This window comes from Thalassophryne amazonica, chromosome 10 (assembly GCF_902500255.1).
Source record: "Thalassophryne amazonica chromosome 10, fThaAma1.1, whole genome shotgun sequence".
Classification (NCBI taxonomy): Eukaryota; Metazoa; Chordata; class Actinopteri; order Batrachoidiformes; family Batrachoididae; genus Thalassophryne; species Thalassophryne amazonica.
The window spans coordinates 73,952,161-74,024,249 of record NC_047112.1 but is presented as its reverse complement, the minus strand read 5'-3'; the positions used below and the strand labels follow the sequence as shown (position 1 = coordinate 74,024,249).

General features: G+C 43.1%; 1 protein-coding gene across 3 annotated transcripts; it reads right to left on the bottom strand.

The window, feature by feature from the left end:
- Nucleotides 1–19,331: 19,331 nt before the first annotated feature.
- Nucleotides 19,332–66,415, bottom strand: midn (midnolin). 3 transcript variants are annotated; one of them, XM_034180277.1, is made up of 8 exons: nt 66,028–66,411; nt 63,890–64,118; nt 61,694–61,781; nt 60,745–60,807; nt 38,261–38,815; nt 35,905–36,028; nt 35,339–35,662; nt 19,332–23,035 (listed from the first exon to the last, which is right to left on the bottom strand). In XM_034180277.1, the coding sequence occupies exons 2-8, from the start codon at nt 64,108–64,110 to the stop codon at nt 22,773–22,775; spliced, it is 1,638 nt and encodes a 545-aa protein (XP_034036168.1). In that variant the 5' UTR covers nt 64,111–64,118; nt 66,028–66,411; the 3' UTR covers nt 19,332–22,772. The 3 variants fall into 3 exon arrangements, with proteins under 3 accessions (XP_034036168.1, XP_034036169.1, XP_034036167.1); XM_034180278.1 differs by lacking the exon at nt 63,890–64,118 and having other exon boundaries at nt 66,028–66,415; XM_034180276.1 differs by lacking the exon at nt 66,028–66,411 and having other exon boundaries at nt 63,890–64,914.
- Between the last annotated feature and the right edge of the window lie 5,674 nt (nt 66,416–72,089).

Here is a 72,089-nt window from a genome sequence, read left to right as displayed (position 1 = left end):
GAATTAACAGGAAGCCAATGAAGAGAGGCCAATATGGGTGAGATATGCTCTCTCCTTCTAGTCCCCGTCAGCACTCTAGCTGCAGCATTTTGAATTAACTGAAGGCTTTTTAGGGAACTTTTAGGACAACCTGATAATAATGAATTACAATAGTCCAGCCTAGAGGAAATAAATGCATGAATTAGTTTTTCAGCATCACTCTGAGACAAGACCTTTCTGATTTTAGAGATATTGCGTAAATGCAAAAAAGCAGTCCTACATATTTGTTTAATATGCGCTTTGAATGACATATCCTGATCAAAAATGACTCCAAGATTTCTCACAGTATTACTAGAGGTCAGGGTAATGCCATCCAGAGTAAGGATCTGGTTAGACACCATGTTTCTAAGATTTGTGGGGCCAAGAACAATAACTTCAGTTTTATCTGAGTTTAAAGCAGGAAATTAGAGGTCATCCATGTCTTTATGTCTGTAAGACAATCCTGCAGTTTAGCTAATTGGTGTGTGTCCTCTGGCTTCATGGATAGATAAAGCTGGGTATCATCTGCGTAACAATGAAAATTTAAGCAATACCGTCTAATAATACTGCCTAAGGGAAGCATATATAAAGTGAATAAAATTGGTCCTAGCACAGAACCTTGTGGAACTCCATAATTAACTTTAGTCTGTGAAGAAGATTCCCCATTTACATGAACAAATTGTGATCTATTAGACAAATATGATTCAAACCACCGCAGCGCAGTGCCTTTAATACCTATGGCATGCTCTAATCTCTGTAATAAAATTTTATGGTCAACAGTATCAAAAGCAGCACTGAGGTCTAACAGAACAAGCACAGAGATGAGTCCACTGTCCGAGGCCATAAGAAGATCATTTGTAACCTTCACTAATGCTGTTTCTGTACTATGATGAATTCTAAAACCTGACTGAAACTCTTCAAATAGACCATTCCTCTGCAGATGATCAGTTAGCTGTTTTACAACTACCCTTTCAAGAATTTTTGAGAGAAAAGGAAGGTTGGAGATTGGCCTATAATTAGCTAAGATAGCTGGGTCAAGTGATGGCTTTTTAAGTAATGGTTTAATTACTGCCACCTTAAAAGCCTGTGGTACATAGCCAACTAACAAAGATAGATTGATCATATTTAAGATCGAAGCATTAAATAATGGTAGGGCTTCCTTGAGCAGCCTGGTAGGAATGGGGTCTAATAAACATGTTGATGGTTTGGATGAAGTAACTAATGAAAATAACTCAGACAGAACAATCGGAGAGAAAGAGTCTAACCAAATACCGGCATCACTGAAAGCAGCCAAAGATAACGATACGTCTTTGGGATGGTTATGAGTAATTTTTTCTCTAATAGTTAAAATTTTGTTAGCAAAGAAAGTCATGAACTCATTACTAGTTAAAGATAATGGAATACTCAGCTCAATAGAGCTCTGACTCTTTGTCAGCCTGGCTACAGTGCTGAAAAGAAACCTGGGGTTGTTCTTATTTTCTTCAATTAGTGATGAGTAGAAAGATGTCCTAGCTTTACGGAGGGCTTTTTTATAGAGCAACAGACTCTTTTTCCAGGCTAAGTGAAGATCTTCTAAATTAGTGAGACGCCATTTCCTCTCCAACTTACGGGTTATCTGCTTTAAGCTACGAGTTTGAGAGTTATACCATGGAGTCAGACACTTCTGATTTAAAGCTCTCTTTTTCAGAGGAGCTACAGCATCCAAAGTTGTCTTCAATGAGGATGTAAAACTATTGACGAGATACTCTATCTCCCTTACAGAGCCTAGGTAGCCACTCTGCACCGTGTTGCCACATGGCATTAGAGAACACAAAGAAGGAATCATATCCTTAAACCTAGTTACAGCGCTTTCTGAAAGACTTCTAGTGTAATGAAACTTATTCCCTACTGCTGGGTAGTCCATCAGAGTAAATGTAAATGTTATTAAAAAATGATCAGACAGAAGGGAGTTTTCAGGGAATACTGTTAAGTCTTCTATTTCCATACCATAAGTCAGAACAAGATCTAAGATATGATTAAAGTGGTGGGTGGACTCATTTACTTTTTGAGCAAAGCCAATAGAGTCTAATAATAGATTAAATGCAGTGTTGAGGCTGTCATTCTCAGCATCTGTGTGGATGTTAAAATCGCCCACTATAATTATCTTATCTGAGCTAAGCACTAAGTCAGACAAAAGGTCTGAAAATTCACAGAGAAACTCACAGTAACGACCAGGTGGACGATAGATAATAACAAATAAAACTGGTTTTTGGGACTTCCAATTTGGATGGACAAGACTAAGAGACAAGCTTTCAAATGAATTAAAGCTCTGTCTGGGTTTTTGATTAATTAATAAGCTGGAATGGAAGATTGCTGCTAATCCACCGCCCCGGCCCGTGCTACGAGCATTCTGACAGTTAGTGTGACTCGGGGGTGTTGACTCATTTAAACTAACATATTCATCCTGCTGTAACCAGGTTTCTGTTAGGCAGAATAAATCAATATGTTGATCAATTATTATATCATTTACCAACAGGGACTTAGAAGAGAGAGACCTAATGTTTAATAGACCACATTTAACTGTTTTAGTCTGTGGTGCAGTAGAAGGTGCTATATTATTTTTTCTTTTTGAATTTTTATGCTTAAATAGATTTTTGCTGGTTATTGGTAGTCTGGGAGCAGGCACCGTCTCTACGGGGATGGGGTAATGAGGGGATGGCAGGGGGAGAGAAGCTGCAGAGAGGTGTGTAAGACTACAACTCTGCTTCCTGGTCCCAACCCTGGATAGTCACGGTTTGGAGGATTTAAGAAATTAGCCAGATTTCTAGAAATGAGAGCTGCTCCATCCAAAGTGGGATGGATGCCGTCTCTCCTAACAAGACCAGGTTTTCCCCAGAAGCTTTGCCAATTATCTATGAAGCCCACCTCATTTTTTGGACACCACTCAGACAGCCAGCAATTCAAGGAGAACATGCGGCTAAACATGTCACTCCCGGTCTGATTGGGGAGGGGCCCAGAGAAACTACAGAGTCGACATTGTTTTTGCAAAGTTACACCACCGATTTAATGTTAATTTTAGTGACCTCCGATTGGCGTAACCCGAGTGTCATTACTGCCGACGTGAATTACAATCTTACCAAATTTACGCTTAGCCTTAACCAGCAGTTCAAATTTTCCTTCAATGTCGCCTGCTCTGGCCCCTGGAAGACAATTGACTATGGTTGCTGGTGTCGCTAACTTCACATTTCTCAAAACAGAGTCGCCAATAACCAGAGTTTGATCCTCGGCGGGTGTGTCGTCGAGTGTGGGAAAAACGGTTAGAAATGTGAATGGGTTGGCGGTGTACACGGGGTTCTGTTTAGGGCTACGCTTCCTCCTCACAGTCACCCAGTCGGCCTGCTTTCCCGGCTGCTCGGGATCTGCCAGGGGGGAACTAACGGCGGCTAAGCTACCTTGGTCCGCACCGACTACAGGGCCTGGCTAGCTGTAGAATTTTCCACGGTGCGGAGCCGAGTCTCCAATTCGCCCAGCCTGGCCTCCAAAGCTACGAATAAGCTACACTTATTACAAGTACCATTACTGCTAAAGGAGGCCGAGGAATAACTAAACATTTCACACCCAGAGCAGAAAAGTGCGGGAGAGACAGGAGAAGCCGCCATGCTAAATCGGCTAAGAGCTAGTAGCTACGCTAAGCTAGCGGATTCCTAAAAACACGCAAAGTGAATATGTGTAAATAATTTAGAGGTGATTCAGCAGAATGAGTGCTTTAGTTAAGGCACGTAAAGATTACACTGGGAAACAAATCGTAATCTAGATAACTAGATCAATCTAACTGCGCAGATTAAACAGCTAACAGATACAGAAAAACACCGCTGTGCTCCGGAACAGGAAGTGATACAATACCGCAGTGAGAGCCAACCACCAGTAGAGGCAAGCAAGAGGTAACACCTCTTACCTTGTTATACAGGTAACAAGTTCAAACAGGTGCAATTAATACAGGTAGAGTGCAGAATAAGAGGGCTTCTTAAAGAAAAATTAACAGGTCTGTGAAAGAAAGAATTCTTGCTGGTTGGTAGGTGTTCAAATACTTATTTGCAGCAGTAACATACAAATAAATGATTAGAAAATCATACATTGTGATGTCTGGATTTTTTTTTTTTTTTTAGATTATGTCTCTCACAGTAGACATGCACCTAAGATGAAAATTTCAGACCCCTCCATGATTTCTAAGTGGGAGAACTTGCAAAACCGCAGGGTGTTCAAGTATTTATTTTCCTCACTGTATATATGTGTGTGTGTGTGTGTATGTATGTATGTATATTGAGCTGTCTTATATATCTATGTCTTTTATGTATATAATACTCTTCACTGTGGTATATAGGTATATTTCTATTGTATATACATTATTGTATTATGCATGAGTTTTATGGATATGGATGTCCCAATGAGCACAGTGGCCTTCATCATCCATAAATGGAAGAAGTTCAGATCCAGCAGGACTCTTCCCAGAGCTGGCCGCCCATCTAAACTGAGCGATTGGGGTCGAAGAGCTTTCATCAGGAAGGTGACTAAGAACCCTATGGTCACTCTGTCAGAGCTCCAACATTCCTCTGTGGAGATAGAAGAACCTTCCAGATGGGCAACCATCTCTGCAGCAATCCACCAATCAGGCCTATAGGGTAGAGTGGTCAGACGGAAGCCACTGCTTAGTAAAAGGCACATGGCAGCCCACCTGGAGTTTGACAAAAGGAACCTGAAGGACACTCAGACCATGAGAAACAAAATTCTCTCATCTAATGAGACAAAGATTGAACTCTTTGGTGTGAATGCCAAGCATCATGTTTGGAGGAAACCAGGCACCATCCCTACAGTGGAGCATGGAGGTGGCAGCATCATGCTGTGGGGATGTTTTTCAGCAGCAGGAACTGGGAGACTAGTCAGGATTGAGGGAAAGATGAATGCAGCAATGTACAGAGGCATCATGGATGAAAGCCTGCTCCAAAGCGCTCTTGACCTCAGACTGGAGCAATGGTTCATCTTTCAGCAGGACAATGACCCTAAAACACAGCCAAGATCTTTGAATTTCGTTGTACCATGTGTATAATGACAATAAAAAGCATTCTATTCTATTCTATTTTATTCTGAGATATCAAAGGAGTGGCTTCAGGACAACTCTGTGAATGTCTTGGAGTGGCCCAGCCAGAGCCCAGCACTGAATCTGACTGAAAATCTCTGGAGACATCTGAAAATGGCTGTGCACCAAAGCGGCCCATCCAACCAGATGGAGCTTGAGAGGTGCTTCAAAGAGGAATGGGCAAAACTGCCCAAAGGCAGGTGCAAAAATCTTGTGGCATCATAATCAAGAAGACTTGAGGCTGTAATTGCCGCCAAAGGTGCATCAAGAAAATAATGAGCAAAGGGTGTGAATACTTATGTACATGTGATTTCTTAGTTTTTTACTTTTAATAAATATAAAAAAACTGGTTCATGTTGTTATTATGGGGTGCTGTGAATAGGCTCTTGAAAGAAAAAAAATTAATTTGCTCCATTTTGGAATAAGTGTTGTGAAAGTGTAATGACACAGACCCACAACAGGGGGCGTAAATGAACGGACAATAGATGAGCCAAAAATACAACACTTTACTGTTGTGAAGCGTGCACAACGAAATACAGACAAATACAGAATTTGGACAGAGTCAAATGTACTAAGGTGACGTGTGGGCAGGCTCGAGGATAGAAGACGTCCGTCCAGAGAAGAGCCGGATCCCACACGATTTCCACTGCCACCGAACCCGGAGAATACTGGAGCCGCCAAGTTCCGAGTCCCCAGGTGGCCACCGTCTCTGGCTGTCGGATCTGGTACTGCTGGCAGGAAGCAGAAACAGTTATGTGTGGGTGTGTGTACACCCAGCAATACAATCAGCGACAGTTCCTTAATGGTGGGTAAGACACCTCCACCTCCAAAACAGGAACACAATAACAAATACCAGTAGCACCTACTGAACACGGCTGAGAGAATACCTCAAAGACAAACGATATCTCGGCAGCAGGGTGGAGATGTCGTCCGGCTTATATGGAGTGGTATGATGAGTTGATGATAGGTGACAGCTGTCAGGAATTAATGAGTAACAGCTGTCACTCTCGGCTGTCCTGTGAGGCGGCAGCGCCCTCTCGTGCCTGAAGCCCGCACTCCAGGCAGGGCTCCCTCTGATGGTGGGCCAGCAGTACCTCCTCTTCAGCGGCCCACACAACAATAAGGCTGTAACATAACAAAATGTGGAAAAAGTGAAGCACTGTGAATACTTTCTGGATGCACCGTAGGATTCATAACCATCTATTCAAAGAATCAGTGTGTTTTTTTCCTGCGCTTAAAGTGAACCTTTTATATTTACATGTAGGACGCCATGTTGATACAGTAGCCCAAATGGATATACTTTCGTGTCCTTTCACATATGCAACCAGAAAGGTGAAGAAAAATAGGAATCAGTTGATGCTCCCCCGTATACTCTCCACTGGTTGCTGTTGCACACTAACAAGTTTAAGAACAATCAATTTTTTGGGGAATTGGACAATCAATTCCTTATTATATTGATAAACAATATGTCGCCATTTTGATATTTCATGAGCATCACCTGGTTTCTTCAGTTTAGAAATGATTAATTTAATGTATTAGCAACAATAATCCAACAACAGAACATTTTGAAGTAGACTGTTGTTCGCTTCACTGAGTACTTACATGAGTTACATGAGACTTCTTCGTCTTCCCTTAAAGCATAGACAAGTGGTTTCTTCGTATACATTGACATTTATAATTCACTTTTGCATGTATTTTTCTCAGTCTTAAAATAAATCACAGAAGCATTTAAAGAAAACATGATGGTTACTGAGCTCCAGGAACAGGTTTTGTTGCTAAACAGCTTACAGCACTTATATTGCAGTGAAGTCAGCTGATGTCCACGTCTTCTTCTTCTTCTTCTTCTCCCACTGATTGATGAGTGGGCGCTGTATGTCCGGGAAGATGGACATGTTCAGTTTACTCTGTTTCCAGGCTTTATTTTAACAGTGACCTTTATGCCGTATCCACTAGTGTCAGAAGGTCAAGCTCGGTGGGCCACTTGTTTACACTGATGACCAGTAACCTTTGAGTGGACTGTGTGTACACGTGCATTCATCCGGAAACACCTTGTGCTGACCGAACGAGGGCTTGTTCAGTGTCTCGCAGAAGAATCAGCGTTTGTGTGCACAGTCCCAAAAAGATATAAAAGGTTCTTCACAACCTCACAGCTGCATAAATATCCATCAGGTAACGTTTCAAACAGAAAGACGTTTTGTTTCAGCTCTGCAAGGAACAAACATAAATAGACCAAAGACAACACGGTCCCTGCTGACCGTGCAAAGAGCAAACTGGAAAAAAAGAAGCCTCTTCAGTGTGTGCACGTTGTCATGTGTGTGTGCAGCTGGGGCTTTCATCACAGCACAGAGGCTATTTGGTGTCTTTATTTGAAATGATAAAACAATGTATTTCAAGAACACAAGTTTTAAAAAGAGGATTTAGAGGAACAGGAAAGGTTACAGAGTGAAAGTTTTCATTAGCTCTCCAATCAGAGCTCGTTCTGAACTCCCTGGAGATGTAGCAAAAATTTTAGGAAGGTCCCCTAATATCTGACACCTGACACAGTCACAACTGACACCCCAGTACCCCCCTACAATCCTCCCTCCTTTAAAACAGTTTGATCTTTGTGTCACTCTAAGAATATGTGACCTGCACAGAATAGAATGAGGTATGAACTGGGTCCGGGGATTCTGCTGGCATGTCATCGTTAGTGGTGGGTGATGTCTGCTTAATTGAAAAAATCACAATGCCTGCACTAAAACATCTTGAGGGTGTTGGGAAGGTGTCGTGACACGGACCCACAACAGGGGGCGTTAATGAAGGGACAATGGAATAGCCAAAAAGTAACAATTTAATGTTGTGAAGGTGCACAACGTGATACAGACAGATACAAATGTGTTATATCAATCCAACAAAAGGTGACGTGTGGCAGGCTCGAAGATAGGAGACGTCCGGCGAGAGAGAAGCCGGAACCCACACAAGCCTCACCATCAACGGACCCGAAGAACACCGGAGCCGCCAAGCCCTGCGCCCCAGGTGGCCACTGTCTTCAGCAGTCAGACCTGGTACAGAAAACAGAAACAGTTCTGGATTAGTGTGAGTCCGCACACTTAGTAATCCCACAGTCTGTGTTCAGTCAAGGAGGGAGAACCTCCACCTCCAATCACACACTCGTGCAGCTCCTGTCTAACCACTTATCTGGTTGGAGTGTGAAGCGAAGCCGTCGCTGATCACACCAAACGCCAATCCCACAGATAAGGCAAGCACCACAGGAAAACGGCTGCAAAAGAAGTTCAGACTATTACTCAATGTTTTGTTCAGCAGAGAAAAATTACCTGTATGGTAGACGATTTCTCGGCAAGGAGGTGGAGTTGCAGTCCAGTCTTTATAGTAGTGGTGATGGGTGACAGCTGGTGTTGATTGATGACAGCTGTCACCTCCAGTGGCTCCTACGCCCTCTCGTGCTTGGAGCCCGCGCTCCAAGCAGGGCACCATCTGGTGGTGGTGGGCCAGCAGTACCTCCTCTTCAGTGGCCCACACAACAGAGGGATGCTGAAATTGTGGAGTTGTACTTTATGCATACTGTATTGCTAGCACTGCCTTCGGTAGGCCTTGGGACAGGATATGGTGACGCAAAGGACTGAGCCTTGACACCAAGCTCAAAGTCTGCAGAGCAGTAGTTCTACTATCTCTGATATATCCCTGCAAGACTTGGACCGTATACTGTCGTCATGCCAAGCAGCTCAATGCCTTCCATATGAGATGACACAGGACCCTACTCCATGTGACGTGGCATGACAAAGTCCCAGACACCGATGTGCTCCAGCGGGCTAAGATGGAGAGCATTCATGCCATCCTTATACATTCTCAGCTTCAATGGGCTGGTCATATCTACTGCATGGACAGTTGTCATCTCCCTAAAAGACTACTCTATGGCAAGCTATGACAGGCAAGCGCTGTCTTGGTAGACCGAAGCTAGGCTACAAAGACACTTTGAAGCCATCCCTCAAACTTTGCGGCATTCTGTATACATCCTGGGAAAAGTCCACTGAGGACTGTCCTGTCTGGTGCTCCCTCATAATATCTGGCATGACTGCCTTCGCATCAGGGAGAAAAAGTTACATCAACAGAGAAGGAAAAACACTGATAGTTCCACCTCCACCCTTGGCCCAGCCCCCCTCATCCCATGTCCCCACTGCAACAGACTCTTCAAGGCGATGATTGGCATAATCAGCCATCTTCACTCTCACCCCACCCCCCTGTGATTCGTAGAAGTTGTGGTCATCTTCGCAGCCAAAGGACAAACATTTCATGTTTTCTAAAAGGTCACCTCATGAATTAAATAATTATAAATTAGTAAAACCTACCAAAACCATCATCGTATAAATGGGATATTCGCACTCACCGGATAAAAGCAAAAGTCCTGATGCTTTTGAATGGTTTTCCATATAATAAACATCGTATTTACTGGATTTTGTATAACGGATTTTCACTCACATCAGACAAAACATCCCGTCCCATCACAATGTATTTACATTAAAAACATCTCGCATGTACAGAGCAGTGTCGGTGTGCCGAATCGCAACAGAGGTATGAAATGAAGTTCAGCACTGGCACTCACCAATTCGAGGAAAGGTGTTTATTTTTTTCAAACCATGCTCAGACACCTCGCCTAAACGAGGCAGGCCTTTATTCACAGCCGGCAATTATTTACAAAATGCTGCTTACTGCCTGCACTGTAATATGGTGTTACGTTTCACACATACCCCTGGGTGTGGCGAACCAAAGACAATTGCTTTAGATCAGAGCCCTCTGCATGGCTACGAATCCTCTCCGTAGCCTGGATGAAACGATGTAGACTGCAAGGCCTGTGATTGGTCACTTTTCTGATTTCACTCCTTCCTCTCCAGTCATATTTTAAAAGTTTTTGCAGTGCACCCGCCAATTAGATTTCTATAATGGATCAAATAGAGGAATGCTAATGTTCAGTTAATTCAAAATGCTGCAGCTAGAGTACTGACAGGGACTAGAAGGAGAGAGCATATTTCACCCATATTGGCTTCTCTTCATTGGGTCCCTGTTAATTCTAGAATAAAATTTAAAATTCTTCTTCTTACTTATAAGGTTTTGAATAATCAGGTCCCATCTTATCTTAGGGACCTCATAGTACCATATCACCCCAATAGAGCGCTTCACTCTCAGACTGCAGGCTTACTAGTAGTTCCTAGGGTTTGTAAGAGTAGAATGGGAGACAGAGCCTTCAGCTTTCAGGCTCCTCTCCTGTGGAACCAGCTCCCAATTCGGATTAGGGAGACAGACACCCTCTCTACTTTTAAGATTAAGCTTAAAACTTTCCTTTTTGAAAAAGCTTATAGTTAGGGTTAGATCAGGTAACCCTGAACCATCCCTTAGTTATGCTGCTATAGACTTAGACTGCTGGGGGATTTCCCATGATGCACCCAGTGTTTCCTTTTCTTTTTATTCACCTCTTTTTGCTCTGTATGCACCACTCTGCTTTTAATCATTGGTGATTGATCTCTGCTCTCTTCCACAGCATGTCTTTTTCCTGATTCTCTCCCCTCAGCCCCAACCAGTCCCAGCAGAAGACTGCCCCTCCCTGAGCCTGGTTCTGCTGGAGGTTTCTTCCTGTTAAAAGGGAGTTTTCCTTCCCACTGTCACCAAGTGCTTGCTCATAGGGGGTCGTTTTGACCGTTGGGGTTTTTCTGTAATTATTGTATGGCTTTTGCCTTACAATATAAAGCATCTTGGGGCGACTGTTTGTTGTGATTTGGCACTATATAAATAAAATTGATTTGATTTGATTTGAATGTTTGGCAGAAAAGTCTGCAAATATGACTAACTTCACAACACAGAGTCTAAAAACTAAAAAGGCACTCAAATGACCCACAATTCAAGGAGGGAAAATGCATGTACCATAAAGTTGTTGGTTTCGAGGTTGATGATTGTATAAAGAACTGGAGCTCATTGAGGGACAAATTAATCCAGAATCCAAAAGCCACTGTTCCTGTGGTAAATTGCATTAAGACACCCACCAACAGGACAGAAAACTTTAAAAGAGTCACTCGCATGTCAGCGTCATTGCATGACCACGAAGTTACGGAGTTAAAGAAGCATAAATCGAGCCTTGGGAATTTAAGGTATCACTCCACAGCGAACTTAGAAAAAAGAGTGAGGTGACTAAATGCAATCTTTTTAATGCACATAATGCCCAGCACTTATTTAAGGCAGGCCCGATCATTAAATGAGGGAGGGCCTCTGTGCCACTCTACTCGGCAGCACAGTATCTCCACTTTTGTCCTGGATAAACCACTTGAATACAGATTCAAGTTCAGGTGTTTAATCAAGGAAATACATAAGCCTAATTGGTGCTGGGGATTCCCCGTAGATTTTTTGGTGCCTCCTGACTGTACCTAATCCGTTAAATACATATAATGGATTCTGTGCATTTTATATATATATATATATATATATATATATATATATATATAGCAGATTAGCAGATTTTGACTGTTTTACACATATAACGAATTTCGACTTGAAGGGACAAAATTCACTGGTCCACCTGAATCCATTATATGCGAGTTTTACTGTATTTCTTTTCTGACTAATGCAAATTTAAGATTTACCATAATGAGCAGAGTAAGAGCTCAGCTCAGTTTCCTTGCAGCTCCCACCGGAACATGTTTGGAGCAGATGAGTCTTCCATGTGACTCCAGACTCTTCTCGATATCCTGGATTAATAGTTTTCTGTGATCAGCAAGAAGACTGTATGCAGAGTTGTTCTCCACTGACGCCTCTGGGCCACTCTACTTGGCAACACAGTATCTCCACTTTTATCCTCGATAAAGTCTATAATCCAGCCTTTTCAAAGACTTCCTGGCAGGGGCGGTCCTGGAGGCGGGCCGACCGGGCAGCCGCCCGGGGCGGCATTGCGGGGGGGGCGGCACGACCGTGCAGGAAAAAAAAAAAAACAAACCTGTCCAAAAAAAAAAAAAAGAAAACGGGGTGGGGGGTTGTCCTGATGGAGGGGTTCGTGGTTACAACGCGCTCAACTTTTGTTCAGAATCAGCTTCTTATCACTGGTAACGACGCGGCTTTCCTCTCACTCATTCCTGCAGCTTCACAGTGCTTTAAACAGTGTGGACGTTGAGCGACCACAGAGTTCAATAGCGAAGCAAAGACTGCAGCGAAATGAGACGAGTCATTGGATAAATGCTGGGCTTTGTCCCGCCCATCGGATGCTTAGCGTCTCTGGGGGTCTATGGGGCAGTGGGCTGGCCTCGTATGGCCCGGACGCTCAGCTTCTGCATGATGATTGGATGATCTGTCTGAGGCTGAATCCCTTTTTGATTGACAGCGAAATGAGCGAATCAGCGATCTTTTGGTGTAAACATCTGTGGGAGCATTTTTTAATTTTCATTCTGTTCTGAGTTGAACCGGAGACTTTCCTAATCCTCTTAGCAGCATTTTCTTTGTTTTTTTTTTGTAGCTGCTTGTGTTTGGAGACTGACTTCTATCACTCTTTCTGACTTCTATCGCAGTTTCTGTCCCTACCGAGCAGCGGGTGCTGCTGAGCTCCTCCACAGTCACAAAGCACTCACAGGCGGACAAACTTCACACTAGCCTTGCGCCAGTCCCAGCTAGCGAGCTAGCTAGGTAGCAAGCTGCACATAATGGCAGACAATTTGAATGTTGTGGACCGGATTTTGGCGAAGCCATTTGATAGTCTTCCTTACGAAGAAGCCGTGGCTGCTGTCATGGCTTCAGCTCTCAATGGTTTGCAGGCCAAAGTTAAAGCAACAGCCCCCAGTGCAATGTTTGTGCATTGCTATGCACACAGACTGAATCCGGTTCTGTCTCAGGGGGCTAAATGCTTATCTGAGTGCAGAATATTTTTTGCATCACTCTCTGGGTTTGCCACATTTTTCTCAAAATCCACAGTCTTTTCTTGAGTCTGCAGGCTGCTCAAGGTTGCCCAGAAATGCTCCTACTCGATGGAATTTCACATCACGGATAGTGAGCACTGTGGCAAACAATTATGATGCCTCCTGCAAACGTTTGAGATGATCACTGCAGATAAGTCCATGGATGATGATACATTAGACTGTGCCAATTTCTTTGTGTTTGTTGTTGCAGTAGTCATTAAAACTGGAAATTTGTTCTTGAAAATAGCTGTTGTGAGTTAATTTGTGGGATTGTGGGTGTTCTGGACGAAGTTAGTGTTTTCATGGGTGGTGGGGCGGAGGTGGTGGCCATGTTAGTGTGCGCATAGTGGGGGGTGGGGGGGGCACATGCAGGGGGTTTTGCCCGGGGAGTAAATCACTCTAGGGCCGCCACTGCTTCCTGGACTCAGTCATCACAAATCAGTCTGTATGCAGTGACAGTAAACATGTAGAGACACTTATATCTCAGTGCTGACATTCATGTCTCTCTTTACCTTGTGTATAAAAGTCCAGTCAGATGGTGCAATAGTTTTTGAGGTACACACAAACGAGCACATGAACACGCTCACATACACACACAAATGTGCAGAATAAAATTCATTATTGCATTACTGTCATTATTATCACAAAGCATATTTTCATTATCTTTCAAGCACAACAAGCACACATGCAAAGTGTCATTATGACAGGAGGCCGTGCAACTGTTGTTCATTTTCAGTGCGACATCCTGGAATATTTTCCGTTGTGCTTGTGTATGTGTGGGGAGGATACAGCTGAGCACGTCTTATCTTAGATCACACAGCATGTGAAACCCCAGCAGTGCGGAACCCCTCTCCATCCTCACAGCCGCAGAGTTTCAGTTTGCGGCAGCAGCTGAGCCTGTCTGTTCTTCTATCTCTAAAGGCAGCTACACGCACAGGCGGCGAGCTTGCAGAAGGCAGTGAGGTTGGTGTGGAGGCTGACGCTGACAATCAGAAATAGGCAGCGACTTCTCAGAAGAGGCGCAATGGAGCGAGTTGCAGTATGACTGGAAACCATGTGAATTCATGAGCCCGGTGCGGCACTTTTTTTTGCTCATGTGTATCCAGTAAAATGTAAACAGGTAGTGCAGCAGTCAAAAAGAACAGAATCAGTCTCACGGCAGTCTGTCGGGTACACCTGCAACATTCAGAGTGAATATGTGTCAGCGTTCGCACTTGTGGTTTGAGTGTTGCTTAACTGACAGATGAGGGGGAAGTCTTCTATTCCAAGCAACCTGACGTTCTAAAATTTGGTTCTTCTGTAAAAAAGCGGATATGCATTTGCACACAGTATGTTTGTGTGCAGCTGAATGCACAGTAACATCTGTCTGCTGTGCACCAGAGCGTCACAGAGGACGAGCCTATATCCTGGTGCACGCTGGATGAGAGGCAAGATAAATGGTGGACAGCCTAACAGGGTGAACTCATGCAGACGGGGGGAAGGACATGCAGATGTTGCACAACATATTGTACTTTCATGTGAGGAGGACCTGTATAGACTGTATCTGGACAAGGCCCACGTCATGTCATTCATAGGTTTTCTATAGAGACCCAGAACAGCCCAAATGACCCCCTTGTCTGGGCGTCATCATAGCGAAAGCTCCACCCACACTGATTCACAATGAACTCATTAATGCATACAGGGGCGGAGCCTGGATGGCTCAGTGTGTGAGGAAAAAAGCATAACCACGCCCCTCTCTCTTCAATTCCGAACCACCAGCTAGCAGACTAGCATCCGTTTAGGTTTTTGTTAAATCAGATTTTTGGGGACTGCGCAGTGGTTCTCCTAATGATTTACTTTGGTCTGGACAGTAAAAGTTATTTTCTTAGTCATTGTGCATCAAGTGGACCTAACAGATGACCACAAAACAAGCAGTATTATTCCAGGTGTTTGTAACAAATTACTCCAAATAAACAGACATGGCAACAACACAGCAGCAAGTGGGCGCAAGTGGGACTCTGAGCTTCGGTTGTAGGCTACAGGGGGAGGAGTCACTGGGCTCAGCCAGTGTCACTCAAACCAACCACACCCACAATTATACATAACTTTATGGCTTAAATGTCAGGAATAAATTCACCCCTAGTACAACTGGAGGGGGTGGGTGGAGGGGGACACTATCTATGGAGACCAAAACCTTTTTTTTATACAAGTACCAGGCTGTAAAGGTGTTTATTTCTGCTCTGAAGTTGGACATTTTAACATGGAGTCCTACGGGAATGTGCTCTGTTTTGGAGCCAGCCTCAAGCGGGCCAGTCAAGGAAATGCAGTAAGTCTGACTATGGGAAAGACAGCTATGAAGTTTACCGCTTGGGTGGCCCAAGCTGTAGCAATTGTACTTTTCAAAAAAAAAAAAACAAATCTGGCTTCCCTGATGAAACTCCAGTTAAGTCCATAAGTAACTGGACATCAACACAATTTTTGTCATTTTGCTTCAATACACCACCAGAATGGAGTTAAAATGAAATGTTCAAGATGCACTCAGCGTGCAGATTTCAGCTTTATTTCAAGGAGTTGAACAAAAATATCACATTAATCATTTAGGAATTATAACCAGTTTTATTTACAGTCCTCTATGTTGAAGTGTACCAAGGGTGATTGAGAAGTTTTGAGCCTGACTCAGAATAAGTAGGGTGTGGTTCTCTATCGTTTGCATTCTGAGAAACCGACATTTCTTGTGAATGTGTGACATTTTTATTCACTGGGTGCAATGCGATGATGAATATGAGGAGTCTCCATTGGATGGTGAGGGGGTGTCAGCTACTCAACTTTCTTACCTCACTAATAGACCTTTTTCTGTTTCTTTGGAAAAGATGTCCTCCTCCTCAGCCCAGTTGAGTTGTGGTGTGCTTCAAGGTTCTGTTCTGGGTCCACTCCAGGGGAGGTGATGGTCTAGTGGTTAAGGTGTTGGGCTTGGGTCCAGTCCCTGCCTGACTGGAAAATCACTTAGGACCCCTGGGCAAGGCCTTTAATCCCCTATTGCTCCCGGTGTGTAGTGAGCGCCTCGTATGGCAGCACCCTGACATCGGGGTGAATGGAAGGCATAATTGTAAAGAGCTTTGAGTGTCTGATGCAGATGGAAAAGTGCTATATAAATGTAGTCCATTTACCATTTATTTACCACTCCTGTTTTCCATTTACATGCTTCCCCTCAGTCAGATTATTCAAACCCACAATGTCCTCCATTTTTGGGCAGATCACACACTTTTGATACTGTTGACCATAAAATTTTATTACAGAGATTAGAGCATGCCATAGGTATTAAAGGCACTGCGCTGCGGTGGTTTGAATCGTATTTGTCTAATAGATTACAATTTGTTCATGTAAATGGGGAATCTTCTTCACAGACTAAAGTTAATTATGGAGTTCCACAAGGTTCTGTGCTAGGACCAATTTTATTCACTTTATACATGCTTCCCTTAGGCAGTATTATTAGACGGTATTGCTTAAATTTTCATTGTTACGCAGATGATACCCAGCTTTATCTATCCATGAAGCCAGAGGACACACACCAATTAGCTAAACTGCAGGATTGTCTTACAGACATAAAGACATGGATGACCTCTAATTTCCTGCTTTTAAACTCAGATAAAACTGAAGTTATTGTACTTGGCCCCACAAATCTTAGAAACATGGTGTCTAACCAGATCCTTACTCTGGATGGCATTACCCTGACCTCTAGTAATACTGTGAGAAATCTTGGAGTCATTTTTGATCAGGATATGTCATTCAAAGCGCATATTAAACAAATATGTAGGACTGCTTTTTTGCATTTACGCAATATCTCTAAAATCAGAAAGGTCTTGTCTCAGAGTGATGCTGAAAAACTAATTCATGCCTTTATTTCCTCTAGGCTGGACTATTGTAATTCATTATTATCAGGTTGTCCTAAAAGTTCCCTAAAAAGCCTTCAGTTAATTCAAAATGCTGCAGCTAGAGTACTGACGGGGACTAGAAGGAGAGAGCATATCTCACCCATATTGGCCTCTCTTCATTGGCTTCCTGTTAATTCTAGAATAGAATTTAAAATTCTTCTTCTTACTTATAAGGTTTTGAATAATCAGGTCCCATCTTATCTTAGGGACCTCGTAGTACCATATCACCCCAATAGAGCGCTTCGCTCTCAGACTGCAGGCTTACTTGTAGTTCCTAGGGTTTGTAAGAGTAGAATGGGAGGCAGAGCCTTCAGCTTTCAGGCTCCTCTCCTGTGGAACCAGCTCCCAATTCAGATCAGGGAGACAGACACCCTCTCTACTTTTAAGATTAGGCTTAAAACTTTCCTTTTTGCTAAAGCTTATAGTTAGGGCTGGATCAGGTGACCCTGAACCATCCCTTAGTTATGCTGCTATAGACGTAGACTGCTGGGGGGTTCCCGTGATGCACTGTTTCTTTCTCTTTTTGCTCTGTATGCACCACTCTGCATTTAATCATTAGTGATCGATCTCTGCTCCCCTCCACAGCATGTCTTTTTCCTGGTTCTCTCCCTCAGCCCCAACCAGTCCCAGCAGAAGACTGCCCCTCCCTGAGCCTGGTTCTGCTGGAGGTTTCTTCCTGTTAAAAGGGAGTTTTTCCTTCCCACTGTAGCCAAGTGCTTGCTCACAGGGGGTCGTTTTGACCGTTGGGGTTTTACATAATTATTGTATGGCCTTGCCTTACAATATAAAGCGCCTTGGGGCAACTGTTTGTTGTGATTTGGCGCTATATAAAAAAATTGATTGATTGAACTGTACATATCACTGAATCCATCTGATATCAGCAGTCTAAATAACTCCTTTCGTGTTGCAGATATTAAAACATGGATGTCACAATTTTCTTCAATAATGACAAGTTCGAGGCAATCTTGTTTGGTCCTACCCCAAACTTTAAGGTTATGGAGGTCAAGTTTGGATTCTCTCTCATAAAATGTTATGCAGCCTGCAAGAAATTTGAAATAATCTTTGACTAAAAACTCTCTTTTGATGATCAGATAAAATATATTGTGAAATCCTGTTTCTTTCAACTGAGGGTGATCTCCAAAATCAAGTCATTTTTGTACACCTGTGATCTCCACCAAGTGGTTCACATTTTTATTTATACTAGACTTGATTACGTCTACCAACGAAGTTGGAGGAGGTTATGTTTTCACCCCTGCGTGTCTGTTTGTGAACAGCCTGGAGCCCACAATTTTTCTTATATTGCTATGAAGTTTTTTTACTGACGATTCATATCCTGATAGGCAAGAACAGACTCAAATTTCAAGGTCATAGGTCAAAGTCAGGAAAAATCTTAGAAAACCGGAAAAATTCCTGTCTTTTACCATTGAATGAATTTCCAAAAATTTGTATCTTTGTCAAAAAAGATCAAATTTCTTTCATATTTGAGAGCGTTATGTATGATGGTATCCTTTATTGGTTGACAGAGTTTCATCCAGATCTGATCCGGATTATAGATTTTTGGCCATTTAAATTTAACATTGAAAACCCCATTTGATGTATATTTATCATTGCATCTTAATCAAATGTACCCCGAGCACTCTCGTATTTTAAAGTGAGGTGCAGACTGGCACTCACTATCACCTGACAAAGTTTGATCCAGATGTGATCTGGATTGTGGATTTTGTGGACATTTGAATGTTGAAAAGCCCATTCGATGTACATTTTGCATTATATGTCAATCAAAAGTGCTTCAGTCACTCGCATTTTTCTGTTATGGATTTACCTACACCACCAAAATTGGATGGAGGTTCCAATTTTATGTCTGTCTTCCAGTTATCAGTGTCAAAAAGCAATGGCAAATTGTGCATAGTAAAGAAAACCAATTTTCTCTGAAAATTATCTGAAAAAGAATTCAGAAACCGAAAAATTTGGAAAAAAAAACCTGACACCACCACCAAAAACTTTCAAGTGCATGAATTTGACATCGACAATTTGACATTGATACATCTTCCTGACATTTGATCACATCTAATTTATCTTATGAAAAGTCACTTTTAACAGGACTTTGACTTTGAACATTTTTTCCAAGGTAAAATTTTGTGGAAATGGAAACTCGTGTTGGCAAAGGTTTGCGCTCTACGAGCGCAGTGCTCTAGTTTTATCAATGCTGTTTCAAGCTTCTCTGTTTTATCATGTAGAACTCGCATCAGTTCACCTCATGACGTAGATTCTCACATGAAATACTTCACTGAAGAGCAGCCCTCACCCAATACCTGAATGCTGTTGAATGAGTTTGTAGTGAATACTCACACAGACAACCTGTTTACTCATTTTGTTTTTATTTAATTACCTAAAAAAGAAAAATGTTCTATCACAAGTCACACTGAAATGTATTGCTTAAGAAAAAAATATATTCATATGGGTTTTTTTTTAAACTTTTTTTTTCTTTTTCACTTTTTTCTTTTTTTACTGGAAACATTTAACATTTTGTTTCCATTATATTCCACCAAAAAAAAAAAAAAAAAGTTTTGGACATGAGCATCAGTTGTTGCCATGTCTCAACAACCTTCTCCCCCACTTTAAAAAAAAAAGAAAAGAAAAGAAAAAGCACAAAGAAATACATAATTCACAGTTACCATTTTGGTTTCATAAATTAATACAGTCACACATGTGCTACACCGGTCTAGAGCTAGAACATTGTAAATTGTATTTTTGAATCCTGTTATTTTCAATAGTTGGCTACAAGAAAACACAGGCAACTTAAATGACGTGATCAGAATTCCACCAACGCACTGTATTTTTTTTCCTCTCCATAATGCTGAGTCATCTTTTTTGTTTTGTTTCATCCTTTTCTTTTCTTTTTTTTTTTTTTTTTGAATTTCACACAGAAGTGAGGCACACACAGATTATAGTCCATACATATAAAAAACTTAAATAAAATTTGGGAGGGGCAGAGGGTAAATTGTCCTTTAATATGCTGGATCCAAGAAAACACAAGTGCATGTAGTCTAGCGTCCTTAGAGGACGTTCCTACACTCAATCAGGGCTGTTTCTTGCCTTGTAAGTACTGTGGTGTAAAACTCTTGACAGATAAATATAAGTTCCATGGATTTGCACCTTGTTATTTGTGAGGAGTGAGTTCAAGGGAGATGAGGTTTGGACAACAGAGACCAACAAGACTGGCAATGTGATGAAGACACGGGAGAAAAGATACAATGTGAGGACCAACACCAGCTTTAGAACTGGACTTGATTCACTCAAATGAGCTTTAAACTCCAAAATCTACAACTGTCGTGGCTGCAAATCGATCGATAAAAACAACAGACACTGCGAGGGCAACATTTTAAGGCACAGAAGCCTTGACATAATAGAGACTCCACCAGCGAAAAGCACGAAAACAACAGATGCCCAGCGTCCTCTGTGACAAAACGGTGCCGCGATGACAACGGGTCCAACAATCACACACAGAGAGTTTAAAAGCCAACAAAACATTCCCATCCCATAGTCCCTAAGTGTGTCCTTTTTTGTTTTTTTTTATTATTTTTTTATTTTTATTTTTTTTAGTGAAAGGTAAGGCCACTTAAAAAAAAAAAAAAAATGAGGTTCACCAAAAAGGTAATCTCTCACTGCAATCTCCGGGAGTGCAATCGTGGTAGGGTGGGTCGATCAGTCAGACACACAGACGGTTAAAGAGACAGTCAGACACATGCTTCTCTGGAGCAGGTTCGGGTTTTAAGGACAGTACTGTGAATCCCCCCACCGCCGTTTGATCCCAGTGACTACATCCACATGAGCTTCGGGTGACGCTGGCTGTCGGGGTCCTTGACAGTCTTGGGGTATTGGGGGGGTTGAGAGCATAAAACCAGCAATCAGGGAGTATAGAGTCAGTAGCTCTTTGCTCAGCGCCACCATCCTCTTCGTCACGTAACAGAAATGTTCAGCGCCGAGCGAGACACGAGTCCCCACTTGTACTTCATCTGTTTTTTTTGTGTGTGTGTGTGTGCTGTAATACTTTAGCAGGACACGGTTACTCAAACACTGAAGGGGAAAAAAAAGACAAAACCGAACCGACAAAAGCAGCGTTGTTTATTTTCTTCACAAATTCATGCACGTTGTTAACCTTCATTCCCACAGCACCGGCTTTCTTTTTTTTATTTTCCAACCATGATTAGACAAAAGATCAGTGTAACTAACATTTCTGCATGCAAAGAAGAGTTGCCACCCACCCTGCTGTGGTATTTTTTCTTTTCTTTCTTTTTGTTTCCACCCTTAAAGTCCCCCCGTGTAGCAGCAAAACTGTGAAAGGCCGAACTTGATATGTCGATGGATGTCCTGGTGGAGGCACTAGATAATGATGCTGGACACTGTTCCCTCGCCATCCCTTTTTCTAATTAAAATAAAAAAAAAATCCACATTATTACAAGGACATGTGGTGAAATAGGCCTCAAACTCGGATCTGATTTTGATGTTTGCTAAGTAGCGGCGCGCTCTTCAGCTGCACTGAGCTGGGCTCCCTGATTCTGTGAAACTATGGGGTTTTGGGAGAAGACAACTTTGACGATATCACAAGATATTCTAACTCAATTTACACTTCAGTTGAACGCACATGCACCCTCGTTAACCTGTGCCAATTGTCACATGTATATACACAAACATCAACCCTCCACAAGTCCATTTGGGTCAGTCGCACACGAGGCGAGCTGCGCAAATATTGTTGTGTGCCGTAATTTGTGAACGAGCTGATGTGTGATTGACGCATTTACTTGTCGGTAAGTTAAGGATTTGACCAAAGCCACATAGGGCTGCCATTTTTAAAAAACAGCAGACAGGAGGAGAAATAAAAATAGATTTTTTTCATATACATTATAGGATTTAAACTCATCTAAAGCACTTTCTGTTAATATTAATTTTGCTTAATAATCATTCCTATCGATTCCGTATGTCGCTGAGGTTGATATCAGTACTTCCATAACCATATTTTTTTTAATTCTGTCAGGCCCGCCTCCTCCTTGCACACTTTGACCAGCTGTTATAAATCAAGAAACTGTGCAAATCAACAACTATTTTTGAACCGTTATATGAAAACCTGAATGCTCTGTGAACAATGCTACATTTTTTTTTTTTTAGTTGTTGTGTATAAAATATAATATGTTTCAAAATGGAAAACAAAACAAAAAAGTTTAACCACCTCACAATTAGTAAAAATTGGACTCTGGTTGGTGCGTTTTGAGATCAGTAAGAATGCCCATCAGAATAATCCACAGTTTGGCTGTTCTGCCGTTCTTGTAATTAGCAGACATCAGGAGCTCCTGCCCTGTTAAAAAGTCCAGTGTGGATCTCTTCATTGCTGTCCAGAGTGCACAAAAAAAAGAAAAAGAAAGTGTAAAAAACCAAACATATCTGAAAATACCACCACCACTACCCACTGAATTCTGCTATGCTCAAGTTCAGGTGTGGATTCTGTGATCACAACCCAAACGTCTTGTACACTGGCAAGTCCTGGCTGGTGCTTGTCCACATCCAAGCATCAAAAGAAATTTCACGTGCTATTGTTGCTGTTTCTCACAAGGTCAGCCGCGAAGGACAGAAAGGGATTAAAGTCTGCAGGGAGTACTGCGCACATGACAAGGAGAGCTTTGATTTCCTCACTGCGCGATACTGCGTCACCTCCCACCAAATCACTCGCTCAAACCATATCTCAAAACAAATCCCAGTCAATGCTTCGCACGTCTTCAGATCAGTCGCCCTTCCTTCGGGATGGGATGTTCAGGCCATGACGAATTCAGACTTCAAGTCAGCTTTGACATCGGGCTTCCACACCGAGTCGTCAAAGTCCAGGTCCAGGGAGCCCTCGCTGGACATGCTGCTGTTGCTGTTGCTGCGCCCGGCCTTGCGGTTGGGCAGCCACTGATAGGGAGCGCGCTGGTCCCGCCTGGCCTTCCTGCGCAGACGTTTCTGCTGCATCAACAGCTGCAGGCGTTCCACCTTGCAGCGGGTTGCACGGTTTTCGGTCTGACGCATGCGGTCACCTGGACAGAAGAATGAAGATGAGAACAATGGTTAGCCGAGTGCATTAACAAAAGGTAAAGAGTTCGTGCAGGATATTTGCACGCATTTGTGTTGTTTGGTGTCACTGTGCAGCAAATCAAAATACACCCTTGATGACAATGCAAGGACATTTAGAAATGCAGTGACCACTACAAACCAAATAATGAAGGATTATTAAACAAGTGCAAGGTCTGTGCGGGAAAATATCAGACTGAGGTGTTGCCAGTACGGACCAAACGTATAGCGAGGTCCATGCAAAAAAGACAGAGGTCTGATATTCCTGTACAGACCAACCAAGCAAGGATAATTTGTTTATCATATTGATATTCTTATATATATATATATATATATATATATACACATATATATAAACACGTAAATATACATATCGCCCGAATATGAAAGCTGGTGACAGTTTTGGGCTCGCAGTCATTGCTGGTAAGCGTTCAATCTGTGTGTTTTTCAAATGCTGTTGAGATAATTATGGAGTATGTTCTTGTCCAACTTGGTTTTTCTAATCGTGTTTTTAGCTTACTGGTTTGTAACAAATGTGATACGCGAGCTGGACCGACTGTAATGGTAACAGTCTGATATAGGAAAATATCAGATCGGAAATCAACCAATCACAGCGTGCATAGCGTCGTAGCCATATAATAATCAGAATTATGACAACAACAACAACAAGGGGCATTGTTTGAGTCATGCAAATTAATTCCTTATAATTCAGTGACACCATAACATATGGTTCTGTGTTTTACTTGAAATGCATTTTGTGAATAGTTTTGCCTCAGAGGACCCCAGCGACCCACCGGAAGTATTGATGCCATCGTTAACATCAATGCATTGTTTCTAGCACAGTGCTTCTGAATGCAGTGCACAATGTCCACTTGTCCCTGAACTAATCCAAGAAGATCAACTCAATCAAGTGGGTTCCATTGCTCAGTCAGCTGTTGTTAAACTGAACACACCTGACTATGCTGATCTGGTCTAATTAGTTCAGGGACAAATGGAAGCTTTGTAGTACTTTGGGTCCCGAGGAGCAGGATTGGGAAACACTGTGCTGCTGCATGTGCGGTTTGAGTCAAATCAAGTTGGGTCCGGGAGCAGGTGCTGGTGCCGAACTTCACCTCAGTTCGTATGCTGTACTACAAATTTGGGGTGCATGCATAAACTCCCGATTAAACAGATGATGAAATTTACATCAAATACACCCTTGTGGCTCTGCATGAATGTGTCAAGTGTCATTTAACCAACCGACAGTGAATGAAGGTCATGGATAAGAGGTGACAAAAACAAGTCCTGTTGTTAACCATCAGGTATGTGTGTTAAGATCCAACATGCCAACATATTCAAACACAACACGGTGACCCCGCCCACGATATGTGAACATATAATCTCAGATGGCACGCCGCAGTAACTGGATGTAATACTAAGTGCATTTCTAGTTGTTGATGTGCTTATAGAAGAAGTGAGTCTCCGGGGGACGGGTTTGCTTAGCACTGTGAATGCTTTCCTGCAGTGGCAAAGTCAAACCTAATTCCATTTGTACATATATTCAGGGACTGGGAAGTAAAGCAACCACAATCTATTAGCTAGCTCCATTAGTATCTGTCTGGGAATTAAATAATTAAATAATGGGGCTAGAATGTCAATAAACTGAAGCACGGTGGCCATCTCTGCCCATCCTGCACATGCACACTGGCATATACACGTCCAAATCCAAAGTCAAGTGCATCGTATGCGCACACACAAAAACACGAATACAATGTGTACACCCACGTGCACACACACACACACACACACGGAGTCATACACAAGCAGATGCATGCATACGCAGTGAGAGCCGCAGTAGCTTTTAACGTGGATCGATGGCAAATTAAAAAGACCTATTGATTAAACCTTAGCTGTAGTGCAGCCATCCATCTTAGTCCTGGGACAACGCTATTGGCTTTCAATAGAAAATGCAAGCAAATGGAAATTGTAAGTGTAGAGAAGAAAAAGAAGAAGGGGTGAGAGAGAAAGAGAGAGAGATTGGGGTTTTCTATTTTCTTTAATATGGCTGCAGCTTCCTGCTCATTGACCCAAGGCCCCCCCCCCCCCCCCCACTACCTCCCCTCTCAGCCATCTCCCAACCCCAACCCATTTTACCCCCCACACATCACCTCCCTCTTCCAGTTCTTGCCCAAAATCTCCCCAGAGACAGATTGGTGGGTCTATATGGAGAAGTGGAAGAAGGGGGCAGCGGCAGTGGAGGTTAAGGAATTCCTCCTCCAGGGGTGATGGGGGATAGAGAAAATGGCAAAGGAAGAGGGTGGAGGATAAAGGATCAGCCGCAGGTGGCAGTTTTTGCAAATCGATTGCGCCCTCGTCCCCACCCACTGGAATGAATTCCGGCCTCTGTGTGGGCTTAATTTACCACGTTCCCTCATTTGCTTATCAGATCGAGCAGTGCAGAGTGTTTCCACAGCTATAAATATTCACCACTGTCTGGTAGCGCATACTAAAAAACTCAACCAAAATCCAGCGGCCTTGAAAGGAAGGAGACAGCAAAAGTGAGGAGAAAACAACAAAAGGGTTCCTCCCACGGCACATGCCGATGTGCAAGCACACTGGTTCGTCTTCAAGTATACGACAGATGAGCCTGTATTAGGGATTAGATAGCAAATGTACCTCGGTGTGATTCAGGAATGACATCTTTTATGATAGAATGATTCGATATAATGCAACATGATGATGCCATACTTAATGTAGACATTCATTTTGATGATAAACCAGAATAAGCCAAAAACAAGCAAATACACTTTTTTTTTTTAAAAAAGCAGGTGCCTTCTTCAGAGTTTTGCTGCTATGCTGCAGAACACTGGTGCTGTCTCTCCACACAGTTCCAATGGGTACATTTGTCCGTTACTCCGTGTACTGCTATAGGACATGTACAGTAGGTTTAATTTTTACCTCTCAACTAAACGTTCCTGTGACCAGTTTTGTGTGATCCTTGTGTTGACCTTTGACAAGAGTTTGAAGACGTGGAAGTAGTGAAGCAATCTTAAATCAACTGATTCATAACATTAAAACTGAACAGTCAAACGGTTCATAGTCCATTTAGATTGATTCATGAGGCTGTATATCAATGTCACCTTATCTATTGATTTAAAACCAATTTTCTGTTTGTATGATGGATGTCTATTGCTCAACTGGTTCAACTCCATGTGGCCTCCATACATTTTTGGTCCTTCCGCTGTCCTTTCTCCCTTGCATTGAATTTACCAAATGTACCATTACTCATCAGCTGCACACAACTGGAAAGCCACAAACTCAACAAGCTCATGTGTAAAAATACTTGGTATAGTTTTCCTTTCGATAGTCTGTTTGGTAATGATTTGGGTTTAATCCTGCTTTTTACTCAACACACATAACGAGAGAGAATGTAAAAGACTGTTTGGTGGTGCAGTAGGAGGTCTTGGCCTTTGACTTGGCAAGAGCTTTGGGAATGTGCTTGGAGCTGAACCAAGCTCTGTCTGTGTGTGTGGGGTTATTCATCAGCATCACTACCGGAGCCCTGGGCGGCTGGGCCGGACACAGCTGGCCACAGGGATCTCCAGACTATGTTTATGACAGTAGGGCTATTATTAGGGCTGGCTAAGAACAAACTACACACACACACACACACACACACACACACACACACACACACACACACACACACACACACACACACACACACACAGAGCCTGACTGGGTTGGACGTGAGCGCAATTAACTTGGAGAACCCTGAGAGAGGCGGGGAGAGACACAGAAAAGGAAAACCAACTCCACTCCGTCCTTGTGTAGGACCCAGTGTGATGCCCTGAGGACAGAGGAGGAAGCAACAACAGCTCTTTTTATAGAAGTGCACTGTGGCAGATATCAAACTAAAGAAAGGTCAAGGGCACACAAAGGAAGGAAATGCCCATTTCTGTTTCCTTCTCTTTCTGTTTGCACTGCTTGCTGCTTGCCAATCATTCCAAAAGTGAGCTCCACTTTCCATCATCCGTCTCTCCTCTCTTAACAGTTTGACACAGGCCACGCAAACAGACCGAGATCTGCAGAGAGAGCAGGACAAAAGCTGAGCCAGAGAGTGGAGGAGCCAGAGAGAGCACCAAGGGCTGATCTATGAATAATCTATGCGTCAGTCAGTTTTCCTTGCCTCTGAGCCCAGCCCAGCAACACAGCCAGAACTGAGATAGGGAGCACAGGAGGGTGGGAGGAGTGGGTGGAGGAGGAGGCGATAGAGGAGGGAGGAGGGCTGCAGTGTGCAGGACGCAAGGGCAGATTAAAGGAGCCGCTTTTCTTCATGATTGCATGAAGATTGGCCTTCATTTGCAGTTGTCTTAATACCACTGTTTGTTCGCTCGACTTCATAAGTCTTGTGATCTCGCAGATGGAAGCTTGTGTTTGCTCGGCAGCCAGAGGAACAGCACGGGTGGATAGAGAGTAAGAAAACTGGAGAGACGATGACGAGAAAAAAAAAAAACACTGCAGATCTGATTGCTGTATTTAAGCTTATATGGTCAAATACAAAGTTTGAGATTCAATTGTGTTAAATTATAAAATGTTGTTGTTGTCCTTTCGGCTGCTCCCATTTTTGTTCGGGGTCGCCACAGCAGATACAGCCAGATCCGTATCGGTATTTGGCACAGGTTTTATGCCGGATGCCCTTCTTGACGCAACTCCAGTGCTACCTGGAGAAACACACACAAAGCCGCTGGTGTTCCAGAGGTCTCCCATCCAAGTACTAACCAGATCCTGCACTGCTTCTGAGATCTGACAGGATCAGGCTGACACAGAGCAGACCGGCTGCTGTTAATTTATAAAATAAACCACGCAAATCAAAACAACATTGCACCTCATTCTAGTCAAATAGTAAGCCATCGCTATCTGTGAAACTGCTAATTAGTATAATGTAATTTTAAAATAACGTGAAAGCTAACTATAATGTGTTAGTTTCACCCAGGTTCGAATTGCAATGTTGTACCTAGAAAGTACAAAGTCAAACTGTTTCTCAGATTAAATGTATTCAAAATCACGGTGAAAAACAGGCCTGGATTCAGATTAACTTCTTTCTCGCAGGAGATTCATTCCCCAGAACCCCGAACAAAGAAAATCAAACAGTTTTTATAAAACAAAATATGGGCATGACAAAAGGTGGACCTTATTTCGCAAATCCTACTATTATTAGCTTCTCGTGGGCTCAGAGGGAGGTCCGGACCCCTGCCCAAACCCGCGCAAGGTCAAAAACCCTATGGTAACTTGATTCTCTTTGTTCTAAGTGCTAAAACCAGTTAAATCCAGTTCCACATGCACGTTGAAGCAGATAACAGACTCGTAGTAAAAATATATTATCCTTTAATTAAGGTGATTACTTATTACCAAAACAAAACAGTATATAAACCCACAGATTTATCTAACAAGCGCCAACTCAGAATAAAGATTAGTAAAAAGCAATCCATCGAAATATAACGCTAACATAAAAAGCTAACATAGTAGCAAGCTAATTGGACATGCAGCTAACTAAATGGCTACTTGAATCTTAAAATGAACTGAAACTAAAGCTAACTAACAAAAGACTGAAAGTAACTAAACATAAAACTACCAATGATAACAACAATCATTATTATTATTATTATTATTATTATTATTATAACCACAGCCATTATTATTAGAAGATAGAAACACTAGGTGACAATTTAAAGGAAATATTTACATTAATACTGCCTTCAAAAACAACATTAAACTCAGAAAATTGAGGTTGGTCACTTTCAAGTTCTGAAAAGAATGCGTTCACTTGATCACCTCTGAAAGAATGTGGATGCCCGTAGTAACATATTTGGGCTTCGTTGTTATCTTGATAAGGAACAGATATTAAGATGGCAAATGTTTAAGGTGGGCAGATTTCTATTTGTGGACTGGACTCAGTGACAACTGCAAATACGGTCATGCTAGCAGCTTTGCTAACATATAAAGAATGCAAACATATCACATACAAAAGTTAACGATTTGTTATGTTGTCCATTCGGCTGCTCCCATTTTTTGTTTGGGTTTGCCACAGCAGATACAGCCAGATCCACACTGGTATTTGGCACATTTTAAGCCGGATGCCCTTCCTGACGCAACTCCACTGTTACCTGGAGAAACACACACGACCACTGGTGTTCCACAGAGGTCTCCCATCCAAGTACTAACCAGATTCTGCACTGCTTAGCTTCTGAGATCTGATGGGATCATGCTTACACAGAGCAAACGCCATGACTGAAGTTGTTATGATGTCAATTTGGGTAAATTGGAGCAATGAACTTCTGCACAAGTGTATGAGCAAAAAAAAAAAGGACCTGTATTCATTTATTCACATTTCCTTTCATTTGTCACCCATCTGTATGACTACCAATAAAAATAAGTGAAGGCACAGCTAGTATTAATCTTTGAGAGGCCTGAAACTCAACGTCCACAGGTGTCAAGAAGAAAGGACTGGAGTACAGCTGGCGATCAGGGACAGATGAACCATTTGGATATATGAGCTATTAATTTTAAAACCATAAAATAGTAAACACAAACTGGCACATCAAAGTAGAGCTAATATGAGTGTTTTGACAAGCAGTGAAAGGGCACTGACAGCCCTGCAGGGACACAAGATCTTCACTGACTTTTAAACTTCATTTACATTCTCTCTCTGCCTCTCCTCATTGTCGACAATGAAAGGGCACCTGATGTGCTTGGCTGACTTTGCTAGATAGCTCTGTGCACTATTTCATCACAGGGGACTTCATTGAGTTCCTGGCACATGTGAGCCCATGTGTTCCATAGCAATCTTCCACATGTGACAAGTGCAGTTAATCCCACCAGAAGATAATATGTCAATGTTTTGGGTGCACAGATCAAGGATTAAATTCTTTCTAGGAATTCAAAGAAAATACCTAGTAAAGGTAGAACACCAAAAATGTGGCTTGATTTCTGAATTCGGAGTTAGATGTGACTTCACTTTCAACATGGCTGCAAAAGTAGTCAGCAATGCTAAAACAGCGATTGTTGACTGTTGCATGCTTTGCTCTATTTGTTGTTGAACAGTTTAACATACAGATAATATATCTACAACCCCTGGCAAAAATTATGGAATCACTGGCCTCGGAGGATGTTCATTCAGTTGTTTAATTTTGTCGAAAAAAAGCAGATCACAGACATGACACAAAACTAAAGTCATTTCAAATGGCAACTTTCTGGCTTTAAGAAACACTATACGAAATCAAGAAAAAAGATTGTGGCAGTCAGTAATGGTTACTTTTTTAGACCAAGCAGAGGAAAAAAATATGGAATCACTCAATTCTGAGGAAAAAATTATGGAATCACCCTGTAAATTTTCATCCCCAAAACTAACACCTGCATCAAATCAGATCTGCTCGTTAGTCTGCATCTAAAAAGGAGTGAACACACCTTGGAGAGCTGTTGCACCAAGTGGACTGACATGAACCATGGCTCCAACATGAGATATGTCAATTGAAACAAAGGAGAGGATTATCAAACTCTTAAAAGAGAGTAAATCATCATGCAATGTTGCAAAAGATGTTGGTTGTTCACAGTCAGCTATGTCTAAACTCTGGACCAAATACAAACAACATGAGAAGGTTGTTAAAGGCAAACATACTGGTAGACCAAGGAAGACATCAAAGCGTCAAGACAGAAAACTTAAAGCAATATGTCTCAAAAATCGAAAAATGCACAACAAAACAAATGAGGAACGAATGGGAGGAAACTGGAGTCAACGTCTGTGACCGAACTGTAAGAAAGCGCCTAATGGAAATGAGATTTACATACAGAAAAGCTAAACGAAAGCCATCATTAACACCTAAACAGAAAAAAAACAAGGTTACAATGGGCTAAGGAAAAGCAATCGTGGACTGTGGATGACTGGATGAAAGTCATATTCAGTGATGAATCTCAAATCTGCATTGGGCAAGGTGATGATGCTGGAACTTTTGTTTGGTGCCCTTCCAATGAGATTTATAAAGATGACTGCCTGAAGAGAACATGTAAATTTCCACAGTCATTGATGATATGGGGCTGCATGTCAGGTAAAGGCACTGGGGAGATGGCTGTCATTACATCATCAATAAATGCACAAGTTTACGTTGATATTTTGGACACTTTTCTTATCCCATCAATTGAAAGGATGTTTGGGGATGATGAAATCATTTTTCAAGATGATAATGCATCTTGCCATAGAGCAAAAACTGCAAAAACATTCCTTGCAAAAAGACACGTAGGGTCAATGTCATGGCATAGGGTCAATATCAACGAGCAGATCTGATTTGATGCAGGTGTTAGTTTTGAGGATGAAAATTTACAGGGTGATTCCATAATTTTTTCCTCAGAATTGAGTGATTCCATATTTTTTTCCTCTGCTTGGTCTAAAAAAGTAACCATTACTGACTGCCACAATCTTTTTTCTTGATTTCTTATAGTGTTTCTTAAAGCCAGAAAGTTGCCATTTGAAATGACTTTAGTTTTGTGTCATGTCTGTGATCTGCTTTTTTTCTACAAAATTAAACAACTGAATGAACATCCTCAGAGGCCGGTGATTCCATAATTTTTGCCAGGGGTTGTATTCATTAACCCTAGTATATCCAAACAATATATGCAGCTGTTCTGAGAAAGTGATGGTTCAAAATACTACTATTAGATTTCTACACTAGACTTTGTACACAGTACTCCAATACTAGCTTTGCTTATGTGAGATCAGGCTTTCAGGTTTTATTGTTAGCATATAAAATCCTGACTCAAGCATGTGACAATCTGTCAGATCTTCTCTTAAAGCCTTGTGTACTTCCTCATGCCTTGTTTTCTCATAATACAGGCCAGCACTGTATTTCAATGATGAAAAATAAGTCAGCAGGTTACAGGGTTAGGGCTTTTGTCAGCACTTGTTTTTTTTCCAAAACAAGTGTTGTCATTTATGGCTGATCCCATTCATTTGGAATTCATCCATATTGAGTTATTTTTATGCACCTGCATATTGATTTGGCACTTTTTATGCCAAATCCCTTTTCTGATGTAAGCACAGATGTACAAGAACAAATAAATTAATGTGCACGTTTTGATGTGTAGAAACAAGAGTACTCAGAGGAAACTCATGTGCACAAAGGGACAACTGGATATTGCTGGACTTTAACACAGGACCTTGTTGCTACGAGGCAAGGATCCTAACCATTGTGTCACCATCCCATTGAGTCCTTTAAATGAGGCTTACAACACATCTGTCCCCTTTTTCTGTTGAGGATTATAGGGTATTCTTTCACCATATATGTTATTAACCCCAGTAGGTTCAGAGTCTGAGTCTAATCTAAACTGTCCTAGCAAAGCATCAGACTACCCTGCTGGCAAGACTGTTAAAACAGTTGCTTATCTCTTCAACAAAGTTGTTTCTTTTCCCAAACCGTGTTCTACCTACTTTCTTTGACCCTAATTTCCTGCTCGATCCTCCTGTCTTTGTTTCTTGACAGTTAGCCTTGTCCAGTGTAAAGACAGTGGCATCTTATTGGGGTTGCTGCCTCTGACTACATTACTACTTCTCATACAGTATGTATTTTTTCTGCAATGTCTGTCTGTTGAGAATTTTGTAGTACACAAACAAAATTGAACTGACCTTGCTAACAGTGGGCATAATAGTTGCTTTTAAACCATTCTCAAATGTTTGAAATAACGAGGAACATGAGAGCCATTAATTTAACAATTCTGAAGTCAAACAAAGCCCATTCAATAGTTAAGTAGAATGCACAAAGGCTGCAAATGACGCATTTGCCAGCCCTGGAATCCCAGTTCCCAGGTAAAGTGACTGAACGTAACCTCATCCTTTCTGTGCACCCTCTCTGCATGTGTGTTGAACTAAGCAGCTGCAGTGGGAGTGGGACTAAAAGGCAGCCATATAATCCCTCAGCCCTCCTTTCCTCTGCCCAACAATGGTTCACCCTAGTGCCCTGCATGCAGCCCCTGTCCCTGGCCCCTACATAATGGGCTTGGCTGGGTAGGGGGCTGGGAGAATGTAGGGGTTCCAAGGGGACATCCACCCAACTCAGTAAAGGAATTTAGCTAACAATCAGCTTGGCAGGCTGTCCTAAAGCCCTTCTGTTCAAAACCAACACGGGGCCCGGTAATATAAATCCCCGTGCTCAGCAAAACTACACACCAACACCCTGAAACTGTTGTAGTCACTAAAGCTTTTAACCAGGCATTTGCAGCTGAGTCTGTGTGCATGTGCGTATGTTCAAGCGTTTTATTTATAGTTATCTTCCTCCAGTCGCGCACGAACGTGCGGCGGAAAGGTTAAAGGCTCTCAGGAGACAGCCAAGCTATGTGACATTTTCAAGAAGCTGTCTCAACCTGAGTTTGACTGTACACAAACACTCAGAGAGATGGCTCATTCCTGCAGCCGAATGTTTTCACGTAGGAGAGTTAAGCTGTGGCATTAAATCCGGTAAGTCGTCCATCAGGTGTCAGCTGATAAGACGCCTGAAAGCTCTTAGTCATCGGTTTCCTTTGGGTACCATGTGGAACAGGACACAAAGTAGGTGCACAGGTTACACAAACAAGCCCGTGCTTTCATCGCCTCGGTAAGGCGAGCTATGCTTGGGTGGACATATTATTCATTGACAACACTTTTTGGAAGTGTGTATCACTAACAGCATGTTGGGTTTAGGTAGGAATGTCCGGAAATAGTATTAGACAGGCGCGCCTTTCACCCATTTGTTTTCTACTTCTCAGCTTGATGCCCTGGTTGTTCATTGGGCAGTTGGTAGACTGATGGACAGGATATAAACACCCATATGATGAATGGAGGCTTAGTGTTGTGGTTTTAACAACCCCACCACCCCCCACCTAACGCCCACCCTTCCGTGTACTCCCCCTCCTCTTCTTACTGCCCTCTTCACAAAGCAAATTCTTTTCAGAGCTACATTTTGGAATAAATCTATTTAAATGCCAGATGAGCACAGACAATGTATTGATGCACAAGACAGACATGGAAAGAGAGGGGGTGACGGGGGGGAATCAGGGACAGAGAAATGGATTTTACAGACAAGGCTGTTTTTGGAACGCAATGGGGGAAACAGTGGCGTGGCCCACTGAGTGCAGATGAAGAAAGAGAGAGAGAGAGAGAGAGAGTAAGAATAAAAAAGGGAGGGCAGGGGAAGTAGATTCGGGAAGTGAAGGAAAGGTCTTTCCTGAGTTACAAAAATAAACTGTGTTATTCCAACTGTTCACTGAACGCTTGTAAAGGCAGTCAGAGTGACACAAAGAAATACTGGACAGTGGGGATGAATCTAGGCTGAGTTTCTACAACTGAATCACCCCATTCTTCTTGGCTGTCATTTAACAAGAGAGACAAAAACAGTAATTGGTGTATTTGAGGATGTTCCATGTCAGCCTAAAGATATATTCACCAATGGAACCCCAACAAGCAGCATTCCTCAACACGAGTTGAAGACGATGATACACACAGTCTCTCTCTCTCTCTCTCTCTCTCTCTCTCTCTCTCTCTCTCTCTCTCTCTCTCTATGTATGTACGAACACTCCAACCTCACAAAGTTGACCAAATGCTCCCAGTGTTGGACATCCGTGTGACACTCCAAGGCACACCAAGGTTTATTCAGCCTCATCTTGCCTCAGCTATTTAAGAGAAAAGTCCTTTTCTCAGAAGGTTGAACTGCCTAAAGTCTAATCTAATCTAATCTAAACATAGCCCGGCCTAGCCTCGAAGGGGTAAGCCTATCACCTTGGCACACAAAAACAAAGTTGATACTGCTGTTTGACAAGTGAACTGAAGCTTGACTGAACAGGTCTAGAGATGTTTGGATCATATTACTGAGGAGTACCCACCCCCCTCCTGTCTCTAAAGCTGAAAACGGATGGCTGTTTTTGTTCCTTAAACTGACTTTCCCTTCTTGCATAAATGCTTTGTCAGTGTTATGAAAATGAAAATGGGTGCTAGAACAAGACAATGCCAAATCCTTCCAAAAGAACTGATCGCTACCCAGGATATTCTATGAGAACAGAAACAGAAAGATGACAATGAATTCTTTAGTATCCTGCAAGTGCAACAGCCAAGCTCAGCAAAATGACACACTCCAGACTGCACTCATATCACACAGGCACACTCATCTACAGCTGTGGCAACCACAGCAATATCTGCCTCACAAATGCTTGAAGGGACACACAATAAGTTTGTCATGTGAGTGTGGGTGAGGTTTGAGTACATCACTCACCAGGGGGCTTGCACATGCGGATCTGGCTCTGGCACTGCACCAGTGGATGAATTGTTGGGGGAGGGCTGCTTGGGCTGCCAGCGGGCACCGAGGTAGCTTTGGCCGAGAGGCCAGTCATGCCAGCAACTGGGGGTGAAGGGGGAGGTGAGGGGGATGGGGAGTTGGGTGAACCACACTGGGTTTGGTAGCGGAGTTGAGTGAGAGAGGGGGGCATGCCCTGGTAGTGGCGGGTAGCACTCAGGAGATCATTAAGGATCTGCAGGATGGTGCCAATATCTCGTCTGGGACGCCCATTACTGTCCTGGCAGTTAGGGTGCAAAGTTCCTAAGAAGGAAGGACCAAGAAAGACTTCAGCAAGGATATCCAGAAGTGTACACTGAAGTAACTGGGCTTCTTATTTACTCTTCCAATTGTTTCACCACTCATCCAAACAGGCTCTTGTTATTTCTCTGAAGATTGAGCAATGAAGAAGTCCTTGGATGAGTAGTCAAACATTATGAACCTTTATTGGCTGCTGGCAAAGATACCTCACAATAAATCTTACTGGCTGTTCAGTTTATAGTCACCTGAAAAGGTCCCTGAGAAGACTCCGGGAGCATGGTTGACGAAGCTCTCAATGATGGCACCAGGCTTACGGGAGCGTGCCGAGGGACTGGTACCAGTGTTGGGGTTGTTGGTGCTGCAGTTAGCCTGGATGGGGAAAAAGCATTGGGCACATGTTGAGGATTAAAAATCCCACAAACAGGGAAAACAAAGCAATGTTACAGAAGCAAAATGTTTTCAGTCTGTAACTTATTAGTGAAATATCATATATGCTTTATATATTGCAGGCTCTGTCTTGAGAATGGCGTGAGATCTGTAAGTAGCATAGACCGTGGGGTGTTGCAACTACTATTCATATAAGAAACTTGTGTCGTAAATGCTAATATTACAACAACCTCAGAAACCAGGAAACCTGAGCTTTCTGTCATGCTATAGCCTCAAATATCAGACCAAACTTGGAAACCGGGCCAGTTCACCTAATCTTAACTTGGAACACGCTACTGGGATCTAAAAGTGAAATTGAAACCAAAGCAAAGACCAGTAAATTAATGTGTGAGTCCATGTGTGCAGGTGTGCGTTTCAGACTTGTCAAAGCCTGATGAGGAATAGTGATTCCTTTTTCTCACTGCTCAACTGGTCTCTGTATCCCTTGTGGTGAACCCATCTCTCCCACACAGTCCACTAACATCTGCTTCTAATTCACTTTCCATAGGTTGGGGGCTTGGGGAAGTTCAGACAGTATAAACAGCAAAGCTGTTTGGTGCAGTGTGTAGCCTTTGTTAAAGTTATCCAAAGTTGGCTGCAAAGGTCAGTCGCTGGCAACAGTAAGCTTAATGATCAAACTTTGTATTAATAAAATTAAGCGCAGTTCATTAAGTATTTCTCTGTCACGCCTTATTTTTTCATTCTTTATATTTTTGTCTCACCATCCCGTGAGATTGATTTGGAACAGTGAGTTCAACTGATTCACATGGTGCCATGCTTCCCTGGCTTGTGCATGAATATATTTTCATGTGTAGGTATAGTGCATCTGGAAAGTATTCACAGTACTTCACTTTTTACAGCTTTTGTTATGTTACAGCCTAGACAGGCGACCAGCTCTAGGAAGAGTCCTGGTGGAGCTGAACTTCTCCCATTTATGGATGATGGAGCCCACTGTGCTTATTGGGACCTTCGAACCAGCAGAAATGTTTCTGTCCCCTTCCCCAGATTTGTGTCTTGAGACAATCCTGTCTCAGAGGTCTACTTGATTTGTGCTCTCACATGCACTGTCAACTGTGGGAACCTATATGTAGACAGGTGGTGTCTTTCCAAATCGTGTCCAATCAACTGAATTTACCCCAGATGGACTCCAGTTAAGCTGTAGAAACATCTCAAGGATGATCAGTGGAAACAGGAGGCACCTGAGATCAATTTTGAGCTTCATGGGTACATGTGATTTCATAGTTGTTTTATTTTATTTTTAATAAATTTGTAAAAATCTCAGCAAAAACATTTGCACTTTGTTATTATGGGGTATTGTGTGTAGAAGTTTGAGGAAAAAATGAATTTCATCCATTTTTGAATAAGGCTGTAACATAACAAAAAGTGAAGTGTTGTGAATACTTTCTGGGTGCACTGTGTGTGATGGAAGTACACTGCTCTGCAGTGTGACTAACTCCAATGTGGTATCACATGATTTACTCACATGCTTTTGGGCTATCGTGCTAAGCTTATCAATTTAATGAAGGATGACTTTATTGTGTGTAAGACAATTAACACACCCCTCCCTTGTTCATTCAGTTTCATATTTGTTTTTACAAAGTAAAATGCTTTAAATGCTATTTATAATAAGAATATGCCATTTAGTTTGTATTAATTTATATATTATATTACTATGAATAATCTGTCAAGAGACACATGAGAAAATGGACTGAAATCATTCAAGATTTCAAAACCAACTTCACAATTTTCTTTCACCTTAATAATATTTAAGTATTTTTGTTAGTGTTAGCTTAGCTTTATTACTGTCCTGTTAGCACGCTAATGTTCACCCGTCTCCCGAGATTAGCTTATCGCCTGAGGACCCTGTCACAATTAAGCTCTTTATTATATTCTGAGTGCGGCTGCCAGTGCTCTCATACTGCTTTTATTGTGAAACACATTCCAGAGAATTATAGTAGCTAACAAAGCTGTCGGCCATCTTGCCAAGCCTATGGTAAGGCACTCAATGGCCATAACTCTCTTAAACTCAAATACTTTGTTCAAACTAATTTGAAATGACTATTAAGAAATGCAGCAAGTTAAATCTATTTCTGTTTCGCTGTTTATGATTTAGTTTGTCCTATTTGATCCATACACACTGACACATGAACAAACTAGCAAACAAATGAAACGCACCTCATGGCAGAGGACTGGGGCTACAGGGCCGGCCTGGCTGACCTCATGGCTGGGTTGGCCTGAGGAAGGCTGGTGGTAGTGGTGGTGGTGATGATGGTGGTGGTGCGGTGGAGAGCGCAACAGACCTCCGGGCATGTGGGATGGGCGAGGTGAGTGGGGCGGAGGTGGAGGAGTGGGTGGGCTACAGTGAGCAGACAAGGGCAAATGATGATACATTGGAGGGAGCGGCTGGTGGTGCGAGGAGGTCAACGGGAAGGAGGGTGAACCCGGAGAAGAGGGGGAGGAGGGAACCGGGTGCGGCTGTGAAAAATGGGGGTTGGGGTGAGTGTGTAGATGAGGGTGGTGATGGGAGTGTGGGTGAGGGTGGGGAACACGGGGCTGTCCTGTGGGCTGTCCCATAGTGGTTTCCGCATTGCCCCGGGTGATGAGGTGTCTGTGCTGAAGCTGGGGACCGCCGGACTGCTGCGCCGCCAACTGTAGTTGGACGAACATCATGTGGTCACCGACACGCAGGGCGAGGGTGAGGGGAGAGCGGCCGGACAGGAAGTCACTGACCTGAAAAAGAGAGAAGGAGGTAATGTAAATTCATGGGCTAAATTCTGTTGTTCCTCTTTATAAATGAGAAGTCATCATGGGTGGCACTTAAAGCTACAGTGTGCATGATTTAGCATCATCTATTGATGTGATTGCAGACTGCACTATCCCATTGCAGGTCATGATTTTGCTTTTCGTTATGTTTTCACTCCTTTGGTGAAGAGAATTCATGCTCCTTTGTTTTGCCTTGAGATAAACAATATGTATGATCCTTCATTTAAAAAAAATGATGGTTGTTAGCCTGCAGTAGCAACCAGTAGACAGCGACAGACCACCTATTCCGCTTCTTTTTCCTTCAGTCTTCTGGCCATGCTGTAAAATGCTTAAGGCAGAGTAGGTCTGTCCCTTTTGGACTACTGTAGCAACATGGACTTGCAAGATGGTGGCCTCCACAAGGGGGGCTGCTTCCATGTACATATGAAAGGCTCATTCTTAGCTTACAAAAACTTTGATTCATTTTGCGAGTAATTACACACAAATTAACAGATTGTTATGAACGCTACATTCCATTTCTAATAACAAACAGCCCTGAAATCCTGCACACTGTAGCTTTAATATACACACAGTGATGCTTTGAGCTCATAGTTGCACAGTCACACTACATTAGTCCATTATTCAGTTAATCGGCGTTCTTAACATTTACATCTGTTGATGAACACTGAATGATGTGACCTAGTGGAAAGCACACACACGTACACACACTCGCACAAACATACAAACAAACACGTCCTACTCTTGTTTGCTTCCCACTGACCCTCAGTCCCATCTTACTCAGCAGTGTCATTCAGCAAAGAGACAAAAGCCACCCTTCTGTCTGGCCCAGAGCCTGAAAAAAATCACTTCCACGTCCAGGAAATACACCCCACCCGCTTCTCCAATACAGAATGGCTGATTGTCTGAGTCTGCAGCGGATCTGGAAGGGCTGCCCATTTTTGGAGCTCTGGCAACAGCAACAGAAGCCAAGTGTGGAGGCCTCCACTGACCCACCCGTGGCCCGGATGAATACACACACATACACACACACAACACACAGGATAGCAGCATTACCCTGCCTTGGCTGGAAGATTCACACTAAACAACAAACGTTCTCTTGTCCCTCACTTGCACTGCTGCATATTGCCACTTGCCGCCTGTGGCGCCGTGTGTGAGTGTAGGCATGCGTTTGTGTGTATTTTCCACAAACAACCATTTTGGGGGGTCAGTAGGCTCAGCATTAATGGCATCTCAGGTCTCAGGTTGTCTCCACATAGATGCAAACAGACACAAACGATATACGAGGTCTATTAGAAAAGTATCCGACCTTATTATTTTTTTCAAAAACCATATGGATTTGAATCACGTGTGATTACATCAGACATGCTTGAACCCTCGTGGGCATGCAAGAGTTTTTTTCACGCCTGTCGGTTACGTCATTCGGCTGTGGGCAGTCTTTGAGTGAGGAGTCGCCCACCCTCTCAGTCGATTTTTTCATTGTTTTTTCTTTCAAATCTTTTTTATTAAATTTCAAACGCGAATGTATTCACATATATACAAACGCGCACCCACATATATACATACATGTATATACATGTACCCACACACATGAAGAAGAAAAGAAGAAAAAAACAAAAAAAACAAACAGCAAATGCACCTTGGAATTGTATAGTACAAATATAAAACAATAATAGCAACAACAATCGAACACATCTTCCCAATATTAGGCAGGTACCGGTATGGAAAGTGCAGTTAAGTGCTCTACCCTTCCAAGTGTTATGCAAACACCTGTGTAGGAGCGTATGACGACTCCACTTAATCTTATTAGGATAGAGGTAGGATGTTGAACCTGCTTCCCCCCCCCCCCCCCCCCCCCAAAGAAATACAGCTAAAGCACACACATTAGTCAGCAGGCTTGTCGTTCTTCAAATATTGAGCTACTTGGATGTCAGGGGCCTACTCCGCAAATGTATTTTACAACGCGTACGAATCATGAAATCATGATATTGATGTATTTATAATTAAAAATTAATATTTTAATTAATATTTTTAATTATTATTTTATAATAATTAAAAAAGGGGGGGATATCGACGATAAAGGCACTCAGCTGGAAACCACGTGTGCTGTCCGATATGCTGCGCAGTGGCGCTACAATCAGCTGTCGAATCGCACGATCTTTGGGTCAGAGCATCAGCGTAACATGTTGTGTCAAACGGGTGTCACACAGTTACCGTACATCACTGCGAATTTAGCGCTGTGACGCCAGAAAGTCCTCAGCATCCTTCACAGAGGCGAGGCGTTTCCTCCCACCGTCTTTGGTTGTGATTGTCAATTTGGCCGGGTACAGCAGCGATGGCTTGAAACCCCGCTGGTAAAGTGCCGACATCACCTCTCGGTATGCTGTGCGCTGCTCCATAATTTCCGGACAGTAGTCCTCAAAAATTGCCACCGGTTTCCCCTCGTAGAACAGCTTCCCTCTCCTTTTGCAAACGTATTTTACAACGCGTACGAATCATGAAAGTAAGTTAGGAAGGATCCCCAAGTCTTATAGAATTTGCCCTCAATGCCTTTCAGTGAGAAGTGCATCTTTTCTAGAGCAAGACAGTGCATAATTTCCCTCAGCCATTGAGTATGTGTGGGCGAGGTCGCCTCCCTCCACTTAAGCAAAATGGCCCGCCTGGCCAACAGGAGAGAGAAGGAGACCATGTGGTGCTCCGCCGAAGTCAGACAGGGGTCGTCAGGCCCAGAGGTACCAAATAAGGCCATCATAGGATTTGGGTGGAGTTCACGTTTCAGGATGTTTGAAAGAGCACGAAAAATCTCACTCCAAAAGGTTTGTAAATGGGGGCATAACCAATACATGTGGAAGAGTGTGGCATCACCCAATTTACATTTCATACAGGTGGGGGTAACATCGGGATATATGCTAGCTAATTCTGCTTTTGATCTGTGAGCTCTATGGACCACTTTGAATTGGATTAGGCAGTGTCTTGCACACAGTGATGATTTATGAATCGAGTTTAGGATCAAGTCCCAACGGTCGGTGGATATCGTGCCTCCTAGGTCCTGTTCCCACGCCTTTCTGGTCTTGTCTAGTGTCAAATCCGAGAGTGCGATAATGTTCCGGTATAGTTTAGAGAGTGCGCCCTTCAAGGTTGGATTAAAGGAGAGGAATGTGTCAATTGGATTAGCACCTGGTTTGTTGGGGAAGCATGGCAGAGTACGTCGCATAAAATCTCTGACCTGTAAGTAAGGAAAAAAGTGCGTTTTGGGCAAGTGGAATTTCTCAGAGAGTTCGTCGAAAGAAGAAAAACTGTTGCCCTTGAATAAATGTGAGCGTGAAATGATGCCCTTTTTATGCCAGTCCGTAAAGGAGGTATCGTACTGAGACGGGGCAAAAAGGGGATTGAATGCAACAGGGCTGAGCATGGAAATTTCGGCAAGACTGAATGCCCTCCTAAACTGAGTCCACACCTTCAGTGCGGAGCGCACTACTGGATTCTTTATTTGTTTGGGTATTGGGTAGTTAGTTGGGGCACCAAGCAATGCAGAGAGTGACATGTTTTGAACTGAGTTCAGCTCAACTGTTAGCCATTCTGGGACATCCGATCGAAGGTTGTATTTATACCAAAAGGTGAGAGAGCGAATATTCGCTGCCCAATAGTAGGAGCGCATATTTGGTAATCCCATGCCGCCGTCAATCTTCAAACATTGGAGGACAGCTTTGCTTACTCTGGGTTTCTTATTCTGCCAGATGTATGAAGAAATAGTCAAATCCAACAAGGTAAAAAAGGATCTGGGAACAAAAATAGGTAGAGATCAGAATAGGTATGTAAACTTAGGCAGTATGTTCATTTTTATGGAATTTATACGACCGGCTAGTGTCAATGAGAGTGGTGACCATTGTTGTAGAGACGTTCTCACCTGATTGTGGAGAGTTACGAAGTTTTCACGGAATAAGTCCTTAAATTTACGGGTGATCTCTAATCCTAAATAAGTACACTGCCGTTTCTCAATTTTAAGGGGGGTGCTGCTGTAATCAGCCACCAGGGCTTCATCATTTAATGGAAAAAGCTTTGTCTTGTGGATGTTAATTTTGTAGCCGGACATGCGCCCAAATTCTTCAAACAGAGATAACGCCGCGGTCAGAGAGTTAATTGGGTCAGAGATATACAACAAGAGGTCATCAGCGTAAAGAGAGACTTTATGCTCCACGCCGCCCCTATTGATGCCTGGGATGTTAGTGCTGTTTCTAAGCGTGACTGCAAGTGGCTCTATCGCTAAATCAAATAGGATCGGGCTCAGCGGACAACCCTGTCGTGTTCCACGGCTTAGTACGAACGGTCGGGGTGTTATGCCATTCCGTACAGTTCCTTAGGTGCAGCATAGAGCAACTTAATCCAGCCTATAAACATGGGGCCGAAGCCAAATCTGCGTAGTGCTGAAAACAAATATTTCCACTCGACACGGTCGAATGCTTTTTCCGCATCAATAGAAACAATGCATTCCGGAGTTTTATCTTGAGAGGGCGTATATAGCACGTCAAGAAGACGTCTAATATTAAAAAAAGCATGGCGGCTTTTAATAAAGCCGGTCTGATCGGTAGATATTATATGAGGGAGGGCCTCTTCCAATCTGAGAGCTAGGACTTTCGCTAAAATTTTGGACAACACTGGTATCAAAGAGTTTCCCAGGGACAATTAAGAACCTGCCATCTCTGTCAGCTATGATGTGAGTTGGTTCAAACAGTACATCCCTAGACATGAGAATGGCCACCCCCCTTGCCCTAGCCTGGAAGGTAGAATGAAAACACTGCCCTGTCCATTTGGAGAATAACTTAGAGTGCTCAGATGACTGCAGGTGAGTTTCCTGCAGAAACACAATTTCTGCCTTTAATTGTTTGAGATGGGTTAGCACCTTTTTCCTCTTAATTACATGGTTCAGACCCCTGACATTCCAGCTCACCAAATTAACTTGTCTAGCCATTACCATTTAAGTGAGTAAAGGAAAAGGAAGGAAAACTATATATATGCATATACATACACATATGCACATGCATGTACCAACACACAGAAGGTAAGAAGAAATAGATAGACCTGCACGTGTGCTTGCTGTAAGAAACAGAACCCTCCCCCCCGTCCCAACCCTACCCATAACATCTAAAGAACAAAGAACAGACCTTCTTACCACTACTCAAAAAGCAGCTGACTCGAACTGCAGCTGCATACTTCTCCCATGCACTACTCCATGCATATACTTCCCTGTGTACCTACTCCTCCCTGGATTGAAAGTTAATCAATATTTAACATGTTGAAAAGAATGCTAATGATAAAAAACCGTGATAGCCGCTTGGGGCTGTAAGCCGTATGTCTCCTGTGGTGCAACTTGCCCCGTAGACCTTGTCCAATGGCTTGCAGACAGAGAGGTCCAGAACTCAGTTGCCAGCTGAATAAGCATGATGAGGTGTCATAAATCAGGTAATAATAATGAAAAATAAATAAATAAAAAGGGTGGGGGCCGGTGGGAGCGCTCAGTTGGAAGCCACGTGGCATGTTCAGTTTTGATACAGGCTAGGCGAGCGCTACCCATATAAGGAGACCTATTTAATGTAAAAAAAAAAAAAAAAAAAAAAAGGGGGGGGGGTGATGTGAGCACCATGCTGGGAGCCACGTGACGTGGCCAGTCCTTGGAGTTAGATAGGCTGGTGCTACCAAGATGAAGACCTCTAATTAGAATTATTGTTATTAATTATTTATTAATATTGATGTATTTATAATTAAAAATTAATATTTTAATTAATATTTTTAATTATTATTTTATAATAATTAAAAAAGGGGGGGATATCGACGATAAAGGCACTCAGCTGGAAACCACGTGTGCTGTCCGATATGCTGCGCAGTGGCGCTACAATCAGCTGTCGAATCGCACGATCTTTGGGTCAGAGCATCAGCGTAACATGTTGTGTCAAACGGGTGTCACACAGTTACCGTACATCACTGCGAATTTAGCGCTGTGTCCTAATGTCCTTAAACAGTGGAATGTCCGCATAAAGTCCTCATGCCGGCGTCTTCTGAATCTTCTCTGTTCTCTCACAACGTCCTGGGTGAATTAAGCCTTAAATTAGGATGTTTTCAGGTCGAAACAGGCCGACGACGGCACCTGGAAGCGCTGCGCGACGTCCCGCTCCGTGGGAAGTCCTTACACCGACAGAAACACCCCATAATCTCTCATCAGCCGTTAAACTTTTCACCGAAAACCAGCTTAATTTCTCGAATAGTGTCCACTCGGATATTCCTCACAGGTCCAGAAAAAATGTTGATAAAGCAACGCGCGCCGTCTTGAGCAGCGTGTGAAACAAAGGAATTCAGCCGAGAGGGCGGGACCACATCTCCCTCAAGGCCTGCCCACAGGGAAATGACGTCACCGCCACGCGTGAAAAAACTCACGCATGCGCACGAGGGTTCAAGCATGATTGGTGTAATCGCACGTCATTCAAATCCATATAGTTTTTTAAAAAAATAAAAAGGCAGGATACTTTTCTGATAGACCTCGTAGACGAAGACGAAGTGAGGCCTCTGCTATTGATAGCAGATCAAGGAGAGGAAATTTAAAAAAGAACAATATATAGGAGCACTATAATAGTGCATACCTGTGCCAACACTTCACACATTTTTGTGTAACTATTGAAGACACATTAGCAGGATCATGCAAAAAAAAAAAACATCAAAAATACTGAACCAATTTTCTGAGTCTTGTTGAAAGGGTGGAGTCGGGGACACACAAGTAACGTTTGGAGTGAATCCAATTCAAGGAACAGATTCAGGAATTTTTTGAAAAATTCCAGGATCCACCCCCTGAAGAGCAGTTGTAACAGTTTGGGTTATAGCGTCAACCCAGAGATATCCTGATGCACAACACAGAAGTCAGTTTCAGGATTAGTCTCCATTACCCAACAGCACAAAGTTCGGGTTTGTTAATAAAGATGTTGGTCACAATGTATGCAGACATTTACAGCACAGAGACGGCGGACACAGAAAGACATTAGTGGGAGTTTGAACCAAATGAATATCATGACAAATAACTACAAAAAGGCAGAATTAGCTGAGTTCGCTAATAAGGTGGATAAGGTTGGAGTTCCACCATTGGAAGCTGAAGGCATGGATGACAAACCCAAACGCAGATCAGTGATGGGAAGCACATTTGGTTACTGTGGCTTTCTGCTTTAAAAACTCCCTGAAATATTGTCCAGTGTGATCTTTACTGACTTTTTTGCCGACTGGTTCCCTGAAGAGACCAAACTTTCCAGTATTGCACTGTTTACAGCGACCCTACGTGGTGTGGATCATCATTTCTGAAGACAGTGGGGTGGCAGTACAGGGGGTAGCGGTGTGAAGGATTGTTAATGATATCACTGCCTGGAGGGGTTCTGTTGTTTTGCTAATGATGAAACTGCCCGAGCAGGGTGTTGGACCTCCACATTGATGCATGGGCACAATGGCTGCATTCCTAAAAAGTTCTACTGGATCTACTCTAAATGTTCATGGTTTCTTCCGTGGTCCAAACCTCATCCTTACACCAAGTTTCACCAAGATTGGTTTGTAGTTTTTGTGCAAACCTGCAAAAAGTAGTGAAAAGATGAGCACCTTGGTGGAAGTAACAACATGAGACACACACAAAGATAGCAAATACGAGCAGAGTCCTCACCCCCCCCCCCCCATCCAGACCGTTCTTTTGGAGTGTTCTTGTGTGCTGTTGGCCCACAGTTAACCCTGTGAATCACAGAGATCTGCCCTCCATCACTGCTCTCGCTTTTCTTCTGCTTATTTATTTCTTTATCGACCGCTGCCTTTCTGTTGCCAGGGTGACCTTTGCACATTGGTATTGACATGGTGTGGAAAAGAGAAGAGAAGGCGAGGAAAGGCAGGTGAAAGGGTGCGGCAGGGGGGCTGGGATTACGCAGCGGCCCCATTTCAATATGCAAACAAAAGCTAGAAGTTATCATAAAAGAGTGCGGTGGATAAACAGAAACCCAACCTTTTTTTCTGAGTGTAAATTCACAGACTAATGACTTGTTGATACAGTCCACACCCGCCGCGATCGCCCCACCATGGTAAAACAATAAACTCAGCAGGCCCGCGGCACGGCGTGAAGCGAGGCGGAGAACGGAGTACGCTGTGACGCCAGTTGCCCAGAGGAAACTCTGCGTACAAAAGAGTCGCCTATGACCTGTCAGACAGGATGTACATGTGTGTTGATGCGTGACCTGGATGGAGGGCGGCATCTCCAAAAGGGGTTGGAGACAAGAAAAACAAAGAGCAGAGCGGAGGGAGGGGACGCCCATTGTGTGTGTGTGTGTGTGTGTGAGCGACGGCTGTCAAACGAATGAGATGGCAGTTTGTTTGCCGCCTGATCCACACAAACGAACACGGAGTCATAAGTTCTCAGTCAACCTACTGAGGAGATGGCGAGATGAGACGTCACCCCGAGACGCGTCCCTCTTCAGACTCATTATTTTGTATCCAAATCTAACCAGAGCCACACGGGTAACGGGTCGCCTCTGTTATCATAATGCATCTCGAGTCAGCACTGCTGATCATGTTTCGCTTGTTCATGTTTGATTTTATCTGTGTGGAAACTTCAACTGATGAGATAAGAGTAGCCTCGGTCCTACTGTGGACTTCTGAAATCTTTACATAACTGCCAACAAACGCCACACATCGTCCATCCAGTCATATTTTGGTTGCAATCGAGGTTGAATTTTACACCTATTTCAGTTTGATCCAATCTCCCCAGAAGGGCCAATATCATTAAGAGGCAGCAGCAGCCTTGGTAGCTGCCAGACCTAAGTTTTGGAAATGAAAGAAACTGACAAAGTCATTTCAAGCTATAAATAATTTCAAAACCACATGCTGACAGAGACAGAGAGAAAAAGAAACAAAATGTCTGCTTCAGCTACATTCTGGACTCATGACTGTGTTAACTGAGTTTCTGAACATAACCACTGTGAAAGAGTTAGACAATTACACTGTATATCTGGGATTTTGTCAATCTCCTTTGAAAATGCTCTCTCTCTCACGGACCGCATTCACTGCATGCCTTGGTCGACCGTCTCCTTTGCTCTCTTTTCCTTTGACTGTCAAATTCTTATAAATTACTTTCTTTCTTCTGTTGTTTTTGAGTTTTGTGATGTAACTGCTTTGTAACAACCAGAAAGTAAAATTTTACTCGGTGCTCTGATTGCATCTGTTGAACCAGGAACCATCCAGCAGGTGGCAGACACATTTATGGGATATTACACAGGCAAAACAAAGTTGATTTTTGGATTGATCAGATTCACCAAAGTTCAGTTCCGCATAATTTCCCATTTTAATTTGCATAGATGTAACAAGATGACAGCATTAACTGCGTTGGAGTTACTGTGTTAAGAAACAAAAGGGGATGGACTCATTTATCTATTTTGCTAGCTAGCTAGCTAGCTATTCACTCACTGTACTTTAATACTTAACAGCGCAGCCGGTTGCGCAACACAAACACAGCATCACTTCACACGAAAAAATGTGTACTGTTTTGTTTTCAGTTGCAATCACCGAAGCAGTCTCGAAAAGTGCAGATTTTTTTCGGTTCCCAGTGGAGAAGGGAAGACAAGGAAAATGGGAGAGGTCGTGTCGGTACGTTTTAGCCCACACACCTTGACAGAGTAGCTGCGTTCTCTCGCCTGCACAACCGCCTCGACATGTTTGAGCTCCACGTCGTAAACAAATCCCAACACATGTCCACTTTCCACCGCATCCTCACTTTTTCTTTGCATTTTCACTTTGTTTGCTGTGTAATTTGCCCAAAAACTCAGAGAAAGTGCCGTGTTTCTAATGGGGACAAACAAGGGCATCATATGTGTCATATTTTAACCTCTAGCGCCCGCCCAATTAGGTGGTATTCTGTGCTTGTAAGCAAGTGAAATTATATTTAATCAGGTTTTCCTAACTGTTTGATTACAGAGTGATCGGCAACTGCTTATGTAAATGTTGTGATGTAGCAGGCAGCACACCTATCTGTGTTTTTTAAGCATTTTTTTTTATATGTGAACAGTTCAAATCAAATTTACTGTATAAAGAAACAAAACTTCTGTGCCGTCTTATAACTCTAAAATTCACCATGATGTGCATAAATGTGGTTTATCACAGTACGACCTCTTTAATTCCAAATGTGAGCCCGGCCTTTAATTTGTTCCCTTTCTACACAAATGTGAGAGAAAGTGAGAAAAAAAGGCAGATCATGAGTGACAGCAGGAGAAACAGAGGAGGCATGATTACCCTTATAATGACTGGTGTGGATTATTCAAAACAAGCAAGTTGAAATTCATGCACTCCTACTGAGATCCCAACAACACACGGCAGACTTCAAATTAGCCTGAGAGAAAAGTACGCTTTCTCCCTCACACTTCTTTTTTTAAATCTTCCCCTCCTCCAGTTGATTTTTGTCACTCCAGCTCACGGAGTCTCGGCTGTTGACTCATGAAGTCAATTTTGAATTTGCTCACACGAGCCCCACTTAGTCTCACATACATGAAGGCTAAGAATCTCCTGCTCTCTAAGCAGGCGTCTGACTCATAGGGGGGGGGGTCGCTGTACATGTGCGCACCGCCCACCACAGCGTTTTCTTCAGGAAAGAAACCAAAAGGCCACAAACCCACATAAACACACACATCTCATTTGCAGAGAAAATGACAGGGAACATCCCAGAAACTATAATCGGATCGGTCAGTCTCGCATCTCTGCGGTCCACTTTCTTTCCCCGTAAACGTTAAACACAAGTAGCCGGAGTGTCTCGCCAGGTGTGGAATTCCACTCCCCAAAATGAAGAGCTGCACCAGTTTCAGATAACATGCCATTTCCCTGAAAAAAGAAATAAAAAAAGAAAAAAGGAGAGCGAACAGCTTGTGTAGCCAAGAGCTGGGAGCTGTGGAGTGGAACACCTGAAATAGGGCCCGTTTCCTGAGGGAAGGGAGGAGGCGGAGGATGATATGGAGCGGCCTGCCTGCCAGAGGCGAGATTGGCGAGTGCAATCGTGTAACGACAAGCCTCTTCCAGACGGACAGAGACTGCAAGAGGGAAGCAAGGGGAGGGAGGGTGAGTGTTTATGTTGGGAGGAAGGCTGGTGGGGGGGGAGGGGGGGGGGGGGGGTTCTGAGCTGGAGAGTTGGATACCAAATGATTCCCAGAGGGCTTGGCTAGCAGCTCAGCTCCAGTCCAAACATGTCTGTCTGCTCTCCAGAGCACAGCCATGAGAGCCAATGTGGCCGGCGACCATCGACGTCAGGACAAACACCAGATCGAGCTTTCTGAAACATCAGGGGCAAACCAAAGAGAGCTTCTTTGCTTGTTTGGGGGTCTGCAGCACACACATGTGCTCAGGTCACGTTCGGACATGGTTTTCTAGTGGTCTTCATTGATATTCACGAGTGTTTCTTGTCCACCTGGTGGCAGCATTACATCTAACATAAGCACAGAAACTAATCATTCCAACATCAGAACAATAATAAGCAGTTTTATTTCTCTGTCTTGTTGTTGAATGAGCAAGATCAAATCCACACTTGTTTGAGAGACTCACAAAGGGCATTTCCGTAGAAAATCACATGGCCAGTTCATATAGCTAAAGTACCCAACAAACGTTAAAATTTTGAATGTCACCGAATGTTGTGTCAGTGTAAAAATGGTGAGCCACAATGGCTAATGCAGGGTTCTCATACCCTACATTTCACCTTCCTGATATTCTCTCAGGTTCTAGTGCTGCATCTGTAATAATAATACAAAAAATTGGTGGTAAGTATAATTACTATGACACAACAATCTATCCTCAGAGGAATAAAAATCAAAAAGTGACTAAGTGCCAAACTTTGGCAACTATGTTTACACCAACATCATGTTCAGCAACGTTTTGAATTTCGACTTATGTGGGGACCTTTGATTACTTACTAGGGGTGCAATGGATCACAAAAATCACAGTTTGGGTCATATCATGGATTTTATTCATGGATCATATCATTTTTTTGTCAGCAACAAATGGTAGACAAACATAACTCTGCTTACTGAATGGCACACCACTTGGCAAAAGTTGGAAAAATTCATCTTTTTTCCGAAGCGCAGTGCACTCCCAGCCACCTAGGCCCCACCCACACTCAGCACAGAGTCGTCAAGACACAAAGGATAAGGCACGGTGCATAGTCCGTCCTCAACTCCTGATATTTCAGAGTGATTCTTTTTGTACTTAGACTCCAATATGCATCAGGCTTGCACCAGACTACTTCAAACCATGCACGAGGCAGCAGAGGCTTTCTGTTTTTAATATTCTCCTTTAACCCTTTTTGCCCCACTGGCAACAACTGTTGCCGAAGTGTATCACTGTTAGTTTCTACTCACAATCTCAAAGGTACTAATGCAACTTTTTTCACTTATAAAAATAAAAAATAAAAAAATCTGGGCAAACACAAATCTGCTTTGATTTCACTGCAAGTCTGCATGAAGATTTATGTCATTATTACTTCAAAAGCACTTCACCATGACAACTAATCTGTATTTTACACTGTTATGTAAACTTTGTAATTAATTCATGGCTCATATGCATGCCAAACCATAGGGCACAGTCTATACCCATTATGGCTTAACTATGGTCTGTTGTATGCCTACAACCTTCACTGTTCATGTGACATTTTCAGAAAATGTTGGTTGTGAGTATCCCTCTCTTTACATCCTGGAAAAGGAATCTCTGGTACTTTTTTCTTTAACTGTTTATCTCATGCAACTTTCTTGAGATGTCTTCCAACTATTGTAAAATCCATTGGAAATTGTGATTTTGTTTTTGTGCTATAAGTATAATTCAATACCAGAAATGAACAGGGCATGTTGTGTCAGTGAACACAATGATTCACCCAATCACTCTGGTTTGGCCAATAGGTCACATGAGACATTATTGAAATTTGGCAGAAATGCACGTTACCACATCTAGGGGCCTCTACTATGCTCCACCTACGCATCATCCCCTACAATACGTAACTGCACTGGGACATTTAAGTGTACTTACACAGACCAATCTGCTTCTATCTATTTCTTTTCCTACCTTGCTCTTTGCAGCACACTGGACAAATTCCAAGTTAAGTGTTCACAAAAGCAACTCGTGGCTGTCTGTAGTGGTTTGTTATGACGGAGGCAAGACAAGGAGACTGGAGGGCCCCTCTTTAGGTAATGGCAACAGAGAGATTTCAGCCCTTCCGTGCTAAGCTTCTGAAGCAGCAGTATCCGAAAAAAAAGCCACAGAGGAGAGATTGTGTCAAGAGTGCTGCAGAAAGCAACAAAGACAAAAATACTCAACTGATAATTTACAAGCAACGAACATCATGACAGATGAGTCTGTTCAGGGTGTGCAGCTCTAAATTATAAAACAATACATACCTACAGTATGTTTCAGGAATGATACTTTTTATTATTATTATTATTATTGTTCAGTCTAGACTTTCATTTTTCCATGATAAATTGAAATAACCAAAAAGTGGTATTCCTTAACTTCAAATACATATTTAAAGAAAAACCAGGGACCATCTTCAGTTTTTCCTACCATGACACTGCCTCTGTTCAACACTGGGGGCAGACTGATTTTTGCAAACTGTTCTCGGACTCCCTGCTTAGCATGAAAACTTCATATTACTGATCTGTGCCTGTTTTTGGATAACCCTCAACTCAACCTTTATTTCTAAAGCACGTTTAAAATAATAGCACTCGACCAAAGTGCTGTACAAAATAAAAAATGGGCACCAACTTCCCCCCAATAACAATAAAATTACAACAGGCAACAAAACAAATAAAAGACAAAGCAAAATAAAGAGTAAAAAGTAGTAGGATATAGAGACATTTGGGAAATGCCAGAGAAAAGAAATAGGTTTTGAAAGAGGTTTTAAAAGTCTCTAGGAACAAGGATGATCTAATATTAAAGGGGAGACTATTCCAGTCTGGAGGTCTGGAATAGTCTCCCATAGAAACTATTCCAGAGGGTTAGAACAGAACCCTCTGCTAACTCCCTCAAAGGGACTGTTGCTAATTGGACTGCTCACCTTTGTGCTCAGTGTGCTGCCTGTTTGTGGCCAAGCCTATTTTTATCTGCTGCTAAGTCAGTTAATTGACTTTTGAGTTCTACTTTTGGGACAATAAACCTATTTTTGCTTGCCTATCATTGTGGTTCTCTGCGCTGGGGTCAATCCACCGCAATCCAAGTGTTGATAAAGTGTTGTCCCGCTAAATAACTGGCTGCATTCCTCAGCAGGAAGTGACCTCTGTGCAATCCCTTTTAGTCATTTTGTTTCAGTTCCCGAGGTCCAGGAGGTGGTATTTTGTTTAGCAGCAGGTTGTGGTTGCTATGCTATGGGGGGAGAATATGATAAGGGGGCAGCCAGAGGAGGGGAAATGATGGAGGAAAGAGGGGGGAGATGGCATGGGGGAGGGAGGGAGCCAGGATGGCAAGGCAGGGATGGGGGTAGGGTGTCAGAGAGGAGGTGGTGGGTGATGAAATATTCAGTGAGAGTGTGCCTCTGACTCCTTCCTTCTCTCTCTCTTTCTCTCTCTCTTTTCCTCTCGACATCTCTGGCTGACAGTTTTATTTATTGGGGTCCCTGTGGTTCAAGGAACTCATTTGCAGTCGTTCTTCCTTTGCACACTAAGCGAACTAAAGGAGAGAGATAAGGAGCGAGAGAGGCTGAGGAGAGCACGAGTGAGGGTGAGAGAGAGAGGGAGGGAAAGATAGAGAGCGCCGGCAGCACTGAGCTGACATTCATGAACAACTGAGCAGCTTTGTGCTGGAGAAAAGAGGATAGAGGATTGGAGGGCGAGGCAGAAGGGAGGAGAGAGGAGAAAGCCTTGACAGGAAGAAACAGCCTCCATCAGCCGTATTCTGGCTGCAGTGCAGCTGCTCACCTGTCGAAAGGGTGCAAGAAAAGTCGGGTTCAAAAACCTCCCTTATTAAGCCACCGATCGACTGAGATGGTTTGATCGCACCAGGACACTACTGATAGTCTCTTTGCAGACACGCACCGGCTAAAGATGCAATAACAGCCTCTCAAAAGAGGGAAGGAAAAAAAAAATCAATGGTTTGCATCATGCCCCAAATCCTGAAGGCAACTCACTCTTCAAAGGCCCCATTAGAGAGAGAGGCACTTGTACTGTTGCCTGATAAGAGGCAGAGGGAGCAGGAGGAGAAAGAAAGAGCACCAGCTGGCCATCGCTGAATTTGATCGGCTGAGAGAAAACTGAGATCAGGACGGCAAAGATCAAAATGATCACGTTCCTGCTAAAGCCACCGCTCACACTCCCAACTGTGCCCACAACACACACACACACACACACACACACACACACACACACATAGAAGCTTCTTAACCAGCGAGTTTCTTGCATTAGCTCTATTTCAAGACAATAAATCCTCTGACTCCTTCCCCCTGCTGCTCCGATACCTTATACACCACCTGATTAATGCAGTTTACCCACAAGTCTCTGTCGCTGGGTAAACTGCAGAACAGTACAACGGCCTGATTCTAAAACACTGGAGCATCATTACATGGCTGGAAGTCAAGGCAGCAATATACCACCAAAGGATGAAGAACAAAAAGAAACGACAGCACACGTTCAGAAAAGGCGAACATGATCAGTGGATGCTTGCAATCCATCATAGTGAAGAGTCAAAAGTATCAGTCTGTGATCTTTCACCCCATTTTGTCTTTTGACTTGCTTATAAAAGAAAATGGATGGCCCATTGTGCTACAAGCAACCACTGAGTGGATTGGTTAGTCCACATGACAAGATCTCTAGAATGGAGTATTGATTTTATCTGATGTCACATTGCCCCAGTTGCTACATCTTAAACATTATCAAAATGCTAGAGCTAGCTCCTCCCCCCCATGGACATCTCCCCCACACTGCCACACCCTTCCAAGCGCTACAGCAATATCTACATTTCTAAGGAGCAGTGGGATCTCTAGAATGGAGTATTGATTGTATTTGATGTCACATTGCCCCAGTTGCTACATCTTAAACATTATCAAAATGCTAGAGCTAGCTCCCCTTCGGACAGCGGTCAAATGGTTCTTTTTTTATTTTAATTGGCTTTCGCTGTATTAATATTTTGAAGCACTGCTTGTAAATCATAATACAAATGAAATCATTACCGTTATTAAAGTTGTTAAAAATTTAATTAATTCTCCATGCTAACAGGGGGCGCAGAATAACTGAGAGAATTACCTCATTCCAGTAATGTTGTGAAAGCAGAAGAACCTAAAAAATTGTATTCTATACACATGTATACACATACAACTAAATTTGTTCTCTTCATTTAACCTAAACTAATTCTAGTTATACCCAATGCAACCACTAGGGGCAGCAACACAACACAGCTGCTGATAGCGGTGGAGAAAAACAAATTGCTGAAGAAGACATTTGATAGAAATATGCAGATATTTGTGGACAAGTTTGGGAACTTTTGCAACTACAAATATTTTGTCGTGCTGATGCTAGTGCTATCATAGTGTAGCAGCAGAGCACTGAATGAACACAGAGAAATATCAAACGCTGCAGATCAGCCTCTCAACTGGGAGGCGACCAAACATACTATCATGTGACCAATCACAAAAGAGGGCTAATCAGAAGAAGAAAAAATAGCTAACTCCTGGACCATATGAAAATTCCTTGTCATCTGAAGTACCTTTAAGCATTAACACAAACTCCAAAAAACAACCCACCAGACAGGAAACAAACAGAAATTACATGAGGATTTAAAAAAATGGGTCATCTTTCTTTGTCCGTTATGTTTTCACATGACTCAGTGAGTGGAGATGGATCTTTAGAGATGGTCTCCACAGAGGCTTTGACCCCGCTCCCCACTGCCTCTCCATTTCAACAATACCATATGTGTAATTGACTTCATTAGACTTGGTGGTGGCTCTCAGACGTGATATTCGTGGCCTTCACCCACCCACACACTTGCCCCGCTCGTCACGATGCCTGCTACTTGAATTACAAAAGCTCACTGTCGCCAGGGAATGGAAAGTGATGACGGTCATGACTCAAATACGGGGATGTAAGACTTCTCGGCCGTGGAAGAGGAGATACACACACAATGGCAACATTAAAAATAGATGCTGCCGCGGAAACACACGATAGGACAATGAAATCCCCTGCAAATCCAGCCTTCCCTTGACTGGCCGAGGAAACACCTTGATACCCTCAAACCGTCACCATGTCCCCCTCCCTGTGTTTAATCATCACAAAGAGGGATTACGCAGGTGAAAAATAAATAAATACTATACTACACAATCACCTTATTAATGCAATTTTCAAGACCAGGATTTACATGAGCAGCATCTGAAAAGACCTTTAGGTCAGTACTGTCTTCAATTCAGCTTTCAGCAACAAATGAAAGTGAAGTGACAAAAATAGTGAATTACCATTCAAAAGAGGAAAGACCCCTTTGCTTCAGATGCAAGCATATAAAAACCTCTTTATTCAAAGGCAGCAAGAAGGACAGAGTGAGCATCGTGTTGGAAAAAGGGACGGATCTCCTAGTATCGACTAACAAACAGACTCCGTCAATTTCTCCTCTCTGCCTTCCCAAATCCTCAATGCAATCACTGTCCAGTGATTTCTAATCCTGGTTATTATCTACAGGCGATTTCACATTCATCCTGGTCGCCTTGTACCGTGTCCGAGCATGATTGCCCCCCCCCACACACACACACACACACACACACACACACACACTCCCCTGCTGGCCAGCGTTCACACTGCACTACGTGATCAGAGCCTGAGCACATTTACATCAACACAAAGTGACTTTTGTATTGAAAAAGAGGACAAGATGCCAGATCTCTATTATAAGAACCAACCACACAGCCACTCAAAACCAGCCTAATACCACAACTCAAAAAAAAAGAAAAAATGAACGTGCTCACAAGCAGTCATGTAATTTGCAATTCCTCAAAAGCAGCACAATTCTGTGGAGAAATTGCACACCTGGCAACGCTGCTCCAACAATGCAGTAACAGAGACTGAAATAACAATGACTTTTGAGGCATTCTGGGGCACTGCCAGCCCCTTGCAAGTCTAGAGTGATAAAATATGCAATAAGGAATCTATCAGTCAATCGCATGCATGAGCACAGGACAAGATATTTATGAAGGCAGCAGAGGGGGAGGATATATTTTGTGGTTTTGCTTGCTGACAAAAATTCACATTCATCAATAAGGTAAGAAACTCAGCTCGTTTTTAATCCCCAAATGTTCTTCAATTAATTAAAGACTTACTATCTTAGCGGTAATAATAATATTAGTGTTACTGTCAGTGACAGACAGCTGGGATCCATGCTCTGGCATTGTTTGCAGTTAAATGCAAACCACGCTAGAGTTCAACTGAACCGCGCCCGAGACCACCTCTGCAAGTCGGCCCAGGCACGGTGAAGCACTCACACCAATCAAACAAACTTGACTTTGGGGATTAAATGTGCTCAGACACAGTATGGCTCTCTGAAGCTCTAGATAAGGCGGCTACAGGACTGGAAACAACAACAACAAAACAGTATTTCCATCATCTACATGCACACGGTTGACAGATTATTGGACCAAACTCCAGGAGTGAACCAATTCTCTTTTAGCAGAATTTGTGGTGGTGGTGGGGGGGGGGGGGGGGGATTTCTGTCATCTTTAGTCTCTCCTCTGTATTCCTTTATCTGTGAGTCACCTAAGCATGTGCAGTCCCTATTACCTCCAACACACAGAAACCTACACACACACACACGTTAAGTTTACGTGTTGCAACAAAATGACTTGCACCTCCACCTGTCTGGCTGAGGAAGGCAAAGCAGAGGAAACGAGGTGATAGTGAGACAAAGGTGACTCCAGATTGCTGGCTGTGGCTCGTTTGCATCTGTCCACTGCAACCCGCAATGACAAAATTACACCATATCTGTCTGTGGCTGCCACTGATGAAAGAGAAAGGGTGACGGGGGGGATCCACGAGGACGGGAGCTGGTTGTCGGCGGTGGCATGGAAAGAGGAGCAGACATGTAACAACGTATTCTGCTGGGACATATGGAATGGCAACACACTGCCCCCAAAAGCAATCTGTGTGAGGGCAAAATTTGTCAATCTGCAGCCCACTGAGCCTCGCTCCAGCTGGGCCGAGCATCGATTTTGAAACCAGGACCCGCAGTCAATTTGGTAAAGCTGACGCCTATGGAGGATGAAAGCAGATCGCGAGGGCGAAACAAATGCAAAGCCCGACTGTCAATCAGTGTAGAGCGTTGGATGGGCAGGGATGCTGTTCATGCTTTAAGACAGGAACAAAGAGGTGGGCTGCATGGGGGAAGGGCGACGGGGGGGATGGTGCGGGCGATATCCGCCTGCCTGGTTGGCTTTTATTCTAACATCAATGTGCATCAATGTGCAAATAGTCCCTATGTGCAGAGACGGACGCATAATCCTCCTCTTTCCGTCAGATACAAAGATCAATAGTAGGAGAGCTTGTGTCACTGCCCACGTGTGATCAGAAAGGGTGAATATTGCTTTCATTTCCCTTTCAGCGCCTGTAAGGTTACATTTATATAGTGCCACGATCAGACATTTTCTCATTCTGCAAGCAGGGTGAGAAATCCTCTTAAATATATCCCTTCAATTCTGCTTGTGTGTCCCTTTGCATGAGTGTGTATATATGGATGCACACCAAACCTCTGCTTAAAAAAGAGCACAGCAAAGGAAACTGTACTGTGATGAGTTGTCAGGAAGTCCAAGCTTAATGTGGCTTAGTTGTAAAGCAAAAAAAAAAGAAAACAGTTGACTGAGATGCCAGAGAAGGAATTAAGGCAGGCGGGATTGTCCTTGCTGAAGAAGCTAGTCATCACAGTCAAAGTGAGGCAGCTACGCGGCACAGTTAGTCTGACTCGACCTCAGCAGATTTAAATTATAGAGCCCTGGGAGAGCATTAAGCAGAAACAAGAGAGGGCGAAAGAATGAGAGACGGAGCAAAGAGAGAGAGAGAAAAAAAATCCCATTCTGATAATTGCCAGGAATTCATTTCCATAAAATATCTTCTGTCTATTTCACCCTCCACAAAAGTCTGAAAGAGCCCTGAATGCTGTTGGCTTCCACCTGGTTGACTAGCTGCTTCAAGTCCTGGAATCCCGACACAGTAGAATACATCCGGAAATTTAGTCCACCTGCATTTCCATTTGTGCAAACACCTCTTTGCCCAATATTTGACCTCAAAATGAGAGGTCATATGACTGAAGTATGAGTGGCCGGAGGGGCAATGGATTTGTCTTCCTAAGGCTACCACAGGCTAACAATCACCCCCAAGCTCCCTGAGGCTATTTTTGGGTGTGCGAGCATATCAGTTATCATGTCAGACACTTTTAAGAGCTAAGTGCATTGATTGATTTTTGATAGCCCCAGAGTTAGGGGGAGTGAGGAAACGGGAGACCGCTTTTTGTGTTCCTGTTTTTCTCATCTTTCTCAGATCTGTGATATCCACGCAATCTATATCATTCCATTCCGCTTCATGAATTATAAAAGCAAATCAATTTTCTCAGATGAAAACACACTAAAGCAGCATAAAGAAGTGGGTAATGATGATAGCATCATTACCCACTTCTTTATTCTTTTCTGACGTGTCACTATATGCTGATGATTAACTGTAATACTTGTGTAAAACTTACCAAATTGCAACTGTTTGAATCATCATCACAAATTCTGAAGTAATGAACGAGGACATAAAAGAAGGCAGCAAGACTGGCATGTGGTGAAAATAAGAACCAGTCATAGCTGCCCGGCAAAATGTGTACCACATGATGGACAAGGCTCGCTTCCAGCCCACTCTGACACACACACACAGACACTTACACACACCCACACATGTGCAGTCATCTGCTGTCAGCGCTACGAGAAGCACGCTGAGCTCACGCGCAACCCAACCAAGCCAAGATTTCCACTGTGAAATTATCAGATGGGAACTGAACCGCCAAACATGCAATCATCCGCTGATAAAATAAAACTTTGCCAAATCGCTACTCCCAATTTCACCATCTTGTACAGTTGTGACATCATCTCTGCTGCAGCTACGTACATCTCAGTGTTGCCTAACATTACAAAGGAAGTGGGTGTGAGACAAGTCATTCAGCTGCAGCACGGTTCCTACGTCACCGCTGCTGGCTGTGTGCAGTCAGCCTCCTAGCTTCTCACACTCTCTCGCTCACTCTCTGACCAATGCGCAGATCTGTGGCCTTTTTCGCTTTACTCTCACTATTGATCACTTTGATGAGTCACACCACCGTGACTCAAACGCATACTGTAATTTCGACAGGCTGTGACACAAATGTTTCACACTAACTATGGTTGCGTATGCACACTGCGCTTCCAGGAATCGCCGCATAAAGCTAACTGAGGAGGCTGTCGTCTAAATGCTTCAGCATATGAGTGATTCTGCACTCGGACTCAGTGCAGCCGCACGCACATTTCCTGGAAACACGCCTGTGCGTGCACGCGAGTTAGCACGTAAAACACATAAGGTTTCCTGCCGATGTGCGCTCGTAGACGTTACTAGGATACAGGAGGGTACGGCCGGTTATTATATGTGAAATGCTCATGCCGGATGTGGAGCTGGGCATGCTGTGTTTAAGAGGCCGGGATTAGATGGGCAAAGAGGCTTCTGCATGTGCAGCCTGTTCATCTCATCTCATCACATCTCACTGTTGCTGTGTGCTTATCCAAAGCTGCAGCCTCCAGTAAGCCTCGCGCAAACACACAAACAAAAGGTCCAAAGGTCTGTTCAAACTGTAGCCGTAGTTGCATGCTAACTGCTACATTTGTATTCATTCACAGAGAAATAGTCTCTCACCTGAGTTTCTGTTAGACTCTCCAAGGCTTGCATGACTGACTGTTCGGGTCTTGACGCTTGAGACTGCAGAGAGGAAAATAGATATAAACAATCTGTCATTTATGACCAGGTAGCAATTAATTACTGTGTAATTACATGGCATGCTGCTATTAAAGGGGTCATATTGTGCAAAATATGTTTTATCTACCTTTTAACAGGGGTTTTATGTTAAACAGCCACAAAGGGGCCATCTGTGTAGAAATGAACCTGCTATAATCCTAATTTGGGTCTAAAGCAGCTCGTTTTACACATCTGTGACATAAATCACACGTCCGTATCCACACTCCTGCATGGTCTGTGAGACGCACCCCCTGACCCAGGCTGCACTCTGCAACATGGGTTTGGGATCTCCGTGACAAACACAGCAATGATCTTGTCTTAAAGCAGACTGAGCATGGCAACCAGCAGCTCTTTTCCATTTAAAATCACAGGCACGGAAACAGATAATTTATTAGCAACCAGGATTTTGTTTTTATACTATTCTTTTTGGGCAGCCATTCTGACCTGTGCACACTTAACGATGTTAGATCTCAGATGTTATGCAGACTAGGTCCTTATAAGTATGGTGCAGGGAGACCACTGAGGAACACCATGAGATGCACGTTTCTCCATCCACTCTTGGAGTTGTGTCAGAAAGGGGATCCAGGGTAAAACTTATGCCCAATTGCAACATGGATCGGCTATGGTGACCTCGAAAAATGGAGTAGCCAAAATTAAAACATAAATTCAAATGAATAAATAATAAGAAGAAGAAGTATATGGAATGCATCATGCCATTGTTTGTGGGGTATTATTCACTACAAACCTAAAAATGCTCTTTAAGAGACACCAGGTAATCTTGCTACAAAGGCCTATAATATGCTCCCTTTAATAGATGGGCCCTAAAACTTGACAGTCGGGTGAGCCTTACCATTAGTCCTGCTTCAACCGTTGGTACAAGTGTTAACTTGCTCCCATCCGAGATTCCTAGATCCTGTAGTTTTCCTGAACTTAGTCGCCTGCAGGGTTAGAGAGAACAAGATAATTAGACTGTGCTGACAACGTCTTCTCTCTTCAGATGCACAAACACCCTTCAGCCTGCAGCGGGGGTGTTTGGAGTGGAGGCGTTGAAAAAGAGCCATGGGTAAAAAGCTCCATGAAAGAAAAGTATTGACTGACGTGTCATATTTCAATTTTGAGTATAGTAGAGCTTGACAAGCACTCGCAGTGGATATTTGGCACCACTGCCACCTGCCTAAATGGAGTAAGTATTTTTCATTTGGCATTTTGACTAATTTAAATGGAGACCAGAGAGTCTCCACACTGAAACCAAAGTCTGAAACCATCTCTGCACCAATCCACCAATCAGGCCTGTATGGTAGCGTGGTCTGACGGAAGCCACTCCTTAGTAAAAGGCACATGGCAGCCCACCTGGAGTTTGGCAAAAGGCTTCTGAAGGACTCTCAGACCATGAGAAACAAAATTCTTTGTTCTGAAGAGAAAAAGATTGAACTCTTTGGCGTGAATACCAGGCTCCATGTTTGGAGGAAACCAGGCACCATCCCTACAGTGCAGCATGGTGGTGGCAGCATCATGCTGTGGGGATGTTTTTCAGCAGCAGGAACTGGGAGACTAGTCAGGGTTGAGGGGAAGATGAATGCAGCAATGAACAGAGACATCCTGGATGAAAACCTGCTCCAGATCGCTCTTGACCTCAGACTGGGGCAAAAGTTCATCTTTCAGCAGGACAATAACCCAAAGCACACAGCTAAGATATCAAAGGAGTTGCTTCAGGACAACTCTATGAATGTCCTTGAGTGGCCCAGCCAGAGCCCAGAACTGAATCCGATTCAACATCTGTGGAGAGATCTGAAAATGGCTGTGCACCGACGCTCCCCGTTCAACCTGATGGAGCTTGAGAGGTGCTACAAAGAGGAATGGACCAAACTGCCCAAAGATAGGTGCACCAAGCTTGTGGCGCCATATTCAAGATGACTTGAGGCTGTAATTGCTGCCAAAGGTGCATCAACAAAGTATTGAGCAAAGGGTGTGAATACTTAACACAGATGTGGCTTACTTTTTTTTATTTGTAATAAATTTGCAAAGATTAAAAAAACTTTTATCATGTTGTCATTATGGGGTGTTGTGACTAGGATTTTGAGGGGAAAAATAAATTTAGTCCATTTTGGACTAAGGCTGTAACATAAAATGTGAAAAAGTGAAGTGCTGTGAATACTATCCGGATGCACTGTATCATTCCAAGCTGAACTGCAGAATATTATGACAGCTGCCACAGCTTTTCTGAGGGAACTTTAGCTGGCTGACGTTTCAGGGTCTTTTTTATGTTGACTACACTGGTGTAGAGCAGAAGGGAAATGATCTTGTTTACTCTTGCAGGTCATGCTGCACTGATGCACTCTTTTGTCTCCTATGGGTGTGTGTAAGTCAGCCTACAGTACAAACGTGACCCAAATCTCACCCCATGCAGCTGAACAAAGGCAGCTGGCACCGACTCGCTGGACGCCCGCATTTTGGACGCAGGAGAGGAAAATTAAAAGGGAGTTTGATGATGATGTGATTTATTTGGGTGATTACAAAGTGGCGGGGAGGGGGGAGACTACCACCTCCTCCCACTCCCACCCCCAATTTAACATATAACCTGCTAAAGCTGCATTTTTTATTGCTCAAAAGGCTCCAGCAGCGCTGAACCTAATAAGGAAATGTTCTGCTTCCAGTGCGCTCAACACTTTATCCAACCACCATAAAGTTATGGCAAAAAAAAGAATAATATCACAGTCTGACGATGTTTAACGTGCTCGACTAGCACACTATTTGTAATTCAGTCAGGCATCGGCATTTTTTAGGAAGAGGGGGCGTTAATCGATGCGGGTCGAATCAATACTGCACAGTGACCGGTGCGTCCCCTGTGCGTAATTCCAATGCGTGCGTCCTGACGGTCAGCAGCGTGTTTGCTTCAATATATCGACAAGGAAAAAAAAAAAAAAAAAAAAAAAGCCAAGGTTGTCTATGAGGCACTCGGTGATGACATGCAAATGTGTTTCAAACACCTTTGTGAAGTTTGCATGCAGTGCGTAAAATTTGAAGGCAATCGGCAAAGTGCACTCACGTTTCTTTGTGCAGAAGAGCGAGTCTCTCCTTTGGGACTTTGAGTCGTTGCGACAGCCTCCTCTTCAGTCCCTCCACGGTCTCTTCCAGGGGCAGGGAGAGTTCGAAGCGCGTGCCGGTAGTGGAGTGGATGTAGAGATTCATGGAGGGTTCCGCCGGAACGGCCTCGCAGGACGCAGCTCCGCGGCTGCTGCAGCTCCGGGCGCTGGGATGCTGGTCCATCCGATAACCTGTGCTCAGAGAAGGGGGAGACGAGACGTGCAGAGCCGAGGATGAGGAGGAGTAGGAGGAAGGAGCAGTTTGGGCGTGCGTCCCTGGTTCTGGTTGCAAATCAAATGCAGCATTCAGGAGCTGAGGATCGGGATCAAAGCCAGTGCGTGTTTTCTCCGCGTGGATCTCATGAGAAATAATCCGCCAGAAAAGTCTCTTTGTTTGATGTGTGTCTTTGTTGCCGAATGCTACATAGATATGTCTGTGCCAAGCAGAGACACGCGCGTGCCGTCATTTAAACATGGACCATAAGTTACAAAAGCTTTAAAAGACTGCACGAGAAAATCAACAGAATACATCCCTCTCAAGTTGATTTTCTTTTCCGATGCTGTTCAAAAACACGCCACCACCCAAAACCAAAAGAAAAAGCAAAAAAAAAAAAAAAAAAAAAAAGCTGCACAGCCTGTCCGAGAGGCTCCTCGCTGCGCGCGCGCGCTGCAACCCGCTGCGGCTCCGCTGAAATATCACAATGAACCTTGTCACAAAGTATCCCACTTCCACCAGCGATAAAATAACGCCCACAGCCCGGAGGCAGCCCGACCAATCAGAGCTGAGCTCCTACAGGACGCTGCTGGTGTCGGCCAATAGCAGCCACGAGTCGACACCCACGTGGAGGGCAGGCGAATTTAGGCCATTCATAATAAATTACAGCACAGAGCAGACTGCGTACCCACGGCACACCGAGCCTAGATGAGAGGTTTGGAGAGAGGAGGCTCCCCAAACTCATCAAAACGATCGAGTTTACTTTGCGCTGTGACTAACGCCATTTTTACGCACAGACATGTTTGCGCAGTGAGAGAATAAACGGCGCAGCGCCGAAACATCAGATACGACTTCCACATTTATATCAAATATACTGCACATAATAGTTATAACACAGTAATAATAAAGTGATTACACGTTGATAATGGTTCAAGGTTACTTTATTTGTACCAAAAGGTAAATTTGGTGGCAATAATAACAATAATTTATGTAGGTGTCAGATTACTTTGTTATTAAACAGTGAACATTAGATAATGACATTAAAAGTGATGATGCAACTATGAGTTTATATAATGTAGTAGAATGAGAATGCAGTACAAAGAGGAATAATATAGTAATACCTTAGTAATTACACAAAACATGTTTACAGTATATGATGGCATTAAAAGTGTTAATGCTGACGTCACAGCCTGCACAAGCTCAACGTAGTATGCAAATGACGCGTTAGACTGTCCACGCTCAACCTTAATACTCCGAGTTATTTGCAGAGACTAGTTTATATGACCGTGACTGTCCACATTCAGACTGGATTCGAGTACACATTTTCCAGTCACGTGGCACGAACGCTGTGAAAACTTCACAATCGCCAGGATGGACAGACTGGACAATTATTATAAACAGTTACACCCGGAGGCTTCTACTCAACTCGACCTCAGGGTTAAAAAGAAGATAGACGAGCGCCACCTGGTGGTCAAGGGCACCACCACCCACATTGAAAAGTTCAGAGTTCTGTTGGATTGTTCGTGTGATTTTGCAGCAAACAGCCATCTGGCAGGAGAATAAAGTGTCTTACATTTGCTGAAAGGGATAATATCCACTAAATAAGTGATGAGACACTTAAGATTACTGCTGTTTAATTGTGTTAAGGCTCATTAAAGACGAATCAGCAGTGATTTGCTGTTCGAGATTATAATCTGAAGCAACAGCTGACAGTGTTGTGTGCAAAGGATTAATTCAAATCTAAGTTTAGACGAGAACCGTCCATTCACTTCATCAACATGCCTCTACTGATGTCTGATTCTCGCCAGTCATCATCCACACAATAATCTGGCACCGCTGTGCCAGGCGCACAGCCATACGGGACGCGTGATCTTTACGCGTACTCACCGATCACTGTGGCGAAAACTGTGAAGCTCCGCGCGAAAGTGTGTGTAGGCTCAGCGTGTTCCCCCAGCTTTGGTGTGTAAAGTGATCCCAGACAGTGATAAAAAATCCACGGGAATATCCACAGATCGGCTGTATTCAGCGTGTGCAGTGCGCGTCTTTTACGCGCAAATCCTCACGACTGTGCCGCGGCGAGCCGGTCGGTGTTTTAATAAGAGTGCTGCCGGGAAGGTGAGACACCTCTTAACTCCGCTTCTCGGATATGGGCGGAGTGGAGTGTTCTTGTTATGTCAGCATGTGATTTAAGGTGGTCCGGTGTCCCTGCTGTGAGACTCCGATCAAACCTGGTCCGTCTGTGTGGACAGAATGCGCCCACGCAACGCATTTGGCAGACACGGAGGTCCAACTGTCTGCGGTGACAAGAAAAACGGCGCCACGTGCGTAAAATAGGCGCAGCACCGGCGGCCTGCGGTTCGCCACCTTAACAACATTCAACGAAGGCTTCAACATACTAGGGGCGTTGCCAGCCTGTGACGACAGAGACAAAAATGTCACTAGGGAACAGGTAAACAGCCTGCCTGGATACCTACACCGATAAACAAAAACTTCACCGGCGCGAGACACTTATATTTGTGGAAAAACACTTCCAACAACATCACACGTGGGATTTTATGGGAATTTGTTAGAACAGACAGACAGACCGATGGACGTAAGTTCTTCACAATACTCGATGGCCAAAAAATGAATAGTAGAATTTTGTCTTTTTATACACGTGGTCTTGAAGTATATTTCATTATCACTTGTTGTACAGCGTGACTATGTTTTATGCTGAAATGATCGCCAATGCAATGATTATTGCTTTGACTTTGTGTTCTTCAGTCTGTGCTGATGAATATTGTTGATTGGACATGACATGTTCTATGAGTTATGTGGATATGTTTTGTGTCTGTTTGTTTGTTTATATTTTGTCTTCACTGCTTGTAAAAAGAGCCAAGTGAAAAACAATGAGTGAATAAATAGAGTCATAAGCCATATATGGATCTGCCAGTTTTTGGACAAGCAGTTAAGTGCGCCTGCTTCCAGTGCAGAAGGTTCCTGGCTCAAACCCCACCCCTGCCCATTCTCCATGTAATACAGACATGCGTCAAGAGAGCATCCGGCATTGAAAAACCAAAAGGTTGTCGCAACTCAACATGCATCCATCCGTCACGCTGTGGCAACCCTGAGTGAAAAACAAGGCAGCAGCTGAAGCAACTTATTTTAAAGGATGATTTGTTTGAGTTCGATAATGACACACATTAAAGAAAAAAAAAAACAACCATACAAAGCTATGGAATTTTTTTCTTTTGTTTGTTTTTCTTTTCTTTTCTATTTTCTTTCATTCTTGTTTTTGTCAGGGTAAAATTTAGGTGGATCTGGATTATGAACATACCATCATTCTAAAATGTGCTGGCCTAATATTTTTGATTTATGTATTTTAATTGTACATAATAGTTTTAAACAAAGATAAACTATGTGTAAAAGTGGTTCTTATCAGTTTGAAATAAATTGGCTCTGCTGATGATAAAATATATAAATATGTAAACATCGTTGTTGTGAAACACATTAGGTTTATTCATATTGTTATGCAAATATAATTTTTACTTGTTTAATTTATGTTGAATGATACATATGTATCATATTAAGTTTAGTCATTTTAGAACACGGGCCATGCAATCAATATCCCTTTGGCTTTTTGAGACCATGATCTGCATCTGGGATGGGTCTGAAAATGTTGGCAAATGAAAGCCTATGGTACCCCAAACAACATACTCTTCCACAAATGTGAATTTTGAGCATTAGTGAGAACCACTGGCCCAAAAAGTCAATGTGCATAAAGTATATGCTATTATAAAAAGAAAAAGAAAAAAATCAATATAACAAATAAATCATGCAGTTGACTTTAAAAAATACTCTCATCAGGATTTATGGATTGTCGGTGACGTCATTCACCTGTGAGCACTCCTTGTGGGAGGAGTCGTCCAGCCCCTCGTCGGAATTCCTTTGTCTGAGAAGTTGCTGAGAGACTGGCGCGTTGTTTGATCAAAATTTTTTCTAAACCTGTGAGACACATCGAAGTGGACACGGTTCTAAAAATTAAGCTGGTTTTCAGTGAAAATTTTAACGGCTGATGAGAGATTTTGAGGTGATTCTGTCGCTTTAAGGACTTCCCACGGTGCGAGACGTTGCTCAGCGCTCTCAGCCGCCGTCGTCAGCCTGTTTCAAGCTTAAAACCTCCACATTTCAGGCTCTATTGATCCAGGATGTCGTGAGAGAACAGAGAAGTTTCAGAAGAAGTCGGTTTCAGCATTTTATCCGGATATTCCACTGTTAAAGGAGATTTTTTTAATGAAAGACGTGCGGACGGGTCCATGCGTCGGCTCGCAGCCGACGCGACGCTCCGCCACAGGAAAAACACCTCTGCTGAAAGCCTTAAGGACAAGTTGGAACATGTCCTGCTGTTAAACAATTTCTCATATACTCACTCCACTGAAAGCCATCAAAAGCCGCCTGGATTTTACAAATGGTTATCAACACGGAGGTTTGGTTCCACTCACTCATCTCACTCATCTTCAACCGCTTTTCCAGGTTTGGGTCGCGGAGGCAACAGCTCCAGCAGGGGACCCCAGACTTCCCTTTCCCCTGACACATTGACCACCTCTGATCCCGAGGCGTTTCCAGGCCATTGTGGAGATATAATCTCTCCACCTAGTCCTGGGTCTTCCCTGGGGTCTCCTCCCAGATGGATGTGCCTGGAAGACCTCCCTAGGGAGGTGCCCAGGGGGCATCCTTACCAGATGCCTGAACCACCTCAGCTGGTTCCTTTCAATGCGAAGGAGCAGCGACTCTACTCCGAGCTCCCCATGGATGACCGAACTTCTCACCCTATCTCTAAGGGAGACACCAGCCACCCTCCTGAGGAAGCCCATTTCTGCCGCTTGTACCCGCGATCTAGTTCTTTCGGTCATGACCATAGGTGAGAGTAGGTACGAAAATTGACCAGTAGATCGAGAGCTTCACCTTTTGGCTCAGCTCCCTTTTCATGACAATAGTACTGTAGAGCAAATGCAACACCGCCCCTGCTGCACCCATTCTCTGGCTGATCTCACGCTCCGTTGTCCCCTCACTCATGAACAAGACTCCGAGGTACTTGAACTCCTTCATTTGGGGCAAGACTGTATTCCCTACCTGTAGTAGGCAATTCATCAGTTTCCTGCAGAGAACCATGGCCTCAGATTTAGAGGTGCTGATCCTTATCCCAGCCACTTCACACTCGGCCACGAACCGATCCAGTGAGTGTTGGAGGTCACCGGCCGATGAAGGTCGCCAGCTGGGATGATTTTGGTTCCATTTAGCGTGTAATTTTGGTTCCATTGAGCATGTAATTTTGGTTCCATTTAGCATGTAATTTTGGTTCCATTTAGTATGCAAATTTGGTCCCATATGTTTTGTACCATTGCACACTGCACACACCTTGCGCACACTTGCCGCAACGGTGCTTAGCAGCTTATTGACACTGCTCCTTTTTGTAACACAAAAGAAAAAAGCAAATTCAGTACGCTGTAAACCGACTGGAGCCATTTGCGGTATTTGCTGAGAAGTATCTAGCTAAAGTTGAATCGCTGTCGGATGAAGAGCTTGACAAATTTCTGTCATAAATTTTTGCTGGACTAAGAAAAGCAGATGACAGTCTGTACACGAAGAAGTCAGTGCAGGGCATCATCTGCAGAATACATAGACAGGATTGTTTTTGAACTATCTGACTGTTCTTGCAAGTTGACCAAGAACAATTTTGAATTGGATTGCTATTTAAAGTTCGTGATGGACTATTTAGAACCTCTTGACGTCAAAGGACAGTGAGGCACACCAAAATGTAAGACCCATTTTGCTTGTATATAAATTAATAACATATCAAATGAGAAGGATCTATTTTAGGTGTTATATAAAACAAATAATGAATGTTTTTTCATTTGTACAATGGAAAGAGTATTCCATGAGGTGAAAGATGAAATGTTCCATGGAACATTTCATCTTTCACCTCATGAAATATTATTACGAATGCACTCAAAAACATTCACAAATACTATGTTAATCCCAGGAGTCCTTGAACTCCAGTTCCGGCCACGTAGTGGACATCTCCCCTGACCATGACAATGTCTTCACACAAACTAGACTCATTCAGCTTTACATGCCGCTTTTACTTCCATCACAAATGTTTCCACTGCAAATTATTAGTTTGTTTGTCAGCAGGATATTACAAAAAGATGAATAATTTTATTGTGAGACAGGCCTTGGTGTTGATTTGGTCTTTGCCATGATTGTTTCAATCCTGTAGTCAGCGTTTAAAATCAATGATAAGATAAAAGGCCAGTAATTAGGATCAAAGCTATGTTGTCATGATCAAAGGTCTTTTGAGATATCCTGCATATAATTGCCCGTGGTGATCCATGGCTTCTAGATTGGGTAGTGTTTATAAAATAGGTATCTGACATTTTTCAAGGGCGGTAATTAATTATGTAAGGTTTCTCTAATGATTTTAACTGAAAGTGCAGGAAATTAAAACGAGAAAGTTTTGTAAATAATTGCATTTATTATTTGGCACATTTAGTGGATGTCATGTTTTACAACTAGCAAGGTTGAAATATTTCCTTTGTTCAGAGCTTGTCTGGTTACCAGGGACTGATTAATGGTAATATCAATGTCCATTTTTCACTGTTGTTACCTAATATCCATAATTTCTCCAAAAATATTAGTCCTCTCAACTTTCTGTTTTCGCAGCGTTCATCTGTGACCCAAAATACATAAACATACCAAACAGCAAATTTCAGCTCTCTCCAGTTTCTCCATGATCAAAGTGACATAGACGTACACAGAGGCCACTTCACTATTAATAGATGGTCAGCAATCAGGATCAAAGATCAGTGATCACAATGAAAGGTTTCTGGAGATATCCTGCCAATAAAAAATGTGTCTAGAAGACAACAATCAGCATTGACGTTCTGTGATCAGGATCACAGATTAAGATCAAATCTACAATCACAATCAAAGTTCAGTGTTCACAATAACAGCAATTTTCAGATGTCCTGCTATCAATGAAATAAAAACTGTCAGAGAAACAGGAATTAGGAAGATGAAAGATGAAGAATAAGAATCAAAGCTGAATTTCACACAAAGATCACAGATAAGGATCAAATCTTGCAATCACAATCAAAGTTCAGCTTTCACAATAAAAGCCATTTTCAGATATCCTGCTGTCAAACAAATAAAAAACGATCAGAGAAACAAGAATTAGAATGAAATTAGGAAGATGAAAGATGAAGAATAAGGATCAAAGCTGAGGGATCAGAAACAAAGGTAAGTAATCAGGAATTGTTAAAAACAAAAATCTCTGCCCAGTCCCTATGGAGGTTTGTGTTCTGAGTCTGTTTCTCTTTCTTTTTAAGACCATGTGGACACTGTGCAGGTAAGTGTAGGCTCATGTAGCGTGACTTGTTCTGATATCATCTCCATGCAGCTCTGGTATGTGATTGGCATCACAATCAGGTTCACCTCAAGGACACGAGTAATCTTGTGCAACGTGTCATCAAGGGAAACAAAACCAAGTGAATTGAACAGTCAGGGAGTGTCCTCGCCCTCAGGTCCAGCACAGGCAGTCTGTCTGATTACAAAGTACATCTCTGTCCATTGTGTAGGGGATGCTGCACAGTCTCTTGACTGCTCCATAAGAAGACAAATGTGTGTGTGTGTGTGTGTGTGTGTGTGTGTGTGTGTGTGTGTGTGTGTGTGTGTGTGTGTGTGTGTGTGTGTGTGTGTGTGTGTGTGTGTGTGTGTGTGTGTGTGTGTGTGTTTGCCCAGCTGCTTATTTCTGTTTATATGTCTCAGTCTTTTTTCTGGGAGATTCTGATTCAGCGGCACAAAGCGAAAGCAGACAGTTTAACTTCCACCTCTACATGAAACACAATCCGCCGCTGAGTGGAAAAAAAGCTCTTTGATGGAGTGCGTCATTTATCTGCAGGTGTGAGCTG

Bases quoted from the DNA above. Each gene is read 5' to 3' on its own strand.
- midn (XM_034180277.1), bottom strand. From the start codon at position 64,110: ATGGACCAGCATCCCAGCGCCCGGAGCTGCAGCAGCCGCGGAGCTGCG. The intron at 38,816-60,744 runs GTGAGAGACTAT...TCTCTTTTTCAG, and splicing joins AGAGTCTAACAGAAACTCAG to GTCAGTGACTTCCTGTCCGG. The intron at 36,029-38,260 runs GTGCGTTTCATT...TTCCCCATCCAG, and splicing joins CCCCAGTCCTCTGCCATGAG to GCTAACTGCAGCACCAACAA.